Here is a 72,089-nt window from a genome sequence, read left to right on the forward strand (position 1 = left end):
CCCCCTTCCTAGACTCTTCTGACGCTGAGTCCCCTGAGTCTTCCCCCTGCCTCCGGCGGGCTTTAGGACCTGGTTCCCAATCCGGGTTTTCTGCTGTCCCACGCGCCTGTACATTCGAACTTGGCGCGCGCGCCCAGCCGGCAACCTTCCTCCTGACCGTTACACTGCTCTTGTCACTGCTTCCCCCTTCGGGGAGGCTAGCTGGACCTGACCTCCCCTCCGTTCCCCCACTCTCCGATAGAGGCGTGGTCAGCCCTGACTCATCTTCTCTCCCTGCTGGATGAGACGCTGGCCCTGACACATGGGACTCTTCCCCCCCCCACTACGCTCTGGTGGGGAAGCTGGTCCTGATTTCCAGCTGCTGCTTTGGGAGTCCCCGCTGGCCCCTTGTTTCTGGTGTGTCCCCCCTGGGACCCCCCTTGCCCTGACCATCGGTGCCTCCTTCTGGGAATCTTCTGATTCACTGGAGAAGCTCATGGAATCTCTCGGGTCACTGCCATCCTCCCCTACGCTGCCCTCAGATTCTTCCCCTTCGCTCTCCATTTCCTCTCTCCCCTGTGCCTCTGTTCCTGAGCCCCTGACAGTATTTTATATAATTTACTTTTTATTTCTATTCCTCTATTGTATTGTTGTTTTATTGCTATGGCCGATGGCTGATGCAAATAAAGATTCATTCATTCATTCCTGGACAAAGCCTTGTTTGTTGACAACAGATTCCGTGGCACAGTTCAAGCCCTGAGCAGGAGCATTAACCCAGTAGATTTAAGGTGGGATGGACTCCTGATTATCACCACCTGAATATGCACACATAGGAAGAAAGAAGGAAGCCTTGAGACAGATTTCAGAACGGCCAAAAAAAGGAGGGAAAGAGGTTTGTGTGCCAGAAATGGCCAACAGAGAGTTAACAGAATAATAGGGGAAGGCAGGAAATGAAGCAAGGCAGAAAGGTAGAACTATGGAATAATAAAAGAAACTGACAATTGACTGAGCAGGACAGACAACTGAAAGATACTGAAATTCTTGGAAGAATGGCACAGAAAGCCACTGATGCGGGGCCTGAAGCTGAACTCAGTGAAGCAGGACTGGATAAGGCTGGAGTACAGCAGACAGAAGATAACAGAATCAGAGAAGTTAAAGAAAGGAGGAGAGGATTAATGGAATGATTGCCAAGTAGCAGTACCAAGTATCAAATCTAAGAACAGGCCCGCATAAGACAGGATATAAAGTGCAATGGCAGAGACTAAAGCTGTGGTGGGTTATAACTAAGGTTGCACACCAGCAGCAAATGTTCCAAATTTAAAACGAGACCCTTCGCAAAATGGCATGTGCACAATCCCCAGCGAGATCAATAGGCTGTATATCAGTGCACAGAACTGTGGCCTTAGGAATTAAAGGACCAAATTTATTAAGCGAGAAATAGAGCTAGCGATAAGGACAAGAGTTCTTCGCAATCAGAAGTTACGGCACGATTCCTAACCACTCGGAAGCAAGCCCTATTGAATTCAATGGGGCTTACTCCTGGGTGAATGGGTTTAGGATGGCAACTTTATTTGTTGATATGAAATAATTGGGGGAAAGCCCTAGTAGATCACAGAACTTTACACAGGAATTCTGGACACGCTTTGCCATGCTAATTTTTTTTAAAAAAAGATTTAAATAAAAAACAGATTTAAATAAAAAACAGATTTAAATAAAAAACAGATTTAAATAAAAAACCGGGTTTTTATTTATTTATTTAAAAAATCATTGATTTTTATCCACCCTGCTCAAATGTCTCCCTCACCAATGTGGACAATGGGGAATGATGTGGGCCATTGGTGAAACTCAGTAGAAGGCATCTTTATATGTTCTTATTCATGGGTAGGCAAACTAAGGCCCGGGGGCCAAATCCGGCTCAATCGCCTTCTAAATCCAGCCCGTGGATGGTCCGGGAATCAGCGTGTTTGTATATGAGTAGAATGTGTCCTTTTATTTAAAATGCATCTCTGGGTTATTTGTGGGGCAAAGGAATTCGTTCATTCCCCCCCCCCAAATATAGTCCAGCCCCCCACAAGGTCTGAGGGACAGTGGACCGGCCCCTGCTGAAAAAGTTTGCTGACCCCTGTATCTTATTCTTCTATGGAGGGGTTTTTCTGAATGGGTGTTAGGTACAGAAGAAGTATTATCTCTGTAAGTGTGTGATTGAGAAGATAGTACAGTATTAAGCGATCATAAAAGGAAAGTTGATGGTGATGATCATTCTGCGTGCGAGCTTTGTACCTATTGTTGATGAACGGATAACATATTTCCAACTTTTGCGGAGGAAAGTTTAAAGGGGGGGAGCCACACAGTACCACCCCAACCCCACACAAACAGAACTTAGAAGAATTTTCAGAATATACAAAAATCCTTTCAGAAACGGACATGCTTTTACATTCTCCTGCAGTGGTTTTCTTTTGAATCCACTCCCAGCTCAGCAAAATCAATACGTTCTCTTATCCTGGCAAGCAACAGAAAGCAAGTTTCCCCTTCTCACAGTGTGTTTAAATATTGGAACATATTCTGAAAAACCTGTACTGTCGGAGAATGAGTTGATGTGGCGTCAACAGAAAGCTTGTGTCCTTTCACTCACAAGCCGTTTTGTCCTCTTTTCTTCCCCCCCAAAGTCCAATATTGTCTCCGATGGCAGTTCTCTAGAAGAGAGCAAGATTTGCTAACAGCGAAAAAAACAACCCTGTAACATGAGAAATCTTTAGCTGTTGCTTGTAAGGTTGCGCCGTGATTCAGATGCGCCGTATATTATCCATTGATTATGGAGTGAAAAAGTCATGGGTAAAGGAATGCTTCTTTACATGAAATCGCACATTGGTCCCATATAAAAGGAATTAAAGGAGGGGTGAATAATGAGGCAGCATAAACATTAGGAACCCTTGTAAAATGGGAATGAAACTGTTGATGGGTTGTGCTGTTTGCTGATAATTCAAGAAGTTTAGGTTTGATGAGGCCCTAAGCTACTGAAGGTAATGGGGCCCTTTATATGTCCAGCTGTCCTTTGTCAACAACAAATTGTCGCTGTTTTTTGTGTTGATTATATGCTATATGGTAATTTATGGACCTAATAGATATCTAAAGCCATTTGCACATAACAAAATATGTATTTTTCCCCCAAAGTAATTGTTGAACTGAAATCCAGAACGGATTAAGTTTGAGAACCAAGGTACCACTGTATATAGAAATGAGCAAACCAGTAATATTTTAGGGAGCAGGCTAGTAGGCGGGGCCCATTACATAAATCATAGGAGCCTACACAACACAAAACACTGTTGCTGTATGTAGGTTTTAGTTTATTTGTTTTTTATCTTATAGTTTGGAAATGTACATCCAGTTTTCTTCCTTTAAATTTTTTGGGGCCCCCAAGAGAGTGGGGCCCTAAGCTATAGCTTGTTTAGCTTATACGTAAATCCGGCACTGGCTGTACTGTGAATCCACATATATATTGATGGATAATGAGGAGACTGATTTCATTACAGCTAGCATGGGCCTGCCTTTAACAGTGATTCAAAGTGACAAGAGCGACCAGCAAGAAAACGAGTGCTGCTGTTCAGGATTCAAGCCAGTCCACTCCTTCGCCTCTCCCATTGGTTTTCCATTTTCCTGCAACGATTGGTCTGCATCCTGTGCGCAATGAGCATATTCATACCTCATTGGGCTTCTCACCTTAAGTCTCTGTTTCCTCCAAAACTATTTTCTATACTTCATTTCCTCAGCCTGGTGATACATCTCTGTCTGATGTATATAAATGGTACTGTCTTGGCCACATGAGGAGCAGGCCACTGGCAACCTCTTTCTCTCCTTCTTGTTGAGGGCGCTGCGCTTGTTATCAGTCTGCTACAGGGCCTGGTTCCTTACTATATGCTCTGTCAGGTGTTCAGCCTACACTCGAGTAGGACCCTGGCAAAGACACATGCCCGACTGGCATGTTCTCTCCCTCCTGGTCGATCGTTCGGGAGCTTCATAAGCTTTCTTCAGCCCGAACATCACAGCGACCGATGCCAACAGATATCGGCACACTAAGGAATCCGCAAAGTCTTCGCAGCTTGCGTAACAGACCTCAGCAACCCAGCATTTTGGCTAATCTACTTTATTTACATATAAACACACACGGAGCACTGCAACATGGCTCCCTCTCTCTCTAGCATCAGACAGCAAAGAGAAAAAGAACAAAGGACAATAGTCCCACTTCACGGAACACAGTAACACAAAGCATCTTGTCTCATCACTTGTGGTCTCTTCCAACTCTATGATTCTATGATTCTAACCTTAATAGCTGCGGTCTTCTAATATGGCACTTTTGGTGTTCCCACATGCCCCTGGTGTTTGGCTGGCCTTTGCTAGGAGTCCCTGTGGAACTCCTTGCCAAAGCAAGTTGGTCATGATCCATCCCATTCAAGTATCTTTAAAAAACCCACACAAGCCTGAGATTCTTTGCCAACCAGCTTTCACTAATGTGTTTGACATTCTTACTTCCTATTTCCTTTTTCCTTTCTCCTTCTGTGATGGGACTCCTATTTGGGGATTTCCCTGGCTTTTTTTCTGGCCCACGTAGGACCAATCTGGATAGTTGGCCTTGGTGAAGACTTTACGTTTTCATCCCCAAATAAGTTTTTGATTTGAGTTTCTACTGAAATGAGGGTGCATTTTAATGTTGTATTTTCATCTTGTTTTTAAGTTGTATTTCAATCAATTATTTTTATACCTGGTGTTAGTTGTCTTGGCTGGGGAGGGGGAGGTATAAATAAAATTTGTTGTTGTTGTTTTTATGTAGGTTTTTTTTTTGGTGGGTGCATTTCTTAAAAATCATTTTATTAATTGAATTTACACCCTACCCTCAGGGCAAGAAACACATCCACATTTTATTTTTATTTTATTTCTTTTAAGCATTTTAAAACAGCTAATCATACCTTGCAATATTTTATATGGAAGTTTGGCCTAGAAATATGCAGATGAAAGAAACAAACTAACAGCCTGAACACTGGAAATAGAGGGAACGAGCTGTGCCTATGATAAAGGGTTGCAGTGTTCAAGATACTCTCCCTTTCATTCTGTTCCATGTCCCACCTACTATTCTGTTTTATTCCCCAGCTGTCAGTCAGCTTTCCATTGTCACTGAGCATGCTCAGTCTTCATTTGGTTGTTTGTGGTTCTTTCCCCTTCGGGCTCCCCCCCATTTTCTAAAATTTATTTATAGAAAATTACTTCTGCAAATCTTGGGGCTCCCCCAAGCTTGTAAGAGTGCTGCCATTTTGACTAGGTAAGCAATGACACATGTTGATCATCAGCAACAGAAGAAATGGTGTTGATAGCAGCTTTGCAGGGCTTCAAGTATTTATTCAAACTGAGACGAGAGTAGCAATATACTGGCATGACATTTTAAACACACCCTTTCTGCTCTTCGGTGGAAAACATGAGATGTTATCAATCACACGTTCTTTACATTGTGAGTGAATAATCAGAATCAGCGCCATTTCTCGTACTTGCAGACGGAGGACTGAAGCTTTATTCTCATTCTTTAACAATCACCCTTTGCCCGAATGGCGTCTCCCCGTTCATTCCTTTGAAAGCCACTGAAGCAACGCTGCCCGTAATGAACTCATTTATGGAGCTGATGTGGGCATCCTATTATGAAATATAGTTCATAGAAATTATATTGTAATTCGGCATGAAGCATTACTCCATTAAAATTAGAGCAAGGACAACTCTGTCCTCCTAGGCAAATAATTCTGAAGATCCACAGGGCTCGGAGACAATCTTCATCCACTCATTTCAACTCCTTCCGTTGACTCATAACAAAATTGGGAGGGGGTGTTGTGGCTTCTGCATGAATTGTGGGATACTGTAGGGCTGGGGGGGTGCTGATCATTGATGCTCAGGCTGACTGACATGAGGCAGGACCAATAAAGGCATAAAAGTCCAGTGACCATTGCACTTGGGGTCCCTTTCAACTCTATAAGTCCGCTCCACTTCTCTGTGGGGAGGAGTGGAGCGCATGGCCAGCCACTCTCCTCCGGGGGTGGGGGACAAAGTCCTGTGTTGCCTGGGGGATCCCAGCCACATCATCATCCAGCCGGCCAATCTGGCAGCTGGTGGGGGCGTGGTCGGGACCATTTAAACTCAGGCGTGAGCCGGAGGGCTTTCTCTTGGCTCGCTTCTTCTAACTCCCGCCCTCCCTCCCTATTTTACAGGTTTTTCTTCTTTGGCCTTGCTATGGACCTTGGTTGGTCACTGTTGAGAGGCCTGGTAGCAATTTTCCCACTTGGCAAATTGGCATGGGCCATTTGGTTTTTGCCTACCTCGTAGCAATCATCACAACTTTGTAAAGTTTTGCAGTTCGGCGTTGTTTGACCTTATGATGGGGGAGGGGAGGTGTGGCCATCAACTGTCCCTCCAAGCTTGAGGGTATACTGTTAAAGAAATCCATGGGTGTAGATCTTGTCTGAAGCCCGGGGCGGGGCTAAGGCCATGACACAACCCCGTCAGGAACATCTGGGAGAGCTTGAGTTGGTTTGCATCGATGGGGCTCCCCCTTTCGGTGGTTTACCCTTACTGGACTCCCTGCGCTATGGGCAGGATTCAGATATAGTCGGGTCCATTCAGTGCCTAAGCCAGTACCGCTCACAGTCTGTAATCAATAAAGTTGTGGCCAAAATTTGCCCAACAACATTAACCTAACATCTGTGTCCTGGTGTGTTTTATTCTTTACAAGGGGGTGGTTGCAGGGTCTAGACATGCAATTCTATGATTCTATGGCCAACCCTTGTTGACCCCTTTGGATGCATTTTGGGATCCCACCTGCCTCAAGTGTGCTTTCAGTCACTATGGGGCTGATTAGGATTAGTACTAGTGCCTGAGAGTTAGATTGGTCCCACTTCATACAACACTCAATATAGTTCCTTCACACAACATACAAGGTGTGACCGAAAAGTATGATGAATCACCCCTGTATGCGATAATGGGAACTGCCAGATTCACAGAGACACATGGGAGGCATTTGTGTGTATCTCAGCTAACATATGCACACGTGTCTCTTTGTTGACAGCCCTACGTTCATGCGGTAGCATTTAGTAGCTGCTAATAGTGCAGTGTGTTGTGGTTGAAAATGGAGCAGAGAGTCAATATGAAATTCTGTTTCAAATTGGGTAAATCAGCATCGGAAACCCATGAAACGCTCACAATTGTGTACGGAGATGAAGCTGTAACTCAAAAGACAGTGTATCAGTAGTTTAAGCGTTTCCGCGAAGGGCGGCAAACCATCGAAGATAACCTTTGGTCTGGAAACCGTCAACTAGCGGAACGGCGGCAAATGTTGACAGAGTTCATGAGTTCATGATGTAGGATCGGCATCTTTCCATCCGAATGATGGAGGAAGAATTTCATATTCCACATGAAATTGTTACTGAGGTTACTGAGTTGTCCCACCCTCCATATTCTCCCGATCTGGCCCCACCAGATTTCTTTCTTTTTCCAAAACTGAAATCAGCACTGAAAGGGCACACATTTTCCAACATTTCACACGTCAAAGCTGCTGTGACGAGCGAACTGAAAGCAGTACGAAAAGAGGACTTCGCCAGAAGTTTCCAACAATTCTATGAACATTGATAACGGTGCATTGTATCAGAGGGGGCCTACTTTGAAGGCCTGTAAGGTTGTATGTTTGAATATTTATCACTGTCCAATTTCTGTGACCATTCACCAAACGTTCTGGTCACACCTTGTATTTCACTCCTGTTACTATCTGTTGTCTCCTATATGGAGCTCCAAATTCAATGTAGGAATTAACAGCTATTGTATTAATAAGCAAGCACACATATATCTACATCCATCGACAGAATGTAAGCTTCTCACATGAATAAAGCTAACAGATAGTCTTACTCACGAGATTCTATCCCATCTTAGCGAGAAAGTAACACAGATCATCATCGTGAACAACTTATCCAAACACCTGATTCAGGTGTACAGTGGTACCTCTGGTTAAGTACTTAATTTGTTCTGGAGGTCTGTTCTTAACCTGAAACTGTTCTTAACCTGAAGCACCACTTTAGCTAATGGGGCCTCCTGCTAACGCTGTGCCGCCGCTGCACGATTTCTGTTCTCATCCTGAATCAGAGTTCTTAACCCGAGGTAATATTTCTGGATTAGCGGAGTCTGTAACCTGAAGCGTATGTAACCCGAGGTACCACTGTACTCAGAAAAGCGGGAGAAATGAGAATTGATCTGACAGGTACACCAGCACAATCATCAGTTCTGGGACAAGGGTAGAGGACAATGCCAAAAGTGGACAGGGAATTTTGTTCTGGGATTTATTTTTTTGTGGGAATGGAAGGTGCTTAGCAAACTTGCATAGGTATGAGGGGGCCAAAGGACTATTAAGCCAGCTTCTTCCTTATGTTTTTCAGCCCAGTATTCCTGAAGGAGCGTCTCCACCCCCATTGTTCAGCCCAGACACTGAGGTCCAACACCAAGGGCCTTCCCTACCTGCAAGAAGTGAGGTTACAGGGAACCAGGCAGAGGGCCTTCTCGGTAGTGGCACCCATGCTGTGGAACGCCCTCCGATTGGATGTCAAGGAAATAATCTGATTTTTAGAAGACATCTGAAGACAGCCTTGTTTAGGGAAGTTTTTAATCTTTGATGTTTTATCGTGTTTTTAATATTCTGTTGGGAGCCACCCAGAGTGGCTAGGGAAACCCAGCCAGATGGGTGGGGTATAAAAAATAAATTTATTATTATTATTATTCATGTAAAATAAGCATATGAAAAAGAAGTACTGACTATAATATTGTGCTTCTATGGCGTATATGGACGCGGGTGGCGCTGTGGGTAAAACCACAGTGTCTAGGACTTGCTGATCGTATGGTCGGCGGTTTGAATCCCCACGGCGGGGTGAGCTCCCATCGTTCGGTCCCAGCTCCTGCCCACCTAGCAGTTCGAAAGCACCCTTAAAAGTGCAAGTAGATAAATAGGTACTGCTTTATAGCGGGAAGGTAAACGGCGTTCCGTGTGCTGCGCTGGTGCAGGCTCGCCAGAGCAGTGATGTCACACTGGCCATGTGACCCGGAAGTGTCTGTGGACGGCGCCGGCTCCTGACCTCTAGAGTGAGATGAGCGCACAACCCTAGAGTCTGTCAAGTCTGGCCCGTACGGGCGGGGGTACTTTACCTTTACCTATGGCGTATGCCCAGTGCTAGAGGCTGGAAGTGGGAAGATGCCTCTAGCAGGGCTGTTATATATTTTTATGTTTTTATTCTTCTAGTCCTGTGTGGCTGTTCTTAACATGGAGTGACCCAGGAGAGGAGACCAGTGATTTATAGGGTATCACACCACCCATAAGGCAGGAGCCAGGGGAGGAGAGAGAGTCCGGACAGTCCAAGGCTGAGGAAGGTGCAGAGGATATAGCAGAGGAAGAATGGACGAATCCTCACCACTGTCTGCTAGAACCAGGAGGGGCTTGAAAAGGGAAGACCAGCAAAGCCATTTCCGAGCTCGGGAGGAGAGGGGGTTGTGGCTACCCCCTCCCACACACGCGGGGGCTGGCCTTTTGCCCCCGTGAGATCCAGGGAATCCCTGGGCATGTCTTCGACCCGGCCCGCCAATCAGCGGGCTGGGAGGCGTGGCCTAGCCTACTTAAGGCCAGGCACGCCCGGGGACCACCCTCTTTCCCCTTTCCAGCTGAGCGGTTTTCCCATCCCACCCTCCCTTAGGCTTAGCTAGCTATGACCTTGCTATGGACTCCGGTTGGTCACCGCATGGGGCCTGGTAGGAATTTTTCCAACTTGGCGCACTTTTAGCTTTTTGGTTTTTTCGCCTACCTCGTAGCAAACGTCACAACTTCCGCGGTATTGCCGGTTAGGCATTGGCAGGGGTTTATTGTTATGCAAATGAATGGGGGGGGGAGGAAGCGCCATTACCTTCCCCCAAGGAAAGGGTAGTCCGGTAGAGGACTCCGGGGGGCATTGCCTTGTCCGAAACCTAGGGAGGTAAGGGCCTCCGGCACGCCCCCGAGCGGTGACACCCGTGGGATACTAGTTGGTGTACTCCAACAGGACTCCCACGGCTTGTGGATAACCCTTCCTGGTCTCCATGCCGGGTAGTCGATAGGAGCCAATGCCTAAGGCCAATACCTTTCAATTCTGTAATCAATAAAGTTGTGGCCTTTTTATGCCCATTAACCTTAAATAACGTGTCCAGTGTCTTCATTTCACATGGCGGAGGGGACTTGCCATGCAATGACTTCCATGTAGGAGAAGTCTCAGGTTGCAGGCACACAATTTGTCAGAGGATTGTATACAAGCCGGAGGAGGGTAGGGGCCCTACTCTTGGTGCAACTGCTCCATAGACCCCAGACCTAGAGGCCAGAAGAATGTGAGTGTGTGTATTTGGAGCACCATAGAAGCCAATAAAGAGTTAGCTATCAGACTTGTGTCTCCCTTATATGGGGCTGGTCATGGCATAAGATCATCTCTATGCCTCAAAATTGGGTGCACGCTCTGAACTAAGGGGGTATGAACCCTTCAGGTGTGCCTGCCTTGAATTGATTGTACCCACGTTTGATATCTGTAAGGACTCAGCTGTTCATCGCTGACAATCAGCTCCGCTTTAGTCTATAAGCTAGTCTTGTTGATTCAAATGCAAACCTTCCCATTAATTTCACTGATAAAAGATCAGAGTTTATAGATCTTGACTCTGAAACTTTGAAAAGCATTTTGAGATAGATGAACCACTTAATAGAGCAGCTTAAGTATATGGACCCTGATGTAATGACATTACGATGTTTTCACACATTGCCTTGAGAAAAGAACAAAAAGGATTACCGCCTATGATAATGGGATGGTTGATGTAATGTGATTATATTCTCCTTGCCTTCCCATTCAAACACATTGCTTGGAGTTGCTTGACGGTTCCAGTTTCAATTTGGAAATTACAATTGGAGTAAATCCCTGCAGCAGCTGTAGGATCAGGGTGTCAGTGTACAAGTAATGTTATAAAGTATTTCTCTTTGTGCAATGAGATAAATTATAAAGAGTCATTGGCTTTGGTGAAAATACCCATCCATATGGTTGCCAGGCTGCAATCCAGAAAGGGTTTTAAAAACCAGCTTCATGGTTGGTGGAGAATTGCTTACAGCACGCAGCCCAACAAAGCAGCAATTAAAGGGAAGCAGTATTATTATTATTTATTAAATTTATATTCCACCCTTCGACTGACATTCACATAATCATGATTATAGTAATCCATTTCTGGGCCACTCAGGGGTGCACTAAGTGGCTTGCAGTCAAGACAATGCAAGCATAATGCAATTTATCAAATAAAACAAATAAAATTACATTACCTCCATAAAAAAGAGCAACCAGAGACTATAAATCAAACCGAAAAATCATTTTAGAAACAACAACCAGAGTTTCCTATATGGACATTATACAGTCTCTAGACTTATCTGTAGTAGAAGTGGAAAAGTCATCTACTAAATATTCAATAATCTGCACAAGGCAAATTGATTTCTCATAGTTCTTAAAGTTACTGTGTGATGGTACATTGGAGTTTACTATGAGAGAGAGACAGAGCACCTTGCACTCGGCTCTCATCTGTGGCTCCTAGAAGCTGTCAGCATATGACAGAGGCCGTACCCTGGGAATGACTTCAACTTGACAGCTAAACCAGGTGAGAGTGGATGATGGGTTTCAAACCCTTAGTGAGTTAGGGACTTCCCCTTCAGTGGATTGAGCAAATGAGACCATTAGTTGGACCAACAGTCAAGAGGACAGTTTCTGCAAGTGCTGTGGAAGGAAATGAGGGGCAAATGGGGCACATCAACCTGAGAAGGTAACCCATCTAGGAGAAGGAACGTTCTAATCCAGGCATAGGCAAACTTGGCCCTCCAGATGTTTTGAGACTACAGTTCCCATCATCCCTGACCACTGGTCCTGTTAGCTGGAGATGATGGGAGTTGTAGTCTCAAAACATCTGGAGGGCCAAGTTTGCCTATGCCTGTTCTAATCCTCAACCTCTGCTGCCTTGTGAGATATATTTGGGAGAAGAAAAGGCTGAGGAATAAACCCTACACAAATTCAAAATGGAGTCCAGAAGAAGAAGAAGAAGAAGAAGAAGAAGAAGAAGAAGAAGAAGAAGAATTATTTATACCCCGCCCATCTGGCTGGGCTTCCCCAGCCACTCTGGGCAGCTTCCAACAAAATATGAAAATGCAGTAATGCATCAAACATTAAAAGCTTCCCTAAACAGGGCTGCCTTCAGATGTCTTCTAAAAGTCTGGTAGTTGTTGTTCTCTTTGACATCTGGTGGGAAGGCGTTCCACAGGGCGGGTGCCACTACTGAGAAGGCCCTCTGCCCAGTTCCCTGTAACTTGGCTTCTCGCAGTGAGGGAACCGCCAGAAGGCCCTCAGTGCTGGAGCTCAGTGTCCGGGTAGAACGATGGGGTTGGGCGGCACCTTATGTGCCTCATTCTGGCAATTCCTGCAGCCAAGCAGGTGTCAGACGCATTGCTCTGCTTTCCTTTGGACCATATCGGCAAGGCTGAGAGGGGAGATCTTGTCATCTGAGCAGCCCAGGACCTCTGCTTGTCCCACGAGGAAGTCACTTCAGTGCTGCAAACACAGCAGTTTGACTTCAGCCACGGAGGTGCACTCCATTGTCTCTTAAGACAGACAGACGCCAACAACTGTATTTGGTATCTGGCTCTTTCTTAACCTTGCACTTTGAGACACTGGGGGCAATCAAAGCTATCCTCTCTTTGCCACCACCCGTGGATATCATCTAGACTTCTCATATGATGAGCTGCCCCCAGCACTTTGGATATTTCTATTAAACAAGCAATTTGGATTTAACATATTTAAGTGTCAAGATGGGAAGAAGATGCCATAAAACAATCTGATCTAATTCAAGTTATGCTGATCATTCTTTTTTTAAAAAAAGAAAAAGAAAGAAAATACCACAGTTGAGAACGGATTCAGAAGCACGGTTAGTCAATCAAAGCTCTAGAAGGGAAGGATCATTGAAAGCAATGCGTGGCATGATAAATCACAGGGCCTGAGTTTATAGACTGCATGGGGAAGCTTTTATGGTTGATCTGATTAGAGAGGCTAGAAGCGATTACATTTGCACATACATAGCAGTTTTCTAAACTTGAAGGCTCATATAGTGCTGAACAGCAAATATAGTTCAAATTCATATTAAAATCTGGGGACTTTGTGAATGCCAGAGAAGGGTCGAGGTGTTAGTTCAATAAAAACTGTGATGGCTAACATGCCCTAGGTGGACAGTCAGGTCATTTTTAAACAACCCCTATCATCAAAGGGCAGGGTTATTTATATTTAAGTTCAGCCTTCAGAAGAAGTGGATGTTGCTCTAATACAGGCATCCCCAACCTTTGGCCCTCCAGTTGTTTTGGACTACAATTCCCATCATCCCTGACCACTGGTCCTGTTAGCTAGGGATCATGGGAGTTGTAGGCCAAAACATCTGGAGGGCTGCAGGTTGAGGATGCCTGGATAGAAGCAAAGCATCCAATGTCCTTTAGAAATGTGTTGGGGAGAGGGCATAGCCAGGAGGTGCAGGGGGGCAGTTGCTCCCCCAAATCAAGTAAATAAATAAAGATAGTGTGGGTAAAGGGTGGTATAAAAATTATAGTAGTAGTAGTAGTAGTAGTTGCATGTCAAGGCCCGAGCCCCCCCATTTGTTAAATAATAATAATAATAATTAATATTTGTCAGGGGTTCAGGAGCAGAGGCGAGGGCAAGGGAGGAAACAGAGAGTGAGGGGGAGGAGACCGAAGAAAAGATGAGTGATGACGACGACCCGAAATCTCCGAGTCTTTCCAGTGAATCAGAAGATTCACAGAAAGGAGCGCCAGTGGCCAGAGCAAGGGGGGAGCCTAGGGGGACACCCCAGGAAGAAGGGTCCAGAGGGGGCTCAGAGGGCAGCAGTTGGAAATCGGGGCCAGCGTCACCAACAGAGCGCAGTGGAGAGGAAGGGTGCCAGGTATCGAGCTCTGGCAGCTCGCAGCAGGGGGGAGGGCATGAGTCAGGAGTGGCCACACCTCCATCGGGGAGCGAAGAAACGGTTGAGCGGAAAGTGGAAGGTTGGGCGCGCGCGCCAAGTTCAAATGCACAGGAAGGTGGCGCAGTAAGCAGCCCGGAAAGGGAGCCAGGTCCTAAAGCCCGACGCAAGGAGACAGAAGGGTCCGGGGGGTCCGCGTCAGAAGAGTCCAGGAAGGAAGAGACCGCGGGGGGCAGAGGGACCCAGAGAAGAACGGTCAGGCGGAAAAGGTGGAGTAAGGCTAGGGTATTAAGCTGGTGTACAGGGGGCGGAGACTCAGACGGAGCTTCGCCGGTCTAACCCATAAGACGTAGAGCTGCACGCAGCAGCTTGAGAATGGAAACTGTAACTCAATAAAGACTTTTATAAAGTGAACGCTGGCTAGCGTGATCCTCCATGAGCTAGGATCTGGAAGCAGCTCTGACAATATTATTATTATTTATGCCCTGCCCATCTGGCTGGGTTTCCCCAGAAGGCCCTCTGCCTGGTTCCCTGTAACTTGGCTTCTCGTAGCAAGGGAACCGCCAGAAGGCCCTCAGAGCTGGACCTCAGTGTCCAGGCAGAACGATGGGGGTGGAGACGCTGCTTCAGTTATACAGGACCGAGGCCGTTTAGGGCTTTAAAGGTCGGCACCAACACTTTGAATTGTGCTCAGAAACATACTGGGAGCCAGTTTAGGTCTTTCAAAACCAGTGTTATGTGGTCTCGGCGGCCGCTCCAGTCACCAGTCTAGCTGCCGCATTCTGGATTAGTTGAATAATTAGTTGGATAATAAAACACACAGACACCAGTATTTCAGGTTAATGGGATAAGTAAGGCCACACCTTTATTGGTTACAGAATGTGAGTGGTATTGGCTTAGGCATTGGAATCGAACCGACTATATCTGACTCCTGCCTGCCAGGCAGGAAGTCCAGTAAGGGTCAACCACCAGTAGGGGGAGCCCTGTTGATGTACATCAACTGAGAGCTCCCCCAGGGTCTCCAATGGGGTTGTGGCATGGCCCTAGCCTAATAATAATAATAATAATAATAATAATAATAATAATAATAATAATAATAAAGCCCATCCCGTTCTCATAGTGGCTAACCAGATACCTGTGAGAAACCTGCAAACAACATCCATGGGCACAAACAGATTTATTTTTTGGAGCTCATTTTGGTCCATTTCCTCCCATTAACTCTGATTTACAGCACAATCCTAACCTGATTTGAAGAGCAACCCTGGCCATGTCTTGCTCAAGTGTAATTCCTCTTGAATTCAGTGGGGCTCACTCTTAGTGTGTAAAGGTAAGAGGAATTCATCCCTATTTCCGGAAAATAGAGAGATCTCCTCAAAATTATCCTGTTTGGCTTCCAATGGTGAATATTCTGTGGATCTCTTTTGGCTGTCTGAATATTCTGGGAATATTTTATACTCAGCACCAACATTTGACATCCAAAGATTTTGCAGTCAGCATTTGACAGGATCTGACAACTGCTGGCAGGGAGCAGATTCCAAGGCTTGACAGTATCAGAGATGTGTAGCAGTCAACATTTGACACTGCCTGACAGCTGGCATTCAGTAGCAGTCAAAATTTGACCATCCTGGTGTTGAATTGCAATCCAATGGAATAAATCCTACATTAAGGCCATTAATTCATGTAACCAATCAAACAAGGCGATTCAAAAAAATATTGATATCAAATTTCAGTTTGAAGATTTGGATTTTGAATTTGGAAGTTCAATTCTGACATCAAAATATCATTTTCAATTCTGACATGAAAATATCATTTGTGACCTTTTGAAAATGAGTTCATCTTTTTAGATTTTGGCAACAAATAATTTAGTATTTGATGTTCCTGCTAATCCATTTTCCTTCTGAACTGCTAGGCCTTCAGACCTGATGAAGGCTGGCTTTGCCTTTAGCATTTTTTATCTTCTAAGGGTTTTTAAAAAATTAATTCTCAAAGAAAAATAAATAGTACTAATCCTTGCATTTTTATAGAGCTGAATCACTTAAAGGAGGGGCAGGAAAACTAGCAAAATTGACTGGAAAAATTAGAGGAATGTCAAACCAGAAGGTATATAGGGAATGGAAAATATTTAAAGATTACATAAAAATGTACTGTACAAACAATAAGATACTTGTAGAAATAGAGTGATACAGGTAACCAAGAATTACATAAAATATAATAGTGGATTATATATCTACATACAAAACAAAATTATATGAATCTGTGCAAGGAATACAGATAATATAAGTCGTATAATGAGAATTATTGGAAGTTATGTATTTTAATCTGTCATGTAAGTGTAATATATTGTATTTGTTTATGTTTGTTTTTTATCTTTTCTTATTTCATTGTTTCTATTCACTTGTATCATTTTCTGTTTTATATGTTATGTAATTCATGTATATTTGTCTATGTGAAAATTAATAAAGATTTTCTGGTTTTTTTTAAAAAAGGAGGGGCAGGAAAAAGGAGAAGAAACAAAAAATTAAAAACTGCCTCTGGATGGAAGATCAGCAAAGCTACACATGATATTATCAGATTACACCTCACATTGTGTAAGGGCATATAGACTCTCCTACTTTTACATTTCAAATGATACTCCATTTTTCAAAGAATTTCTTATCTCCTTGTCTACCTTCTCTGTTACCCTTTATTTTAGTATATTGTTATTATTATCATGCATTCAATATGCCAGACTCATAATAACCATTCCAATTTCCAGGGGTGTTTACAGTTATAGTTGATGGATATTCTTGCCGTGGTAAGGAAATGAATAATCATTCCTGGTCTTCTGATGTCGCTATTCATTTCACAGCACCAAATAACACAATGAGAAGGACCAATGGTAATATAATCTGTTAGATTGCCTCTATATGCTTGAAGGCTGAATCCCAGAATTTTTAGGTCTTTAGACATATGTAATAGACGTGCCTTGCTCATGTCTCCAAGTTGATCCACATTTCCGAAACATCTACAGTAATTCATTGCAAATGAAAAAGCCAATTTAGCCAAAACCAAGCTACATGAACCAGAAGGAGAGCCCATTCTTAGTTTCTGATATGATTAGGGTGGTCATGTGTCCTACTTTGCAGAGAGCAGCCATCTATTTTCAAAGTGTCAACTATTTGAGGATCAAGGCTGTTTAAAAATAATGAACAATACAGAGAGAGAAAGAGAACAGGAGTTTTCAAGCTGGCCACCCACAGTAATTGGGTTGCCATATTTCAAGCAGTGAAAGTTGAGCAAAATCTCAAAATTGAGCTATTTTTAATGAAACTCACCAAAATCAACACTTCTGACATGGGCTGCCATATGTGCGGATTTCCCCAGACATTTCAGCAACTGTTGACCAGACACTGCTTCAAAGGGCTGAATACCGGCTATGTCCGGGAAATTCTGAACACATGGCAACCCCACACAGTAAGCCAAACCCAGTCAGTAGTCTAAGCAGGTGCACAAATCGCCTGCCATCTCCCCCATAATGGTGAGTTGTATTGTATTCCTATTTAAACGACAGCAATTGTTTCTAAATGTGCATCTATACATCCAATTTCAGTGTTCCTGTTTTCCAGGGATAGCCTCAGATTTACAGAAGCCATTCAGGTTTCTGATTTGATCCCAGAATGCCCCCTTTTCCTTCGGATGTCTCTATTTTTATCAGAGAAATGTTGGAAGGTATGGTATTATGCAATTCCCAAGCAAAGGAGGTACAACCTTTTGAAGACATCTGAAAGCAGCCCTGTATAGGGATATAGATAGATGATTGATTGATTGATGGATGGATGGATGGATGGATGGATGGATTGATTGATTGATAGATAGATGATAGATAGATAGATAGATAGATAGATAGATTTAAAATTGTAAGGTTTTATTATTTTTTTCTATATGTTGAAAGCTGCCCAGAGTGATCTGGGGGAACCCAGTCAGATGAGTGGGGTATTATTATTATTATTATTATTATTATTATTATTATTATTATATTTTTATTGTTATTATAATAGAACTTCCAAAGTTTCATTGGAGAAATGTTTGAGGGCATGAAATTATGAAATGTGAATTTTGTAGAAATGTGTCTCCTCTTTTTCCCCAATGCATAACTGGCCACTCTATATGTTATACACACTTTATACAGGGCTGTTATCATCTCAGTTTCTTTTAGGGAGCTGCTTGTGTGAGACATCCTCTGTGTACAAATCATAAAAAGAATCACCATGGGCAATGCCAGGTTTAAAGCCTATTTTGATGCAGTACATTTTCTATATACCATATTGGCCTGAATACAAGCCGCACCCAAATATAAGCAGCACCTTTAAAAAATTTTTTTGGGGGGGGTTAGAAAAAAAGACAATACCCGAATATAAGCCACTCCCTTTAAATTCCGCAGGCACTCACACCTGTTCTGTTTTACCATATGTCTGTTTCAGCAGTGATATCGTAAAAGCCCATTTTTGTAAGGTCGTGAATTTAAGCCGCACTTTAACTTTTCACAGTCAGAATTTGGAGGGGGGAAAGTGAGGCTTATATTCAGGCCAATATGGTATATTTTAACATGGATAGAAGAACCATTACCAGTTCAAGAGGGGGAAAGAAGAGCTGCATCCATTGGCAATATGTCCAATCTGCCATTACTTGCATCCCTACCAACGTTGGGGAATAAATATCTGCAATCGGAAGGCTACTCTGTTCAGGAAATCTCCTCATGCTTTGTGTGCCACCCCCGTGTTGATGAATAAGACACAAGGACACAGATATTAGGTTGATGTAAATGGTCTGAAGCTCAACATCAAAAAAACGAAGATCATGGCTACTGGGCCCATAACCTCCTGGCAAATAGAAGGGGAAGAAATGGAGGCAGTGAGAGATTTTACTTTCTTGGGCTCCATGATCACTGCAGATGGTGAAGCCAGTCACAAAATTAAAAGACAACTGCTCCTTGGGAGAAAGGCGATGGCAAACCTAGACAGCATCTTAAAAAGCAGAGACATCACCATACCAACAAAGGTCCGTATAGTTAAAGCCATGGTTTTCCCAGTAGTGATGTATGGAAGTGAGAGCGCATAAAGAAGGCTGATCACCGAAGAATTGATGCTTTTGAATTACGGTGCTGGAGGAGGCTCTTGAGAGTCCCATGGACGGCAAGAAGATCAAACCTTTCCATTCTTAAAGAAATCAGCCCTGAATGCTCACTGGAAGAACAGATCCTGAAACTGAAGCTCTAATACTTTGGCCACCTCCTGAGAAGAGAAGACTCCCTGGAAAAGACCCTGATGTTGGGAAAGATGGAGGGCACAAGGAGAAGGGGACGACAGAAGACGAGATGGTTGGACAGTGTTCTCGAAGCTACCAGCATGAGTGTGATGGCCTGGGATTCCGATTCGGAGGATGAAACAGAGGAATCCCAGCCTGCACAGGAGTCCCCGCCTCCAGGGCTGGCTGAACTGGGGCAAGGCCTAGATGCTGAAGAGCCTGCACCTGTGGCAGTGCATCAGGAGCTGGCCCCAGGTGAAGCCCTTCTGGCCCCAGAGGGGCTTGATGACTCAGTGGCCACAGGTGAGCCTCCTCCAGGGCCCAGTAACCCTTCGGCTTCTCCTGATCTGCAGAGGCTTAGGGCAGAGAGGCGAAGGGAACTGGTTGCCCCCAGGAGGAGTGCTCGCCTTAAGGCCAGAGGAGGCGGGGCTCCTGGGGGCCGGGACCGCCCCTGGCCTTAGAAGAAGATAAAGCCCGGTCAACCCGGCCCCAGGTTGCAGGAGCAACGTCGTTGTTGGCTTCGGACCTTCCTGTGTTCCTGATCCCTGCTCGGCCTCCTGTTCCTGACTATCCGGTACTCCTGTTCCCTGCTCGGCTTCCTGTTCCTGACTATCCAGTACTCCTGTTCCCTGCTCGGCCTCCTGTTCCCGACCATCCGGTGTTCCTGTTACCTGCTCAGCCTCCTGTTCCAGTGTTCCTGTTCCCCGCCCGGCTCTCTGCATCAGACCTCGCTCCTCTTCGTGTGGACTCTGCTACACTCACGGTACCTTACCCCCGGGACCAGCACAATGAGTTTGACCAAACTGTGGGAGGCAGTGGAAGACAGGAGTGCCTGGCGTGCTCTGGTCCATGGGGTCACGAAGAGTCGGACACGACTAAACGACTAAACAACAACAACAACATTTCTGACGCCTGCCCATCACACAGGAAGTCCCATGTGGGTGAACCACTGGTGGGGGGAGCCCCGTAGATGCAAACCAACTCAAGCTCCCCCAGGGTTCCCTGGGGTCATGGCACGGCCCTAGCCCCGCCCCGGGCTTCAGACAAGATCCACACACCCCGGATTCCTTTAACGGAATACCCTTAAACTTGGAGGGGGCAGGTGATGGCCACACCTCCACTGCCCCAACGCATGATCAACCTATGCCTAACTGCTACTCAAGCCCAAGGCTCGCTGCCAAATACCCTCACGTCTGTAACCAATCCTTCACACCCTCTGCAATATCGTCAAACCAGACATTGTTCCCCCAATCGGAAAGATGTAAGCCATTATCTCTAAATAAGGCCATCTTGCCTTGTTTGCGCCTCAGTTTAAATGGGGCCAGGCCACACCTCCCCAGCCAGTGGATTGGCTGGCTGGATGACGTGGCTGGGAACCTCTGGGTGACACGGGACTGTGTCCCCCACCCCCAGGGGGGAGTGGGTGGCCATGTGGTCCACTGCAACTCCTCCCTGCTGTGAAGCGGAGTGGATTTCTTGATCTTTCTGTGGTGGGTGGGAGATTGAATGCATAAAGCTAGAATTTCCCCTCCTCTCTCCTGGAACGCATAGTAAGGGAATCATGTGACCATGGTGCATTATCATATTGCGTTGCTCTTTTTCCTCCCTCACTCAACTTTACTGATTCCAGCTGGAGAAATGGAGAAATATGCAACACAAAGACTTCACAAGAGGATACTATTGTGGTGGCAACTGCCTTTCGGGTAATATTCAGCTCTTCTCTAAAATGGTGCAATTCATTTGGGGAACTGAAGTGTGTCAAAAAATGAAGATACAGAACAACTGAGACTGCCTTCTTCAGAGGAACTATTTCAGTTGAAAAACGTCAAAGCAGAAACTCGCTTTAGAAGCAATGTTCCTTTATCACGAATACCATATCCTCTTGGCTAGCTCAGAGCTGAAGCACACTGACTTTTGTGCTTTCCCAAGAAACTCTCAGCTAAAGCTAGAAGTGCATATTAAATCATTTTTTCTAACAATGGGAATAGGTGGTCTCTCTTGGTCTGTAATTGATCCTTCACACATTTAAATAAAGTGCTAATTTATAAAATGTATGGTACAATTCTTGCCATTTATCTTCTGCTGATCTAACTAGGCTTTCTAGTTTTAGCATTGTTCAGATTTTTTTTTTAAAGTCACTCAAATCAACATTCATTTTCTTGAAGGGTTACACTCCATTGAAGGAAAATGTCAATTATTCCAGAAATGCTAATGCTACGGTTAAATAGGAAATCCAAAAAATTCTGTGTGAAATACCCCAGCTGTACCAACCTGAAAGAACAGAGTTTTCCATTGAGCAATGTGAGTGCCTGGAACCCCGGGAAACCCCATAAACTCCCCAAAAGGTGATTTAGAAATAAACTGTACATACATACTTCGTGCCATGTCTTTCCACTCACATTTCTAGTGCTGTATATTATTAATAAATTGTATACAGCTGCCACAGTGCTGTAGAAATTAGTAAAGGTAAAGGGGCCGACTCTGGGGTTGCAGCGCCCATCTTGCTTTATTGGCCGAGGGAGCCAGCGTACAGCTTCCGGGTCATGTGGCCAGCATGACTAAGCCGCTTCTGGCGAACCAGAGCAGCGCATGGAAACGCCGTATACCTTCCGGCCGGAAGTTCCAGAAATTACACAGGGTCTAATAATAAGTACTTTTATTCTGTTAAAAGGACTAATGCAGGTGTTTCCAACTGACTCGTTTTGAAAAAAATATAGTAGATATTGGTAGTGGCAGATATACCCCAGACAGTTAATTAAGGAGTCTCTCAGTGTCAGGCTGCTTTCAGTGACTCCCGGCTGGTTGCCCAGGAAGTATGAAGACAAGGAAAAGTTTCTTACAGTCCTTAGAACCCACTCTCTTGGATAATGGTGTTGTCCAGAGTGAATTTCCACCCCCCTTTTCTCCCACTTCCTTATTCTTCACTTCCACGTGATGCTACGTGCCCTCTGTCTTTGAGCTCTTTGCTCTCCTACTTTTAAGGCTCGCCGGGTTCTGGGAGTTGGTGGGTCTGGAATGTTTTCTAGTGACAACATGTCAGCCAGCTGCTGCTCCAGCTCTGCCTGTCCCTCCTCTCCCATTATTTCCCAACTTTCCTCCTCATCTGCCTCTGAGCTGTGATCTCCCACAAACCCCTGTTGTAAAGCTAGACTGTCTTCCTCTTCCTCCTTCCTGGAAGGGTCAGGATGGGGAGGCAGTCTCCAACATTCCTCCTCTTCTGCCCAGTCCCTGATACTCAGAGAGAACTTTACATGGAAACTTCTGGGTAGGGGAGGTTCGTGTACAGGTCTGTGCCTTATCATGTGTAAAGCTGACAAAGTCATTGAATTTTCCTTAATTTGAAGGCAAGTTATAATACTTCCAAATTTGTGTAGTTGTGGCAAAAGGAGACAGAGGGGCTTCCTCAGCACAGCGTTGCACATAGACGCACAGTGCTTTCCTTTGTTAAGATAAATTAAACATGGGGAAAATGTTGTATGTAAAGCATTGCATATGCAACAATCATATGGACAAAAACAGACACCATTGAATCATCTTGTAAACACCATTCAGAAGGCCATGCATCTAAATTGTTCACAATTTTTTTAATGCACAAGAAGTTTCCCCCACCCTCTCTCCACAAGGAAGAATTGCTTCCAATTAACTTAAAAAGGTAAAGGTAAAGGACCCCTGACAGTTCAGTCCAGTCGTGAACAACTCTGGGGTTGCGGTGCTCATCTCGCTTTACTGGCCGAGGGAGCTAGCATTTGTCCGCAGACAGTTTTTCCGGGTAATGTGGCCAGCAGGACTAAGCCACTTCTGGCGAAACCAGAGCAGCGCATGGAAACGCCATTTACCTTCCCGCCAGAGCGGTACCTATTTATCTACTTGCACTTTTTGGGTGTGCTTTCGAACTGCTAGGTTGGCAGGAGCTGGGACCGAACAATGGGAGCTCACCCCGTCACAGGGTCTAATTAGGAAGGTTTATAGTTCGTGGCAGGTGCGCTATCTCTGAGGGCCCATGGGGGCTGAGGCCACCTGAAAATTTCCACTGAGGGAACCAGGCCACTTTAATATTTCACAGCCTGGCAGGCTCTGTTGGACCTTCCCATGGCTGTGACTAGGCCCTCGCCGAGCCTTTCGGTGGGCACAATGGGCCTCATCAAGCCTCCTCCTCCTACCTTATCGAGCCTACCTTCTACATCAATGGTGGGCAGAATTCGGCACACCTGGTTCAAGGGTAGAGTACCTACTTTGCAGAAGGTCTCAGGTTCAATCCAGGGCATCACCAGGTAGGACTAGGAGGTACACTTGTCTGAAACGATAGAAACCCATTGCCAGTATTGTTGACAATATTGAGATAGTTGGCCCAATGGTGTGACTCAGTATAAGGTAGCATTCTTTTTCTTTTTTTTCTTTTTTAAGAATAATACTTAGAATTCAACAATAACAAAGAAAAAACCTGCAGCAGTTACTACATCAATTCATTACAATTGACCAATTTTAGCAATAAATAAATAGGAATTGAAAAATTACAAAGCATCACTTTTAACTTACTCAAGATTTCATATTTAACTTTTATCTCTTTATCTCATTCTATGTATATCAAAGAGGGACAGACTGAGGAAAGAGGTGAAGAAGAAGAAGAAGAAGAAGAAGAAGAAGAAGAAGAAGAAGAAGAAGAAGAAGACGACGACGAAGAAGAAGAAGAAGAAGAAGAAGAAGAAGAAGAAGAAGAAGAAGAAGAAGAAGGAAAGAAAGGAAAAAAGAAAAAAGAGAAGGAAAGAAAGAAGGAAACAAAACAAAATAAACACTTTTGACTTCCGATTAGACTCATTGCATTATTATTTCTGCTATTTTTTCACACAAAGTTCCAAATTATTGTATTACTTTCTTTGTTTTCCTCAGATATCAAAATACAATATATTTGTTATTTTACAAGGATCATTCTATTTCTGCCAGGAGATATTTATTATTATAATACTTTTCCAGATATTATTTAAAGATTTTCCATTCTTTCTGTACTTTCTGTTTCGGGCAACCTATAACTCTACCTATCATCATGGCCATCTGTAAATATTCTATCATTTGGACCTGCCACTCATAGGTGTTTTGTCACTTTTCCAGTTTCTTGCAATTAAGATCCTGGCTGCTACTGTTGTATACATAAAAGTGGCCTAATTTCTTTTTTTATTTCTGGTGATATTATTCCCAGGAGGAAGGCTTCAGTTTTTTTCTTAAATGAAAACTTAAATAGTTTTTTAAAAAAAAAAAAAATCATTGTAGATGTTATTCCAGAATTCTTTAATGGCTGTGCATTCCCACCACATGTGCATATATGACCCTATATGACCCTAAATGCAGTACAGATGGCACCACACTCCAGCAAAACTTGCAAAGATGTATAAAAACAGATCACCAACTTGCTGGAAGTGTAAAGATGGTATAGGGTCATAGTATAAGGTAACATTCAGTATTCCTCTGGATTGTTTTCCAGAGACAAAGCATATTTTCATGGCCTGGACAGTTTTTTCTGCATCTTTTACAAACAGCAGATAGGTGAAGTTCTTCTGACTGGATCCCAGAATGTTCCATTTTTTGGTTTGGAACTCTGTTGCAGATCATCTGGCTCACACTAGAGCGCCAAACTGAAAGGCGTGTGGGTTTTTTGTCTCGTGCAAGTCATCTGGCTCCCGCGAGAGCTCAAGACCAAAAAAACAAGCATCCTGCAGGATGCTTGGGAGGTCAGCAGGATGTTGGGAGGTTTGTAAATGTCTTCCTCCATTCACATTTGAGAAGTCTCAAAGTCAAGTGAGACATGGCAAAAATCCATGTGTTTAAGCATAGAGGAGCTTCAGTATTTTAGAATGAGGACAGGTGGGTCCATTTTGAGAAGGAACAGGAGTGCAAAATCCCTGCCCTTCCATGTTACATTTTGGTGCCTTTGTTTTCATTAAATCTCTGATACTTTAAGTCTAGAAGAGCAGCACTTATGAACAGCAGCTACAGGGTGCTGAACTATAGACAGAGGGAGGGTATGAATGTCTCACCTTTTGCACTGACTACCTCCTAGGAACAAGTGAAGACATTTTTTTGTTTCAACAAACATTTCCACATGTATGAAAAGGTCTGCCTTACATGATCATCTGGAGTTGTTTTTAATCATATTGCTTTTCACACCTATTTTAGCCACTTTTATGATACGGCTGTAAATCAGCTTGAGACATATATATAATACAAAAGGTGAGCCATCAATATAGCCCTAAAAGTAATAGGAATGATGATTGTAACAACAACAATAAATTTACCATCTGCTTTCTGTATGATTGGGGTAGATCCATGTATGTTGCTGACACTTCTAGTTTGGTCATCTGTGACCCAGCAAATTACCCAAAACCATATGCTTAACTTTATAAACAGAGGAACTACCTACACAATGAATTATTAGCCCATGAGCTTAAACCACTTGGCTGGCAGTGCAAATAACTCCCCACTGTGAAGGACTGAACCTTTGTGAAGTGGGAATGACTGCAGAGTCACAGTATTGACTAAAGTAAATCAACTACAGGGGTCTGTATTGATGTGAGGTTAATGGGAGTCAGGTAAGGGGAGAAGGAGTGAGAATATATACAGGATACATCTGTGCAATCAAGAAGTCCTTGAGCCCAATTTAAAATTAGTAGTTCTATTAAACACAATAAATGTCAGTCACTTTTTAATCTATCTTCTTCCGAGCGGGAGTGTTGGGTCCTAGTGATTCCTTAACCACACATTGCATTCTACCAGCTGGCTGCAGTACTAGCAAAAAACAACAACATGGGACACAGCAGTTATGAGTTACTGGTTTCTGCAGCCACAGCAGCTGCTGCGATTCTCCAGCAATTTGACTTCACCCTCGGAGGCGCATTGTCTTGAGACAGATGGATGCTGACAAGAATAACAACAACAATAATAAATTTTATTTATACCCCACCCTCCCCAGCCAAGACCGGGCTCAGGGCGGCTAACAACCAATAATAAATAATGATGATGATGCAATCGAATCGTCCCTGTGATGGGGAGGGGGCTGAAGGCTCTTACGCCCCCCCCCCACTTTTGAAGCGAATAACACTTTGAGCAGTGCCAACCAACATCCCATTTTAAACTGGGATGCTTGGATTCAAGCTGAGAGTCTCATTGACTTCTGTTGGACCAAACTGGTTTACATCCGAGAATTTCAATTTCACCGAATTGCAGATTTAGCAAGAAGCAATGTTTATATTATACAAATGTCAGTCCGTCTGGGAAAATATATAACAATTTAGCACTTGGAGCTGTATCGGTTGCCTAACTGTTACATTCAAACTGCTACTAATTAAATCTCCAAAGACCTGCAATGGAGAGAGGCCAATTGCTTTATATGTATAAGAGGAAGTATTTACCTAGGATAACTCTTGATTTGTTCTTTCAGACTAGCTGGGCAGGAGTTGTTAGCATGAGATGTACAAATTATTAGGATTAACTTTGTTTATACAGGCGGGCTGGGGGGACCCAGCAAATGGGCCCTCTTGAAAATTGCTTTGCACTCAGTTTCAATTAGATGGCTCAGCTATTGCTCATTCTGTTTAATAGACCTTCTGCCAAGACCGAAGCTCTCCAAATTAATATAGATGAAGGGAATAATATTACCGCAGATAATAAAAAGAAGAAATAACTTTCAACCGTAATTCACCTTTTACCATTCACATTTCTAAAATGACTACCAGGTGTCTAAATTTATGGGTATGCCCAACAGTGTGACCTCCTGCTCTAAGCCAATGGCTATGGGCTTATTTGGTGGTGGCCATTTTAATTTCCTATAGTGCCCCTGGCATAGCGTCACTTTGGGGCTCCATGGGAAGTCAAAATGGCTATCTCCATCACTGCCAGGAAAGCCAACAGTCAGAGCCTAGAGCACTGGTGGAATCTGACAGGACCATGGGACTACAACAGCTACCCAAGGACACCCAGTGCTGACTCCAGGCCTGGGTACGGCACAGAAAATGAGATAAAATTAGGGTGAATGTTATGTCCACTGAGGTTTTCTAAGAGTGCATTCTCAAGTTCACTTTTGATCAATTAGTTACTGCCCACTCCTTCAACTATCATGTTGTGTTGATACTCAGACTGATTATTTCAAATATTATCTCACCCCTTCACTGTGTGTGTATGGCTGGTGAAACCTCTAAACGCCAGAGGTTGTTACATCTGTCTTTCCTTTCGACAGCTCACTTCCATCATGAGAATTGCCATTTTAAAGCGCTTAATCACTCATTAGCCTGCATTTCAAACGCTGGTTGCTCCAAATCAAAACAATGTTTTCTTCTTCTTGGGAACAATGCCACTTACGAAGGTGTTCGCTGCCTGGGCTTTCTCTTAATTTGGCTCTCCTGCGACAATTCGTGGCGGTGAATCAAGCCATTGTTTAATTGAGGGTCAGTGTGGCTGACCCTCAATTAGAGAAGTTTCAAGGCCTGCTTCCCATCTCCCTCTCCTTTCCCATCCTCTGCTATTTATTTAGACCCCGTCTTGCTGTGTTATCTGCAGGAGACATTAAGGAGCAAAGCAATCAGTGTTTCGAAAGTGAGGGGAAGCCAATCACTCTCCTCATCAAGACAGCCAACTCCAGTTAACGGCGCTGAGGTCATGGAGGCTCTTCTCCAAAAGAGGTTAGGCACACTGGTTTATTGGTTACCTCTGGTGCTTATTTTAAATCCCCTCATTATGAGTATCTTTAGACACTGAGCTAATAGTCCCCTAAGGAGCAATAGGCTTTTTAGCTGTCTTGAAGAAGGGTCTATTTACTGGAGCCTCATTCCCGTTTTGCTGAGTTAGGTTATCTTTTCTCTGGTTGGTCTCCCTGCTCTTAGCCTTGTCACCACTTCTTGCATCTAAGGACTCTTCTCGACTCTTTTTAACTGGGGACAAAATGGAGTTGTGTTTCTGCCAGTGTCACTGTAGTGAAACAGCTCCCCCCAATGGCTTTATCCAAATGGCATGGTTATTGGTGCTGCAATCCTTTTTTAAAAAAAAAAGTTGGACAGTGTTCTCGAAGCATCTGTATGGATCGCATAAAGAAGGCTGATCACCGAATAATTGATGCTTTTGAGGAGGAGGAGACTCTTGAGAGCCCCATGGACTGCAAGAAGATCAAACATCCATTCTGAAGGAAATCAGCCCTGAGTGCTCACTGGAAGGACAGATCCTGAAGCTGAGGCTCCAATACTTTGGCCACCTCATGAGAAGAGAAGACTCCCTGGAAAAGACCCTGATGTTGGGAAAGATGGAGGGCACAAGGAGAAGGGGACGACAGAGGACGAGATGGTTGGACAGTGTTCTCGAAGCTACCAGAATGAGTTTGACCAAACTGTGGGAGGCAGTGGAAGACAGGAGTGCCTGGCGTGCTCTGGTCCATGGGGTCACGAAGAGTCGGACATGACTAAACGACTAAACAACAACAACGAAGGCGTGTCTGAGATCAAATATTTATTTACTGCTTTAAACACATTCCATACCTTCTGCTGCTGCTTCTTTTTTAACAACAAAAAAACCCCAATGTGAAACTGATCCCACCCCCCTCTAATTTAAAAAAGTGCAAAATTCACTTTGTAAAAGTCCCACATGAATAACTCTGCTGCCATGCTGTATTTCTGTAAAATGGGAACAGTCATGATCTACTCCCCGGGATTGTAATACGGATCATTCAGGCAAAGCCACTTCCACCCTTCAAAGGAGGTGGAGTTGCGAGCTTCACAGCACAGCCCCGCGCGATTGGGGAGATTCCCGGCTGCGTCATCCCCTGGCCAGCCAATCATCTGGCTCTGGGGGTGTGGCCTGCCCTACTTAAGGCAGGATGCGGCTGGGGATCTCCCTCTTTCCCCGCCTGCCAGCTGTTCCTGCTTTCCCCACCCTCCTGCCCTATAAGGTTTTTGTTCCTTGACCTTGCTATGGATCTTGGTTGGTCACCGTTGAGGGGCCTGGTAAGAATTTTTCCACTTGGCAAATTGGTACCAGCCTCTTGGTTTTCGCCTACCTCACAGCAAATCGTCACAACTTTCTTGGTATTGGTGGTTAGGCATTGGTATTGTTCTGTAGATGGAAGAGGGGAGGAGGCACCATCACCTGCCCCGCATATTGAAGGGTAGTCCGATAAAGGATTCCGTGGGGCGTGGCCCTGTCCGAAGCCTATGGAGCCAAGGGCCTAAGGCACGCCCCCAAGTGGTGACCCTGGGGGAGTTCCTAGTTGATGTGCATCAGCAAGACTCTCCCTACTGGTGGTTAACCCTTCCTGGACTTCAAGTGGACGGGCTGAAGTCAGATATAGTCACTTAGGCCTAAGGCAATGCCGCTCATCACCTGTAACCAGTGAAGCTGTGGCCTTATTTAGCCCATTAACCTTAATAATTGTGTCATGTGTCTTTAGCGTGAATTTGACTATCTAACGAGACCATTGATCCATAAACTGAAAGCAATAAACAATATACTGCAGTCACACAATCAATCAATCAATCAATCAATCAATCAGTAGCTGAACTGGGTTCTTCTACACAGTCACAAAAACAAAACAAAAAAGGGCCACAAAAATGCAAAATAAATAGCACAAACAGACAGACTTCAGCGTAATACTCAAAACAGAAGTGTGGCACTCAAACTGGAAGCACAACACTCAAAACGGAGCACATTCGGCTTCTGAAAAATGTTTGCAAACCGAAAGACTTACATCCAGGTTTGGGTTCCAAGTTGTTTGAGTACCAAGGCATTTGAGAACCAAGGTGCCACTGTACAGTATACATCACCATTGTATGGGAGACCGTGCTCAAGTAACAAGTAGGCCTGTTCAGTCTGCTGTCCAGGAAATAACTGATATTGGTGAAGACTGGCGGGGGGGGGGAAGCCCTGGTTGTAGGAAACTTATAGTTAAATAAGTATTATTGAATACACACTGAATAAAAAGAGTCAATGTGCACAAACAAGTTTGATTTTTCTATTGGAAGCTCTCTAGTTCTGGCAAACACAGTCATTGGACCCAACTTCTCCTTTCGTATGTTTCTTTGTCTTTAAACCTGACTTGGACCAAATGGCCTTTCAAACAAAAGACTGCCCTCTGTTGGGACTGACATGTGGCCAAGCTACAACCCATCCCATCGCTACTATTAATGGTTTTGGAGAGATTTTTAAGCTCAAGAATCACATTCCTCACCTTTATTTGCTGCTGCATTCCAAAGGAGTTCTTGCAATGGTAATCTGGAACAGATTTACATGAAATGGAAATGCAAACGCCTTCATAACGTCTAATCTCAGAGGTAGGCTTGTATGTTCTTCCACATTTGTTCAACGGTTCTGAGGGTATGAATATCCTGGATCTCTTGTCAAAGCAAAAATGTCTCATAGTTTAGTGTTTCCCGCCCCATTACATTTCTTTTTTTCCTGTGGTTTAAAACTTTAAAGGAAAGCTACTAGACCAGGAACATGAAAAATATTGTTTTGATAGGGATTCTGTACCTTTCATTCTTGTTCATCAAGAGTAGCAGAAAATAGCAAATGACCTTGTACTCTTCAACCTTTAAAGTTATATAGTTCATAAAGCTTCTCAGCATCTGAATCATTGTCTCCAGTTCCTCCCTATATTTCCCCCCTCTGTCTGTTGCTACATCTTTGTAAAACTGTCAAGAATTCTTGAGTCTTTCTTTTTTACTTCAAAGTTTGTTGGAAGATTGATTACAGACTTCTCTATTGATCTCTACTTAGGTCTTTGTAAATATAATTGTGGAAATATGTTCAAATGACAGACCAACATTTTAAGCAACACACTATTTTTCTTTCCCACATCGGCTTTTAGCACCTGAAATTATTTTTCAAAAGAAGGAAAGAAGGGGAACAGAATGCTCCTCAGATCTAACAGCAAAGTTTAGCTCCTCAGATCTAACAGCAAAGAAATCTGTATTTCGATAACTTAATTATAACAACCCATTTTCATTAAGACCAACGGCATCTTACTGTTATCCTTGTCCTGTGGATATATAGAGGTCCTGTGATGTAAACCAAAGTCAACTTTTCATTTTTAACCCCTTTTCCCATAATGAATATTTATTCTGAACCTTCCTTTCATGACATATCCCATGTCATGAAAACTAATGCAAAAGCTCACTTCTGCAATAGAAGGCATCAGGACCACTTCACTTATTGTAGTTTTAGGTATGCATTGAAGATGTTAAAAGTAATAAAGTAAATAAATAAATATTTTAAGTGGACATCTAAAAATGTCAAGTGTGACTATGACTCACACTTGTTCATAAATATATGGATCATACAAGTATTATCTCCAGAGACCCATGATTGGTTGTAGCTCATGTTTTGGTGGTAAATCTGAGTTTGCCTTTTCATAATGTACAAAATAGGCATCAGAGGCTATGCAGATAGACTTTTCTATGTCCCCATAACTGCCTTGTCCTATTGCAAAAAGGAAGAACTAGGAAAACATCTGATATATATTTACCTCCTTATTATATTTATTTCCCATCTTCCTCCTTAACAACATAATTCAGAATAGACCACAAGAAATTCAGTAAAAATGAATAAATCCTAATATATAGCCCCTTTGTATATCCGGGTGTGTGGGTGTGGGTGTGGAGTTTCTTCCTTCAAATTCCTAGGAGATTACCTTAGTGAAGACCTCACTTGGAAAAACAATATACAGTAGTGACTCGCAAGACGAAATTAATTCGTTCCGCGAGTTTTTTCATCTAGCGAATTTTTCGTCTTGCGAAGCACGGTGTCGGAAAAGTTTTGGAAAAGCTTCAAAAATCACCAAAAACCTCAAAAAAGGCTACCACACCGCGTTCTATGAGTTGCTCCTCGAAGTCAAGTCGCAACTGTATTAACGGTGTTAAGAAAAAGGAAACAAACTTGCAAAAAACGCAAGACGTTTTCGTCTTGCGAAGCAAGCCCATAGGGAAATTTGTCTTGCGAAGCAGCTAAAAAACCGCAAACCCTTTCGTCTAGCGAGTTTTTCATCTTGCGAGGCATTCATCTTGCGGGGCACCACTGTAACTCAGGTGGTTAGGAAGGCCCAACAGAGACTCCATTTCCTCAGGGTCTTGTGGAAGAACAATGTTAAACAACAATTGATGACCTCCTTCTACCGGTCCACAATAGAAAGTGTCCTCTCATATTGTATCACAATGTGGTACATTGACTTGACAGCCCCCGACAGAAAGTCTTTACAGAGGGTGGTGAACACAGCACATGATATCATGTCCCCTGAGTCTGCTAGATGACCGCAAGGGATCGTTGCCTTCAGAGAGCGAGAAAAATTCTTAGGGACGATTCACACCCTGGCCAGCACCTCTTTAATCTTCTACCCTCAGGCAGGAGATATAGAAGTATAACCAGTGGTACCAACAGGCTAAAAAACAGTTTCTATCCGTGGGCTGTTAGGCTGCTGAACGGAAAATAAAATAGTGCAACTGACTTTCAGGTTTGGTGTGTTGTGCGACAAGCACACAGAGTGCAATGAGATTGAGTGTTTCGGGGGGGGAGCTCAGTTGATTTCATTGTACACAGGTTGTACATTGACATTAAAGGTCCAGTGGTACCTCAGGTTAAGAACTTAATTCATTCTGGAGGTTTGTTCTTAACCTGAAACTGTTCTTAACCTGAAGCACCACTTTAGCTAATGGGGCCTCCTGCTGCTGCCGTGCCGCTGGAGCATGATTTCTGTTCTCATCCTGAAGCAAAGTTCTTAACCTGAGGTAATATTTCTGGGTTAGCGAAGTCTGTAACCTGAAGCGTATGTAACCTGAGGTATCACTGTATTTTTATTAATAAGAGCAAAACAGTAGTGTAACCAACAACAGAAAAAACTTTCATAAACAAATTATGTAAGCCTGCTTGGGGGGGGGGAATCCAAATAGCATACTGGAGCAGAATTGGTCACCATGCGCCCACATTTTATCTCTAGCTAGTGTACATGGTAAAACAGGTTGGCAATGTTTCATTCTGCTTCAAAAACCTGAAAAACCCTTTTGGATAAATGACCTGACTGTAAACGGAGAAGCAATGGCTGAATCATAATAATTCCCTTAAATTGACCTTGTGTCCACAATGTAATATGACCTCTTCTAGGGACAAGTTTCCATAGGGAATATAGGAGTGCCAAAGATGTATTTGTTTCTATGCTGGAGCTGAGATGTTCTTAGTTCTGTGTCACATTGAAAATGCAATCCATGTATGGATCCTACAAATTCCCCTATAACAACATCAGTTCTCTCACACACTCTCTTTTCTTGTATCGGGAAAGTTTAAACATTTTACATTTTACTGGGAAACCCAGCTAGTTGGGCAGGTAATAATAATAATAATAATAATAATAATAATAATAATAATAATAATAATAATAATAATAATAATAATTCCTTATGAAATATATCAGCATTTTGGTGTGAATTTGCCCTATCTTTTTTTGCTAAGCAAATTTCCTTAACATAATGAATTTTTGTACATTTTTTTCATGAATGTATACATTTTTATTCATACTTTACCCTAGTTTATGCATTATTGTACACATTATGCAGCTTAAGGTAAAGGGACTCCTGACCATTAGGTCCAGCCGTGGCCGACTCTGGGGTTGCGGCGCTCATCTCGCTTTATTGGCCGAGGGAGCCGGCGTACAGCTTCCGGCTCATGTGGCCAGCATGACTAAGCCGCTTCTGGAGAACCAGAGCAGCACACGGAAATGCCGTTTACCTTCCTGCCGGAGTGGTACCTATTTATCTACTTGCACTTTGACATGCTTTCGAACTGGTAGGTTGGCAGGAGCAGGGACCGAGCAACGGGAGCTCTCCCCGTTGCGGGGATTCGAACCGCTGACCTTCTGATCGGTAAGTCCTAGGCTCTGTGGTTTAACCCACAGCGCCACCTGCGTCCCTTATGCAGCTTACGTGGCTACAAAACTGAACTGCAAAATTCAGAGAATTGTGATTCCTCCCCTCCCCCCCCCCCCGACGATAGCTATGTTTTGGTTTGATTATTGTTTCAGAAAATGTGAACGAGATAGATTCATCTGTAAATGTGAACTGAATCAAACTTCTCCTTCCTCTCCAGCTGCTTGTTTATAAACCTTAATAAGTTCCATTTCCAACTAATGTCATTTGTACGTCTTAAAAATATCTAAGGCCAATCTTATTTTGAAAGACACGAAGAAAGCGTGCTTATTTCCTTATGAGATTAATATTTACCCATTTTTAAAATACTGAAATAGCAGCATAGAAATCAACGTTTTGCCCTTTACCATTCCACACCCACCTGCCCATTATCAGCCATGCTGTTTGATGCCACAGAATAACCTATCCTTTAATTCTCTTCCCTGCTTCCTGTCTCATTCAAAGTGGAACCACTGGGGATTCCTTCTTGGCCAGAACAGACAAACTCAAGAGGATTTTGGCAGGCCTTTGTTCCCTTCTCTTGACTGTGAATTCTTGTTAAGATTAATTCAGTATCTCACCTTTCATTTTGAGGGTGAATAGAACAAACCACTTACTTACGATTTTACTTATTAAATATATATTTAAGCTGACCTTCCTAGATACAGGTACCCAGGGTAGAGTACAATACATAATACAGCTAAAGCATGTAATAAAATTGTAAAACATGTTCTCCCTAACAGAGAGCACGTGTTGTGGTGAGGGCCAGCAGGCCACCCCATTTTTGCTGGGCAGATCCGTTTGCATGTCCACAGGCAGCGATTGGGTAATTTGAGTCTCTGGGGAGATTTCGATGTTGCCAATTTGGGGGTGGGGACAAAGGTTTTAAATACTGGACATGTAGCTTTGGGCGCCCTCTTGGGCTGCGTGCACCGGATCACCCACCCACCCTCCCTGAATAGGGGTTTTATTTTTGCTTTGACCTTGCTATGCCTGTCAAAGAAGGCTGATCGCCGAAGAATTGATGCTTTTGAATTATGGTGCTGGAGGAGACTCTTGAGAGTCCCATGGACTGCAAGAAGATCAAACCTATCCATACTGAAGGAAATCAGCCCTGAGTGCTCACAGGAAGGACAGATCATGAAGCTGCGGCTCCAGTACTTTGGCCACCTCATGAGAAGAGAAGACTCCCTGGAAAAGACCCTGATGTTGGGAAAGATAGAGGGCACAAGGAGAAGGGGACGACAGAGGACGAGATGGTTGGATAGTGTTCTGGAAGCTACCAGCATGAGTTTGAGGAAACTGCGGGAGGCAGTGGAAGACAGAAGTGCCTGGCGTGCTCTGGTCCATGGGGTCATGAAGAGTCGGACACGACTAAACGACTAAGCAACAACAATGCCTGTCATGGGGTCGCCTGCACTTGGGGCAGGGGCCTGGTAGGAATTTTGTCCATTTGGCTGATTGGCTGGTGCCATTTGCTTTTTGCCTACTACGTAGCAAATCATCACAACCTGTAAGGTTTGCAGTTAGGCATTGGTTAAAATTGGTTGGTGGGGGGGGGTAAGTGCCTACCCCTCCAATGGTGGTGCTGCAAGGGAATTCCATTAAATGAATCCAGGGGCTTGCCATGCTTTCGTCCAAGTCCCTGGCATCGGGCTTAGGCCGTGCAAGCCCCCGGGAGCATGCAGGGAGAAGTGAGGGTCTGGTGCCCAGCTTCATTTCTCCCCAATATTGTTTTCCCGGACTGGTTTCTGCTGGAATCCGGAAGTCAGTTCTGTCCCTGGGGCAAAGACAGATAGTCGTAACCAATGCCTAAGCAACCACTCACATTTGTGTATTGAAATAAAGTTGTGGCCAAAATCATGCCAAAACCCTTAAACAAAAATTGATGTGTGAAGTGTGAGTTTATTTGGGGTGGCTTAGGGACCTTGACACACAAAAGAAATCTGTTCTGTCCAGCCATGCACTGGTTCATCTGTAAGCGTGGTTGCAACTGACAAGGGAGTAGGTGAAATGGGAAACATACCTAGCCAGAGAATTCATAGATGCTGGCTGTCACGGGCTGCCTCTGGTCTCAGCTCACAAAAGACCAACGCCAAGTTCTTCTTATATACAAGGATGTTTATTGCAGTTCATTATTGGTTCCACAACCGAGGCGTGCAGCCCCGAGTGTCTAACGTCAGACATTTGAAGTCCCCTCTGACTCGGTCCCGCCCCTGCACCAACTTATGAGGCTTGTGCTAGACCACCGCTTCCTGTCTTTCCTTTTCCGCAGGGTCTTTCTGCCCCCCTGGGTTCCTTCCCTCCTGCTCTCTCCCGAAGCGGATTCCTGAGATGCTTCTTCCCCCCTCCTTCGTGCTTTGGGGCTGGGCTCCTCCTCCGGGCTTTCTCCATTTCCGCGCGCCTCCACATTTGAACTTGGCGCGCGCTCGCTACCCCTGACCTTCCTTTTGACACTGACACTACTCCCTGTACTACTCTCCCCCTCTTCCGGCAGGACGTTCTCCCCAGATCTCCTTCCCCTGTCTCTTTCCTGCTCCGCTCCGTGTGTCACACTGGGCACCCCCCTCTCTTCCCTTCGTTCCTGCTGGGAAGCCGGCCCCGATCTCCCACTCCCGCTCGGGGTTTCCCTGCTGCTTCCCTGCTCCTGGCAGGTCCCCCCTGTGACCCCCCCTTGTCCTGACTAGGGGCGCCCCCTCCTGAGAATCCTCCGATTCACTTGAGAGACTCATGGAAGATCTCAAGTCATTGTCATCCTCTTCCTCACTGTCCTGGGATTCTTCCTCGTCGCTCTCCGTCTCCTCCCTCACCTGTGCCTCTGTCTCTGAACCCCTGACACTGGCCTTTTTCATATGGGCCTCTTTGGCCCACTTCATGCACCTGCCCAGCCCACACTCTGTTCCAGTTCAGCACTTTCAGTTGCTTCACAGCTGAGTAGAACTTTTTCGCGTGTCTGCAAATTGACCAAGCTGAACACAGTTTTTTACCTACTCAGTACTGAATGCTACGGATGGTAGAGGTTTTGGTGTGGGTGTAGTTAAATAGGTTAATTTGCTTGCATGGTCCGTTTGGTCACGTTGCTTGACAGGGAGGTGTGGAAATGGTACTACTATTATTATTAGGGGGGGATGCGGGTGGCCCTGTGGTCTAAACCACTGAGCCTCCTGGGCTTGCTGATCAGAAGGTCGGCGGTTTGAATCCCCACGATGGGAGGAGTTTGGAGTTTGGATTTGATATCCCGCTTTATCACTACCCAAAGGAGTCTCAAAGCGGCTAATATTCTCCTTTCCCTTCCTCCCCCACAACAAACACTCTGTGAGGTGAGTGGGGCTGAGAGACTTCAGAGAAGTGTGACTAGCCCAAGGTCACCCAGCAGCTGCATGTGGAGGAGCAGGGAATCAAACCCGGTTCACCAGATTACGAGTCCACCGCTCTTAACCACTACACCACACTGGGTGAGCTCCCGTTGCTCTGTCCCAATTCCTGCCAAACTAGCAGTTTGAAAACATGCCAGTGCAAGTAAATATATAGGTACTGCTGTGGCGGGAAGGTAAATGGTGTTTCCATGTGCTCTGGTCACTCCAGAAGCAGTTTAGTCCTGCTGGCCACATGACCTGGAAAGCTGTCTGTGGACAAACACCAGCTCCCTTGGCCTGAAAAGCAAGATGAGAACTGCAACCCCATAGTCGCCTTTGACTGGACTTAACAGCCCAGGGGTCCTTTGCCTTATTATTATTAGCCACCCATCTGGCTGGGTTGCCCCCAACAGAATATTAAAAACAAAACATCAAACATTAAAAGCTTCCCTATACAGGGCTGCCTTCAAATGTCTTCTAAAAGTCAGATAGTTGTTTATTTCCTTGACATCTGATGGGAGAGCGTTCCACAGGGTGGGTGCCACTACCAAGAAGGCCCTCTGCTGGTTACCTGTAACTTCAGTTCTCACAGTGAGGGAACCATTAGAAGGCCCTCAGAACCGGACCTCAGTATCTGGACTGAACAATGGGCGTGGAGATGCTCCTTCAGGTATTTAATGTTAAATAAGAGCTTCCTTAGCCCTTTTTTTGAAGGTGAAAGGGATTTATGGAGGCCATCTGCTCTGAGCCCCTAGCCTGGATACAGTATGTTCTTAAATGCTGCACCCACCTAGAGTTGTGGGGCACCGGGAGGGGGTGGAGCTGGAAGATCTCTCTTTTCGCTTTAAAGTAAGGACTAGACCTTGGGGCCATGTGTAGTCATGGGATGGAATGGGCAAGGTTTGGCTGCCCAAAGCTGAGGTTAAAGTTAGCTTTCCACACTTTTCATTTCCTCCGGTAGATGCTGTTAATAAAATGTGGTGCTACTTCAACCCATCACTTATGCCTTGCCTCTTTATTCCTGGGGCTGGTTGCAATAAAGCTCCACATCAGGAAAGGCAGCTGAAAGCAGAACGGGTCAAAAAGGAAAACCCTTAAAGGGCCAAATAAGACTTGATCCGAAGCTAAAATGAGAATAATGGTGGCTCCTACTGCACTGCTATGGGAGGAGAGAGCATTGGTGTGCCACCACAAAGAAGGCTTGTGCTGAATCACCACATAATGCACTTGCCCTAATGCTGGAATGCAGAGAAGAGTTCCTGCCAAAGTTGCTGTGGCATAGGCAAGCTACTATGGAGGAAAGTGATTCTTCAGGTATTTTGGGTTCTAAGTCATTATCACTAGCACCTCTGGAAAAAATAGAGAGCCACTGTAATTTTCAGAATCAGCGTAGTATGATTTCATCTGGCTAAGCCACCAGGTTGAGGTTGAATCCAGACAAGACAGAAGTACTGTTTTTGGGGGACAGGAGGCGGGCAGGTGTGGAGGATTCCCTGGTCCTGAATGGGGTAACTGTGCCCCTGAAGGACCAGGTGCGCAGCCTGGGAGTCATTTTGGACTCACAGCTGTCCATGGAGGCACAGGTCAAATCTGTATCCAGGGCAGCTGTTTACCAGCTCCATCTGGTACGCAGACTGAGACCCTATCTGCCTGCGGACTGCCTCGCCAGAGTGGTGCATGCTCTGGTTATCTCCCGCTTGGATTACTGCAATGCGCTCTACGTGGGGCTACCTTTGAAGGTGACCCGGAAACTACAACTAATCCAGAACGTGGCAGCTAGACTGGTGACTGGGAGCGGCCGCAGAGACCACATAACACCGGTCTTGAAAGACCTACATTGGCTCCCAGTACGTTTCCGAGCACAATTCAAAGTGTTGGTGTTGACCTTTAAAGCCCTAAACGGCCTTGGTCCAGTATATCTGAAGGAGCGTCTCCACCCCCATCGTTCTACCCGGACACTGAGGTCCAGCACTGAGGGCCTTCTGGGCGTTCCCTCACTGCGAGAAGCCAAGTTGCAGGGAACCAGGCAGAGGGCCTTCTCGGTAGTGGCGCCTTCCCTATGGAACGCCCTCCCACCAGATGTCAAAGAGAACAACAACTACCAGGCTTTTAGAAGACATCTGAAGGCAGCCCTGTTTCGGGAAGCTTTTAATGTTTGATGTATTATAGTATTTTAATATTCTTTTGGAAGCCGCCCACAGTGGCTGGGGAAGCCCAGCCAGATGGGTGGGGTATAAATAATAAATTATTATTATTATTATAAACACTATGGCGGTCATATTTTCTACCATAGGAGCCAACTCCTAGAGGCCATGGGAGCTTTAGCCCCCACAATAAAGTATTTGAAGGGGTCGGTCCCCCACAAAGTTGATGGGCATTCCCATTCCAGTGGTGTGTGTGCACTGTGTCATGTGATTGATTATGCAGGGTGGGGCTTACCTGGGCCTCCACAGTATTTTATTCAAGTTGGCACCCTTGTTCTGCACTACTTGAAGCCTCCAAGGCCAGCTCCATGTATGACACATTAAGCAATGCAATAGGGAGGTTACCAAATCATGGGTCACCGTAGGAAGACTATTCCTGCTCAGGAATGGTCAATAGGTGACATATCAGTTGAAGTTGAATAACCGCACTCGTAGGGACTTTATGACTCAGAATTGCTACTCCATTATAAGCAAGTTGGAGAGCATAGGGGGGTACACACATTTCTTGGCAGCGATTGGATTAGATTAGAATAATTTACTTTGCTTACTGTGTCTAAATTGGTTTCATATCGAAAAGCCTGACACACTGATTAAGTTAACAGTGATTTTTTTCCATATTCATAGGAAGTTTATTTCATTTGCCGCTATAATAAGACAGATTAAGCCAGCATTGATGGCCACTTCGCCTTATGAGCTCCCTTATGATGAAATGGCATTTCAATCAGCGGGCAAGGAATGTGTTGCAATACATGCATGGATGCTACATAAACATACAGCACCAGTTAATATGTACACATGGTTTCCAGCTGGACTTTACAAAAATAGCATTCAACGTTGTGTGTATATATATATATATATATATATATATATATATATATATATTCCCAGCATATACATGGATGTTGGGTTCATGGGTTCCCCAGGCACATTCTAGTGAGCCTATCTTATAAGTGTTTTTATTTAAAGTTTTCAACATAAAATACAATAGAAATCAATCTAAAGAACAAAAATAATAAGAAACAGGAATGGAGAAAAAAAAGATAAAAAGAACTATACATGGATGTTGGGTTCATGTGTTCCCCAGACATATTTTAGTGAACTTTTCTAGAATATTTGTGACTTTAATTGTGACTTTAATTGAAACCCATATACCTAGGGTTCGTTGAACAGCCAGATTGTACATTGATTCTGGATTTTTGGGTGCTAATGTTTCATGAGGACATATATCCAGAAAAAATGTGCCTATGATTGCAGTTTAAAGGAGTAGAAGGTTCTACAGTACGGCTAGCCACCATGATGGCTTCCAGATATCATTGGATGCCAACTCCCATCAGCCCCAGCCAGCATGGCCAAAAGGCAGGGATGATAGAAGCCGTAGTCCAGGAACATCAAGAGGACCCATATTGGCAACTCCTGTTCCTTAGAATTAAAAATAAACTCAAAAAAAATGGGAAATATCCATAGGTCAGTGATAGAGCAATCTGACTTTCATACAGAAGGTGTCAGGTTCTTCACCATCTCCAGGTAGAGATGGGAAAGATCTGAAACCCAGGACAACTTCTGCCAGTGAGTGTAGACAAGACTAAGCTATGCCACTCCTGGTCTTTAGCCGGGGTGGATTTGCTACAGACACCCTTCTTGGAGGAAGACATGAGTTGGTGGGGATCACATGGACCAGTGTGTCCAATAGGAGAGGAGCGATCAAGCTGCTGTTTTAGAATGCAGCCGTTTACATGCCCAGCAGAGTAGATAAATGTTCCCCTAATATACAGTGGTATGTACCAGAAAGAAATGGATGTCTCGTACACCCCAGGTAGTGTGGTTGCTGACCTTGAGCCAGACATCCTGGAGAGTGAAGTCAAATGGGCCTTAGAAAGCACTGCTAATAACAAGGCCAGTGGAAGTGATGATATTCCAGCTGAACTATTTAAAATTTTAAACGATGATGCTGTCAAGGTGCTACACTCAATATGCCAGCAAATTTGGAAAACTCAGCAGTGGCCAGAGGATTGGAGAAGATCAGTCTACATCCCAATCCCAAAGAAGGGCAGTGCCAAAGAATGTTCCAACTACCGCACAATTGCACTCATTTCACACGCTAGCAAGGTTATGCTTAAAATTCTACAAGGCAGGCTTAAGCAGTATGTGGACCGAGAACTCCCAGAAGTGCAAGCTGGATTTCGAAGGGGCAGAGGAACCAGAGACCAAATTGCAAACATGTGTTGGATTATGGAGAAAGCTAGAGAGTTCCAGAAAGACATCTACTTCTGCTTCATTGACTATGCAAAAGCATTTGACTGTGTCGACCACAGCAAACTATGGCAAGTTCTTAACAAAATGGGAGTGCCTGATCACCTCATCTGTCTCCTGAGAAATTTCTATGTGGTACAAGAAGCTACAGTTAGAACTGGATATGGAACAACTGATTGGTTCAAAATTGGGAAAGGAGTACGACAAGGCTGTATATTGTCTCCCTGCTTATTTAACTTATATGCAGAATTCATCATGTGAAAGGCTGGGCTGGATGAATCCCAAGCTGGAATTAAGATCGCCAGAAGAAATATCAACAACCTCAGATATGCAGATGACACAACCTTGATGGCAGAAAGTGAGGAGGAATTAAAGAACCTTTTAATGAGGGTGAAAGAGGAGAGCACAAAATATGGTCTGAAACTCAACATCAAAAAAAACGAAGATCATGGTCACTGGTCCCATCACCTCCTGGCAAATAGAAGGGGAAGAAATGGAGGCAGTGAGAGATTTTACTTTCTTGGGCTCCATGATCACTGCAGATGGTGACAGCAGTCATGAAATTAAAAGACGCCTGCTCCTTGGGAGAAAGGCGATGGCAAACCTAGACAGCATCTTAAAAAGCAGACACATCACCTTGCCAAAAAAGGTCTGTATAGTTAAAGCCATGGTTTTCCCAGTAGTGATGTATGGAAGTGAGAGCTGGACCATAAAGAAGGCTGATCGTCAAAGAATTGATGCTTTTGAATTATGGTGCTGGAGGAGACTCTTGAGAGTCCCATGGACTGCAAGAAGATCAAACCTTTCCATTCTTAAGGAAATCAGCCCTGAGTGCTCACTGGAAGGACAGATCCTGAAGCTGAGGCTCCAATTCTTTGGCCACCTCATGAGAAGAGAAGACTCCCTGGAAAAGACCCTGATGTTGGGAAAGATGGAGGGCACAAGGAGAAGGGGACGACAGAAGACGAGATGGTTGGACAGTGTTCTCGAAGCTACAAACATGAACCTGACTAAACTGTGGGAGGCAGTGGAAGACAGGAGGGCCTGGCATGCTCTGGTCCATGGGGTCACGAAGAGTCGGACACGACTAAACGACTAAACAATATACAGTGGTACCTCGGGTTAAGTACTTAATTCATTCCGGAGGTCCGTTCTTAACCTGAAACTGTTCTTAACCCGAGGTACCACTTTAGCTAATGGGGCCTCCTGCTGCCGTTGTGCCGCCGGAACCTGATTTCTGTTCTTATCCTGAAGCAAAGTTCTTAACCTGAAGCACTATTTCTGGGTTAGCGGAGTGTGTAACCTGAAGTGTATGTAACCTGAAGTGTATGTAACCCGAGGTACCACTGTACCTTAATTCAAACTCACATGCCCATATTTACATTATTTGCTTGTTGTCTGGCAGATCTTTGTAACTATTTTTAAATAAATATGGCCTTTTTCACCATTACTTTGACTCTCCAGTCATCTTCCAGGGTGTGTTGACAATTCATTTACTTTTACCTTTGATTGTTAATCACTCAGATGGCACTGTTAATTGGGCAGTATACAAATGACACTGATAAATAATTGATATTTATAATAATTATTATCTGAATTCCACCATGATGACTAGTTCAATGCTATGTCTCTTCAGGCCCACCAGTCTGGGCCCTGTATGTTCTACTATTCATTCCTAAAGTTAAATCTATTTGAGGACATTTTGACCTGAATGCAAAGAACCTCTGCAGCCCCACTATCTTTCTGCCATCGCGTTTTATTCTATGCCTTTATAGTGGTGTAGATTTCAAGGTTAGCTCATCAAACCTGACCTGCTTTATAGCATAAGCCAATCGAATCTTCTCTGTTTATTACTGTACCAAACTAATTAAATTGCATTTGTCAGAAACATACCTTTTAGAAGTGCTTTGAAAAACGAACTTGTTTCACACTCTCAGCCACCCACCTTATTCATTTAATTTCTCCACAGTTTTTAGAAACATGGGCATGGGCAGCAGTGGGACTCTAAGTGCAATGGCTTTGATCTAACAGTCTATTTGTTTTGATTTCTTATTCATTGCCTACCCACGGATTTTCATGTCTCTGGCAAGATTAAACCCTAAAAGGAAAGTAAATAAGCAAATCCAGTAAGGTAAGTAATGAAATCACTGTTCAGTTTAATTCCCAACTTTCAAGATGATCCAAAATAGTCCCCACATTAAGACCCCATCAGAAGGTTCCAGGTTCCCCCCCCAAAAAGGAGGAAGAAATATCCCCCTAAATGAAAACTTGGAAAGCGGTTGCCACTCAGAATTGATAGTCCTGAGCAAAACAGGGTGAATTGGTGTGATGGAGCAATCTAAGGGTGGTGGACATGGTGAGATTCTGTGGTAGATCGACCACCACATTCTAAATCTTGCTGGCTTACAGCGGAGGTAGACGCTTGATTTTCCTTTCCTGCTGTTTCTTTTCACCTCCCATTTCAGTCGGTGGAAGAAAATTTCAGGGATGACGTGGTGTGGGTGCCAGGAGAGCAAGTGGACTTAGGAACCTGCATATCACCGAGCATCCCTGGTAAGCCCACCACTACTTGGCCACAGAATACTCTCCTTCAGTCCCCTCCATGAGCAGAACACTGTCAGCAGGTCAGCCATGGCCACTGATCTTTTGGGTGGGTCCCTGGCAGTATAATGGTGCCTTCTCTGCTAGCAAAGCAAAGCAACACTGAAAACTGCTTCCTGCAACCTCTCAGCCAGCCTAGGGCATACTGTCCAAGGAGAAAGAACTTGCCCATGTGAAGACCACCTGGTGGAAACCCTTACACATATGGTTCTTAATTGCAAACTATATGCTGATCTCCATCAGCAATTTCCAGATCAACTCTGCATCCCCACATGGAAACCAGAGTTGGAGGTCATACGTTTTCTATTACTGGGGCATGGTCAGGGGCTCACTAAGTTAGTGGCAAAATATCTCTGTTTTGGTTTTTTGTCGTCGAAAGACATTGCAGACGTCTGATCTCCCGGGAGACCTAGAGATGTGACGATAGACTGCTCTGCCTCCTTTCTTTTAGCAAATGTTTTGTGCCACCGGGGAAGTGGTAATTCTGTATTGAATTGTTTTGGGTGTTTGTATGTGATGCCAATAAAAGGTTTGATGATGATACTGTCCAACATTTCTCTGATGAAAATAGGGGCGTCCTTTTCTGTTGTTGTTGTTATTGTTGTTGTTGTTGTTGTTGTTGTTATACTCCACCCATCTGACTGGGTTGTTCCAGGCACTTTCGGTGGCTTCCAACATATATAAAAACAGAATAAAACATTAAACATTTTTTTTAAAAAAACAAAAAACCTTCTACATACAAGGCTGCCTACAGATGGCTCAGGGATTGGTTAACTCTATGCCCTTAGTCATTTCTCCCATTAAAACAGGAACGTCCTAAGAAAAAGCGGGACATTCCAGGACCAAATCAGAAACTGGGATGGCTTCTGTAAATTTGGGACTATCCCTGGGAAACAGGGACACTGGGAGGGTCTCCTAGGGCCAACTACAGGAAAGCTCCCAACTTTATACTTTCCCCTCAAATTTCAAGCTAAGTTCAGATGCCAATACATGTGTCAACAATATTGCAACGATAAGCAGTGTTTAGGGGTTTATTCTGCAAGTCCTTTGTGTTCAATTGGGCTTGGTGCCAGGTAAGTGTTCATAGGCCTGCTGCCTCTACACCATTAAAAACAAAAACAAAAAAGCTAGAGACTTAAATGCATCCATTTGACCTCATTGCATCTCATTACATTAGCTAATCATCTGCATACTATCCCTTGCTTTTTCCTGTAGGACTACTTGCAGTCGTTAACAGTCATCAACAGGTTTACATACCCATTGAGTCAATCACCCATCTCCTACTACCCTCCTGAAAAAAACCCCACCCCACCCTCCCACTATATATAAGGGTCTGGTGACTTCTGTTTCAGTGTATCTGAAGAAGTGTGCATGCACACGAAAGCTTATACCAAGAACAAACTTAGTTGGTCTCTAAGGTGCTACTGGACATTTTTTATTTATTTATTTTGACTGCATCAGACCAACACGGCTACCTACCTGCATCCAGCAGTTGTGCTGCTCCTGTTTAAGAAATGCCTGTGCAATTGTGTATATGCGGAGTTGAGCCAGTGTATACTGACAATTTTATCCCCATTAACTTGCGAGGAATAATTTACTATTCTTGCGCCAGTAATCCTGTGGTTTGGCAGTCGATATTTGGCCTAGTTTTACTCTCACGAAATGAATTTGCAACAGCATCCCTCCACATGTTTTATATTATAGAATATGGATGGTTTTACTAATGTGACACACTCCTCTCCACCACACGCACATATTACCTTCTTACTTTTTCAGCACAGGGGATAATCTTTTGTTTTTGGTAAAGTTGTATTCCTTTTTAGTTCGTCTACAAGCGTACAAGATACTGGCTTAGAGGATAAGAAAACTTAGCTTAAGGAAGTTCACAGCAGGAAAGTTTCCTTCTCCACTTCCACCACTTCTGCTCTGAAGAAGTGTGTCTTTGGAGAGTGAAGGGTGGGCCGTGGATGGGGAAATCTGAAACGATGGAGGGAAAATCAGAATTAAAACCTACGTCCGCATAGAGGACTGTTTACATCACTGCCTCCTGGTTTTGAGTGGATGTTTCAGACATCTTCAAGAAGGTTTCGTATTGCCAGCTCCCAAGACTGTGGCTTTGATGGATGCTCTCTTTCATCTATTAAGGTGTTCACCAATCTATTCTTTTCTCCCCTTGACTTTTTAATTCTGCTATTCTTTCGACTCCTTTTCCTTCTGTGAATTCATTACGTCTAGGGAGACAGAATTAAGGCATGAAGGCATGGAAGAGGCAAGAATGGTCATTATTTTTAATGTTTTTGTTAAAAGATCTTAACCAAGACCAGTTCACACACACACACACACACACACACACACACACACACCGACATTTACAAACACAGCCTCTTTTCTCTGTTTTCCTCCAGTGAGAACCAAGCTCAAAACAAAACATTGGTGGGCAATGGAGCCTTTTTATATCAGAGCTGACAATACAACACACACTCTTGTTTGTTTGCAAAGGAGTTACAATATGGCTTTTGACTTTTTAACCTCCAGTTCTCCCATGTGGAAGATTCTGAAATCCAGCATGAAGGAAACCAACAACCACATGAATACTGGGAAATTTTCAGTTATGTCTCTCCTGTTCTTCATTAGCAGCAATGTTTATTTTTGTACCTTCCTGTGGAAGCAAGAACAACTGACCGGTGCACAAACAAGCAGCCCAGAATTCTTCTTCCTGAGCTGCCTTGGAAAGCAGATGGCCTCTCCTCTCATTATTAACTCTTCACCAACTCAGCACATTAAGGGTCTATTTGTGCATTGATCTTCATAGCCCAACCCAACTCCAATTTTTTTTGTTGTGCACATGGTAAAAAGCACCCTTTGAATCCCTGGATGAAATAAGAAAAGTACTTTTGATATCTCTGTTTACATAATTGCCTCCTCCTTCTTCATCAAAGTCTCCCATCCATTCTTCTTCAAGTTCTCTCCAGTGTTCTCTGTTGTTTGAAAAATTGTCCAAACAATGAGTCCTATAGGAAAAAGCAAGGGATAGCTTGCAGATGACCAAAAATAGCTTTAGCATATGTAATGAGAGAAGAATCCAATATCTTTATTCAGACCAGGTCTTTCCATAGTTTTCAGTTTAGTAATAAGTTGTAATTTAGCAACTTCTCTTTCAAGTCTATTTCTGAAATTCTTTTGTAATAAGATAGTTGCTATGAGATCCTGTACTGAATGTCCTGGGAGATTGGAGTGTTCTCCTACTGGCGTCTCTGTCTTGTGATTCCTGATGTCCAATTTATGTCCATTTATCCTTTGGCGTAGGGTTTGGCCTGTTTGTCCAATATAGAGAGCTGAAGGGCACTCCTGGCATTTGATGGCATATACAATGTTAGAAGATGAGCAATTAAATAGGCCTGAGATGGTATGTTTGATGTTGTTGGGTCCAGTGATGGTGTTGTCGGGGTTTATGTGGCAGCAAAGTTGGCATCTGGGTTTATTGCAGGCTCTGGGACCAGTGTCCATGTTAAGTCTGGTTGCTGTATTATTGTGGGTGAAGAGTTGTTTAAGATTGGGTGGCTGTCTGTAGGCAATGAAAGATCTTCCTCCCAGAGCTTGAGAAAGTCATCGACAGGTTTACCATACCCATTGAGTCAATTACCCATCTCCTACTATCCTGCTGAGAAAAATCCCACCCCACCCTCCCACTATATATAAGGGTCTGGTGACTTCTGTTTCAGTGTATCTGAAGAAGTGTACATGCACACGGAAGCTTATACCCCGAACAAACTTAGTTGGTCTCTAAGGTGCTACTGGACAATTTTTTAATTTTTTAATTTATTTCGACTGTGTTAGACCAACAGGGCTACCTACGTGGCTCTGATGTTTGGTTGCTGCATCCATTTAAGTCCTGCTGTTAGTTTTAGATTGTCCACCCATCACATTGGTGGTCATCCTTTGGATCTTTTAAAATTGTAGGGTCTCCACACTAGCACTGCTTTATTTCATTGACACAAGTCATCTCTTGCCATATGCTCTGCATATGTCCATTTTAGCTTTGCAGCCTTTCCCACAACCGTCATAACTATTGACCTCTGCTGTTCCCAATCATTATAAAATCATAGAATGGAAGGGACCACGAGGGTCATTGAGTTTAAGCCCTGCAATGCAAGCTTACTTTGCCCATTGTGAGGCTCAAACCCACAACCCAGAAATTAAAATTCTTACACTTTTGAAGATCTCTGTCAAAGAATGACAACCAAATCAGCCAGAGCCCCCAATTGCACTATACTTTTTTCAAATAATAATAATAATAATCCACACACAATTTGTAAAAATAGTGGAATAAGAAAAACTACTCCCACATTCAGACAATAAAAAATCTTGTCCTATGGGGGGAAATCTGTATCTCTTTCAGGGAAGAATTTTGACACACCTGATTTCTTTCCTTCTTTTGTATTTCCTACCAAGTTTAGGTTAATTAAAGACCAAAATCATCTTTTTAAAAAAGAAGAAGAAGACTTCATGTGGATGCAAAGGAAGAGCTTGCTTCTGAAACTAAAAAATAAGGGAAACAGACTTGTCAGCCTGGCTAATGGCTCTGAATATTGATCAAACAGATTCTTTATTAGATTTTTGAGACAGATGATTGCAGTTTAATACCTAGCTAATGATCATTCTTATGCCAGTCTCAGAAATGATAATTACTTTATGATTAGCACCATGATTGAAATCGGTGTAATTTTTACCCCCTCAAGATGTTCCTGATGACTTCTCTCTCCAGACAACATGTTGTCATGAATGGCTGATAATTATTATGGAAGCACAAAAAAAGACCAAGTAATTTCTCCATAAACCTTTTACTTTCTCCCCCTCCCCTCCCTAACCTTCTTTATTTTTCTTACTCTTCCTACATCCACATAGAGTACTGTTCACACCATCATGATTCAGACATCTTCAAGAAGGTTTTGTATTGCCAGCTCCCAAGACTCATGGCTTTGATGGATGTTCTCTTTCATCTCTTAATGTCTTCACCAGTCTGTTCTTTTCTGCCCTTGACTTTCTAATTCTGCTATTCTTTAGTCTCCTTTTCCTTATCAAATTCACTCAGTGGCCATCATTCACTGCATTATAGTTCGACTGTGGCTCTGCCTTTTCCATACCTGGTTGACATGCAGAAGAGCAGGTGCCAGGTGTAATTGATGGCAGATGGCAATGCTAAGTTCAAGCAATTTTACTACCTTGTTGTAGCATTTGAAGACAGATAACACTGCTTTTGCACAGGTTAGATGCAGTATCATTATCTTAGGGGCACTGGACTACAAGTTTGAGGTCAACTTGTTTTTAGGTATTTGTTGTTTGTAGTCAATGTTATTTTCTTTAGTTAAAGAGGTGCCAGAACTCACCATGAATGCCTTGCTTGTTCTCTGATAATGGCAATGGCACCCACCCTTTTTCTGGCTGAAAAAAGCCTTGTTTGTAGTTTTAGTTTTCTGCTCAGGGTTCTTCAATGGGTCAATTTTGCTTACATTTCTCTTGGTTTGTCACGGGAAGGAGCTCACAAATTAAGAGTGAACCCCGTTTTATGTGTTTAAATTCCAAGAAATCCTTTTATTTGGTTTTATATGCTGGTACGTGCTTTTACACTACTGATTTTATGTTGGATTTTTGTTGTAATGATATTGTTTATCATTTTAGAGGGTTTTAAAAAATATGCGGTTTATCAATGTTGTAAATAAATAACTAGGGATACGGGTGGCACTGTGGGTTAAACCACAGAGCCTAGGACTTGCCGATCAGACGGTTGGTAGTTCAAATCCTTGCGACAGGGTGAGCTCCCATTCCTCGGTCCCTGCTCCTGCCAACCTAGTAGTTTGAAAGCATGTCAAAGTGCAAGTAGATAAATAGGTTCCGGTGGGAAGGTAAACGGTGTTTCCATGCGCTGCTCTGGTTCACCAGAAGCGGCTTAGTCATGCTGGCCACATGACCCGGAAGCTGTACGCCGGCTCCCTCGGCCAATAAAACGCGATGAGCTCTGCAACCCCAGAGTCGGCCACGACTGGACCTAATGGTCAGGGGTCCTTTTAACTTTTAATAAATAACTACCCCACTTTTCTTCTGTCATAGAACCCCTTATGTTTCCCAGGTGCTCACCTATACAGGTACTGACCAGACCCAGACTTGCTAAGCCTCAAGAATGGAGTGGCTTCATGTGCTTTCAGACCATATGCTGGGTCCACTATGACTACAAGATTCCTTTCCTGGCCTGTCACCACCAGCTCAAATGCCACCAGTGTATATGTGAAGTTAGGATTTTTTGCTTCCATGTGCATGATTTTGCACTTACTATACTGAACTACATCTTTTATTTTAATGCACATTCACCAAACAGGACTATTGCTATTGCCCCATTCCTGGTTTGGGGAAATGCTACAATGGGGCAGAAGGTTAGGAAATGGCTTGTATATGTATATATAAGTTATGGCTTCTGCCTAAGTCTCTGTTTTTTCCAAAAGCGCAAGGGTGAGTTTGCTCAAGTGAGAATGGAAGATTTGTTTTCATTTTCTGTTAAGTCAGTGTCCTTCTAGGAAGCATTAAGAGACAAGTTAATGTTTACAGCAGCGGGGTTCCAGAAGAGAAAATGAGAGCACGCAACAGAACCAGGAAAGAAAAAATCAACTGCAACCACCCTCAAGAAAATAAACACTATATTAAAAAAAATACTTCTACTAAATATAGTCAGAGATGAGTTAAGCACTAATTGATTGTGCTATCATTAGGCTCAGTGTGTATTTTCATGCTGTTTCCATTCCACAAAAATAATGTCCTTAATAATTATCATCATTTTAAGACTTGCGGGTCTCTCAATGCATTGGGGAGGGGCAGACACAAACGCTACGATTATACCGCATAATATTATTTCCACACAGCTTAGAGAAGAGAAATCAATTCAGGTAAAATTTGTCAGTGACATGAAATCCTTTAATCGCACTTCCCCGAAGTGATATTAACCAATGGCATAGAATGTCTGGATTATGAGCAGTGATACCAGGTGGGTCCAAAAAGAAACTTAAGCCGTGTCCATGGGATTTGGGGCTCCTGCCCTTTGAACTTGACATCTCACAACCTGCTTTTGAAAGTCCCCTTACTTTCAAAGGTAGGCTTCCAGCTGGCAGGTGCAGCTGGTGAGGGATGCCGTTTGAGAAAAAGAATCCCAAAACATTCTGGGGTATGTAGAACATTCTGCATGGCTATGTAGATCCTGCCCTCACACCTAATAGAATGTTTGTCTAGTATTGCCATGTGCTTCCTAACTCTACTCCTGGTAATGTTATTTGAATATTGAAATACTTTATTGTCACTTGTACAACTTGTATACAGTGAGATTACACAAGCACCCCCCACTCAGCTCTCTTAGTCTTAATTCCCCTCGTTTACTGACTTACACCCACCAAACCCAAAAATCAGTTGCCCTGTGTGGTGTAGTGGTTAAGAGTGGTAGTCTTGTAATCTGGGGAACCGGGTTCGCGTCTCCGCTCCTCCACATGCGGCTGCTGGGTGACCTTGGGCTAGTCACACTTCTTTGAAGTCTCTCAGCCCCACTCACCTCACAAAGTGTTTGTTGTGGGGGAGGAAGGGAAAGGAGAATATTAGCCGCTTTGAGACTCCTTAAAGGGAGTGAAAGGCGGGATATCAAATCCAAACTACTACTATTCTTCTTCTTCTTCTTCTTCTTCTTCTTCTTCTTCTTCTTCTTCTTCTTCTTCTTCTGTTGCTATCTTTTCATTCAGCAGCCGAACAGCCCACGGATAGAAGCTGTTCTTTACCCTGTTGGTGTGACTAATCATGCTTCTATATCTTCTACCTGAGGGCAGGAGATCAAGAAAGTGCTGGCCAGGGTGTGAATAATCCCTGGGAATTTTCCTCACTCTCCTGAGGCAACATTCTTCCACGATGTCTTCCTCTGAAAGTCCAACACCATCTCCTTTGTCTTGCTGATATTAATGTGCAAGTTGTTCCCTAGGCACCATGTAGATATTTTTTGGACCTCCCCTCTATACGATGATTCGTCTCCACCTGTTATTAAACCCCTTATGGTGGTGTCATCTGCAAACTTAATAATTCATCATCATCCTTTTTATTCGACCGTCAGTCAGAAAAAAGTACATTTGTCAATACACAGTTAAAAGCTCCAGGAAGATTTTAGAACTTAGCCAACACTAAAATGGGCTAAACAGATAGCCCCATATCAATACAATCAATTATAGTCTTGCGACGCTTAAAAGCTAAAAAAAGAAATTTGGCCACCAAGGAAGGTATAGCTCTAGTGACGTTATTCAGCAAGTATAAAACCTGGTTTTCTCCGGATAGGAAGCTAGATTGACATAAGAGTGGGTCTATAAAATTTTGTCTAAGCTCTGCATAAGAAGGACAAGTCAAGAGGATGTGTTCGGTGGACTCAACCACACCCATGGCACAATGACAGGTTCTCTGGGCGTATGGTACTCCCCTGTACCTTCCCCACAATATCGCAGAGTCAAGTACATTTAATCTAGCCGCTGTAAGAAGTCTACGGTATTCCACATAGTGAATTTCTGCAAGGTAGGGGGCTGGTATGGTCCGATAAATCTGGTCCCCTAGGAACATCCCTGGCTTTACCTGGGCTATGTCCTCTAGTCTGGCAATGTCACTCAGTCTCCGGGAGATCACAGCTCTAGCTTGATTGTACATCATAGACTCAAAGTAAAGGTGAGACAATCCGCAGGATTGAACCTCGTTAGTGACCTCCCTTTCCCATGATGATTGGAAATCGTCCCTCAATATCGAGGGGGCAATACCCACTGGTTTAAAACAAAGCTTGAGCCATAGCCAGAGCTTTGTCTTCAAGGCCACATGCCGTAGAGCTTGCCAGCCGACCTCTAATCTCATAACTGCACCCGCTACCGAGGGGGGAGTCCTAAGGATGGCTCTAAGGAATCGCGTTTGGATAGAATCCAATTTCAAAAAATCCCTACGGGAGCCTAAAGAGATGCCCACCAAAAGAAGGGGGAGGACTTTCATTTTAAAGAGTCTCAAGGCTATCTTCACTGATTGAGCCTGATTCTTAGCACATAGGGATCTAATCTGGATGGCTGCTTTAGATGCGTTAGTTGTTATATAGTCTCTATGGGCCAGAAAAGACCTATTTGACCGTATTACTTGTCCCAGATATTTAAAGCAGTTAACCTGCTCTAAGGGGATCCCGTTCATCGACCATCGATGGAGTCTCGGTCGGGCAGAGAAGACCATGATCAAAACTTAATAATTGCAGTAGATGGGTCAGATGATACACAGTCGTATGTATACAATGAATACAGGTAGGGACTTAACCAAATCATTGGGGGAAGCCGCCGGTCATGATGGCTATGCCTCCTCAGTGTTGGAGGCAATACGCCTTTGTATACCAGTTGTGGGGTATCACAGGTGGGGAAAGTGCTGTTGCATTCAGGTCCAGCATCTAAGCATCCCTTAGTCATCTGGTTGGCCACTGCTAGAACAAGAAAATGGGAAAGGGAATCAGTTACCCACTAGGGGAGAATGGTTATGTAAGTTTTCAGAATATTTAGAATTAGCCAAATTGACAGATATAATAAGACAAAAAACAAAAAGTGAAGTGAAAAAGGAATGGGGGTGTCTAAATGAATACCTTAAAAGCCAAGGTTCAAGGTCAGAGATCTGGCTGAGTCTGGAATAACCTTGTGAAGTGAAAGGATAAGAAAGAAGGATTTATATCTAGATGCTAGGATAGGGATGATAAGGAAAACAGGAAAACAGGAAGACGCAATGAGAGGTAAAGGAGGTGTTGTGGGATTGGTGGAAGTCAATGTTTGTTTTTCTTTTTAGTGTTTATATTACTAACTTGCAAGATATGGATTTGTGGGGGGTTTTGTATGCTGGTTTTTGTATATTGTTATTTTTTGATATTTTTTGTTTTGTTGTTGTGTGGAAAATAATAATAAAATTTATTAATAATAAAAAAATAGAACAAGAAAATGGATTAGATGAGCCTTCAACCTATTCTAGCAGGGCTCTCCCTATGATCTTATTCAGGACTTTTTTTCAGCCAGAACTTATCAGAAGAGTTCTGGCACCTCTCCATTTCCATTTTAAGAGAAAGGGGTGTGTGTTTATGGTGAGTTCTAGCACCTCTTTTTCTAGAAAAAGATCACTGATCTTATGATACCTATCATATCCATACCTCCAGGGAATTCCTTATCTTATTATCTCCCCAGAAAAGATTTCTGAGTAGGAACATAAGTGTTAAAGACCAAATGTGAAGTAAGGTACAAGCCTTTTTCATAACACAACTATCAAACTACTATTAAATACCCCGGCTAACCAACTGGTGTACTAACCACATGAGAACGTATGCGCAGCAATTCCTTACATCGAAGTAGACACCAGCGTAGATATTGTCTCTGAGCAGGGAAATTATAACCCTGGAAGCAGTACAGTGGTACCTCGGGTTACATACACTTCAGGTTACATACGCTTCAGTTTACACACTCCACTAAGCCAGAAATATTGCTTCAGGTTAAGAACTTTGCTTCAGGATAAGAACAGAAACCGGGCTCCGGCAGCGCGGCAGCAGCAGGAGTCTCCATTAGCTAATGTGGTGCTTCAGGTTAAGAACAGTTTCAGGTTTGGTATGGATCTCCGGAACGAATTAAGTACTTAACCCGAGGTACCACTGTATGTGGCTTTTTGTGATATATTATATAATATAGCCCCAACCTTTCTAACAGGGATCCTACTACCCTGCTTTAGGGTTCATTGGACTCTTCCCAATAGCCTAGTGGTGGTGGATTAGATAAGCTCAAAAATATTTTTGCATTTTATTCATTTATACCGGTTGTTTTTCTGGGAGGAAGGCTAGCTATCCTTCAAAATTCACATTTTCCAAAATTTTAACGGCCAAATATTGTCAGCAAAAAAAAATATGAATATACCAGTGTGCACAAAATGAATATATTAGCGAAAATAACATGCAAAAATATGTTATATTAGGGGAAATTGTTTTGCAAAAATGTGAGTATTTGGCAAAAATGCATAGGGAAATGTGCATATTGATGAATTTTCATGGGGACAATCGCAAACTCCTGTAGAAATCTGCAGAACTGAACTTAAGATTGGGGTGAGGGGCGAGAATGAGAACCTGAGAGAAGCCAAAATTGACTGATTCGCCCATTCTTACCCATTTCATAGCAAGACAGAAGTGGCTGGCATTTAAACAAAAAAAAAAATTCCACTATGCTTTGTACATTGTGCCTTTTTCTGTAGAGCACGTCACATTCCTCAGCTGAATCATTAGGAGTCGGAAGGATGTGCAGTGCGTTCCACAGCATCCTGGCAGAATTGATTTCATCGTCCCATGGGAGTCCTTCATAGAGTAGCCTAGCCTTGAATATTTCCAGCAGAGGTGATAACACATCCTCTCTTGCCAGCTTGTTCCATTTTCTCCAAAATTAACTTATATTTTTCTCTGCTGCATCTTAAAGCCAATTACTTTTTGTTCTGTCCGCAGCAACATGTGAGAATCAATCTCTGACAGCTTTTCATCCTGTCGGGGTGCCTGAAAGAGATCCTGGCGTGGAAACCACCACTGAATTTTGAGCGAGACTGCACTCCAGAACAGGATGTAAATCTTATATTTCTCTCTCTCTCTGTGTGTGTGTGTGTCTCACGCACATCCCTAATTTGTATTCTTGCCTTGTTATAGCAACACGGAAAACTAAAGATTTGCAGGCAATGTTTTGGCTGGTATATTCCCCACTCATTCATTTCAGTCTTATGTCTCCTCTCTTTCTCATCCATATGTGGCATAACTGCCATGTTCCCCTCCCCAGAGGTGCTTAGAACTACGGCAAGCTGTCTCCCTAGATAGTTTGTGGGTCATCCCTGGTGTAGGTCAAATAAATACTCCCCCATCTCCCTCATTCTCTTAGACTGAGGAGGATGGCTGGGGCAGCTAAGAAGGGCCTTCACACAAATGCCTGTGCATTACTACTACTACTACTACTACTACTACTACTACTACTACTACTAATAATAATTTATTATTTATACCCCGCCCATCTGGCTGGGTTTCCCCAGCCACTCTAGGCTGCTTCCAGCAATATATTAAAATACAATAACAGTGGTACCTCAGGTTACATACACTTCAGGTTACAGATGCTTCAGGTTACAGACTCTGCTAACCCAGAAATAGTGCTTCAGGTTAAGAACTTTGCTTCAGGATGAGAACAGAAATCGTGTTCCAACGGCGAGGCGGCAGCAGAAGGCCCCATTAGCTAAAGTGGTGCTTCAGGTTAAGAACAGTTTCAGGTTAAGAATGGACCTCTGGAACGAATTAAGTACTTAACCCAAGGTACCACTGTAATTCCTCAAATATTGAAAGCTTTCCTAAACAGGGCTGCCTTCCGATGTCTTCTAAAAGTTAGATAGTTGTTTATTTCCTTGACATCTGGTGGGAGGGTGTTCCACAGGGCGGGTGCCACTACCAAGAAGGCCCTCTGCCTGGTTCCCTGTAACTTCACTTTTCGTGGTGAGGGAACCGCCAGAAGGCCCTTGGTGTGGGACCTCAGTGTCCGGGCAGAATGGTAGAGGCCTGGCTGGGAAGCTTAAAGCCTTCTGCTGCTACACGGGAGATAGATGGGAGATTGAGCAAGCTTGCTTTTGCCTGCACTGGAGGGAAGAACCCATAGCAAGGGATTCAAGTTACAAGAAAGGAGATTCTGATGAAACATCAGTAAGAACATTGTGACAGTAATAGCTGTTTGGCAGCTCCCTTGGGTTTTTTTAAGTAGAGATTGGATGGCCATCTGTCATGGATGCTTTCATTGAGATTCCTGCATTGAAGAGGATTGGAATAGATGACCCACAGAGTCCTTTCTAACTGTACAATTCTATGATTCTATGATACTAAGAGTAATAAGGCCAGATAGAAAGGCCTGGAGAGCTGAATTTTGCTCCTGGGTTTGATGGAGGAGACTCTTGAGAGTCCCATGGACTGCAAGAAGATCAAACCTATCCATTCTGAAGGAAATCAGCCCTGAGTGCTCACTGGAAGGACAGATCCTGAAGCTGAGGCTCCAATACTTTGGCCACCTCATGAGAAGAGAAGACTCCCTGGAAAAGACCCTGATGTTGGGAAAGATGGAGGGCACAAGGAGAAGGGGACGACAGAGGACGAGATGGTTGGACAGTGTTCTCGAAGCTACCAGCAGGAGTTTGACCAAACTACAGGAGGCAGTGGAAGACAGGAATGCCTGGCGTGCTCTGGTCCATGGGGTCACAAAGAGTCGGACACGACTAAACGACTAAACAACAACAACGATGATGTTTTCCACCCCTGCCTTACTTGGATGGAAGTCTTCTTGAGTCCACTGGGCTTTCTGCCATGTAACTCTGCATAGCATCACAACTTTTGCTCACATTTCTTTTTTTTATAATATTTTATTAGGTTTTATCAGTAGAAAAGTTTAGAAAAATACAAAAACAAAAAAGATACAAAATTACAAAATACAAAAATACAGACATTAAACACAAAAAATAAAAATTAAAAACACATATAAAAGAAAACAAAAATTCCCTCTTTCTTAATTTCTCATCTTTAGTTAACTTATTTTCCTGACTTCCTCACGTCTCCCATTTTTGTATCCCTTTTAAAAATTGGTTCAGCAAATTCATGTCCTATTAGTTTATCTATTTATTAATCCCATCTTACATTTTACCTTGTTGCTAGAACCCCTTCAATTCATTTCAATGTCATCAGCATTCAAAAATTTTACAATATTTCTGCAAATCAGTTTTAAATTTCCTCCAATCTTCTTCCACCAACTCTTCTCCCTGGTCTCGGATTCTGCCAGTCATTTCCGCCATCTCCATATAGTCTATTAGTTGCATCTGCCATTCTTCCAAGGTGGGTAGATCTTGTGTCTTCCAATGCTTTGTGATGAGAATTCTTGCTGCTGCTGTAGCATACATAAAAAAAGTTCTATCCTTCTTTAACACCGATTGGCCAACTATGCCCAGGAGAAAGGCCTCTGGTTTCTTCGGGAAAGTATATTTAAATACCTTTTTCAGTTCATTATATATCATTTCCCAGAAAGCCTTGATCCTTGGGCACGTCCACCAAAGGTGAAAAAATGTACCTTCAATTTCTTTACATTTCCAACATTTGTTATCGGGCAAGTGATATATTTTTGCAAGCTTGACTGGAGTCATGTACCACCTGTACATCATTTTCATAATATTCTCTCTTAGGGCATTACATGCCGTGAATTTAATCCCGGTGGTCCACAACTTCTCCCAGTCAGCAAACATAATATTATATCCTATATCTTGTGCCCATTTTATCATCACAGATTTTACCGTTTCTTCCTCAGTATTCCATTTCAACGGCAGATTGTACATTCTTGAAAGTATCTTAGCATTGGGTTCTAACAATTCTGTTTCTAACTTTGATTTTTCCACCTGGAAACCAATTTTTTTATCCAAGTTATAAACCTCTCTTATTTGAAAGTAAGGAATTCAAAGTCCCTCACTACCCACTGTCTGATGCTTAGAAGTTCCAGGTATCTTTGCAAAGGAACCAAGTAGAAGATGCTGAAGATGATGGTGATGATTCTGACAGCAGTCATATTGAAAATGGCTTTTGTTGGTGGTGGAACCACAGCAAAATGCTTCTTTGAAAAGTCAGTCAGCTGCAACGGCTAAAGACCTGATACTGATGACTGAGAGGCATGACATATTCTTCTTTTCCCTCTCTCAGAGATAGTCATATCTTCAGTTTCAGGAGTAAACTTTTGTTGGATTTAAGCTGCATTGGGCTTCAACTGAAGAGCAAACAGATCGACAGCTCCTCATAATCTCATCACCTTCATCAAAACGCATAATACTTCCATGCAAGAGGAGCACTGGTCACAACCAAATCCATAGGAGTGCCTGTAATAGTTACTGCTGCCTCAGCCATTTTGTAAATCGTAATTACTTCTGTACAAACGCAAGTACTGAAATACAAACTTGTCTGTGAGCCACATTCCCAGGCTCAAAAGCCCAGCCCTCTATTCCTATGGTGTTTGAAAATGGTTTTTGTTATTCAATGGTGAGGGGAATGACCTTTGTTCCTTAACGCGTTCCCAAAGCTGGGTCTTGTCAGCAAAAATATATCTGAAAGATGAGCTCTGAGTCTTCTTGCACAGGCCTGTCTCTGAGAGAAAAGTAGGAAAGGATAATATGGCCTAGCAGGCAAAACAGAGAGATGGTATAGTCCCCAATTGAGCTGCATAATTCTTTCCAGAAGGGAAGCCTTTTGTAATAATCTTACCAAAATGCAGTGCTTGCCACATGCAAATGTGACTTGTTTCAGAAGGGCTTCTTTAATAAGATATTACAGTGCACCATTTTCAGAGTGCCTGTTTCCCATTGTGATCAATTAATTTAACAAGACAGAACATTTAATTACTATATTTCTATGGCTGTGTTCTTCGGCAGTAATTGGTAGCTCATTATCCTTAGCCCCACCAATGTACTGCCATTCTCACTCCCCCTTCCTTCCTTTTTTTCCTCATGGGCCATTAAGCCATGTAACAGGTACGTTGACACAAGGCAATTGCAAGGATATCCATGCCTTATTAAACTGGCAGAGGTACATCAACATTCAAAGAGACTTCGGGGAGAGAGGGCTGCTTGCTACATATGAGCCTGGAGGAACAATGCAAAATTGTGAAAGATCCTTGAACAGACCTCAAGATTCCCAAACAGCATGCAAGAACAGAAACACCAGTTGTCAGTAGATGCTGGTCAGTTTGGCCAAATGGGCCACTGCTGGACCAACCTCAGTCTGCTCTCAGCCAGCTCTGCCTGCCTGCCTCCTTACATACAGCCAGCTTATGGGATGTCAGCTTCTTCCTCCTTAATCTCATTGTTGTGCTTGTAGAATTCAACAGGGATGACGTTGGAGACAAAACTTGGATTAGAAGAAGAAGAAGAAGAAGAAGAGTTTGGATTTGATATCCCGCCTTTCACTCCCTTTTAAGGAGTCTCAAAGCGGCTAGCATTCTCCTTTCCCTTCCTCCCCCACAACAAACACTCTGTGAGGTGAGTGGGGCTGAGAGACTTCAAAGAAGTGTGACTAGCCCAAGGTCACCCAGCAGCTACATGTGGAGGAGCGGAGACATGAACCCGGTTCCCCAGATTACGAGACTACCGCTCTTAACCACTACACCACACTGGCTCTCTTAGCTGGCTCCATTTACTGTTCATCTCCCTGCCTTCAGCTTCACCAGTCCCAATGGGCACCAGCGACAACTGCTTGTGTTTTGATCATGGTGTTAGATCCCAAAGCAGCATTCCCCAACCTAGCGCCCTCCAGATGTTTTCAACTACATCTCCCAGCATTGCTACCAATGACCCTGCTGGCTGGAGCTCATGGGAGGACAACAGCATCTGGAAAGTACCATGTTGGGGTGAAAGGCGCTAGAATGTGAATTCAGTTGTGCATTCAATACATGGGTTTTCCTCAGTGATTGCAAGCCATCATATTTAAGAGGAACCAGGATTGACTCCAAGGGCTTGAGGGGAAAACTCTTATCTTAAACAGCGATCTGACTTTTAGAAGACATCTGAAGGCAGCCTTGTTTAGGGAAGTTTTTAATGTTTGATGTTTTATTCTGTTTTTAATCTGTTGGGAGCTGCCTTGAGTGGCTGCGGAAACCCAGCCAGATGGGCAGGGTATAAATAAATTACTACTACTACTACTACTATCATCAAAACACAGACCAAGATTTCTACCATGCTCTCGCCCTATTATCTGATTTTTCCAGTCAATTTTGCTATTTCTGCGTACTCCATGAGTTTCTGCTGCCATTCTTCAACTGTGGGTATTTCAGGACGACGAAGCATTCCAAAGAGAATGGATGAAATTTACAACATACATGGAAAAGGACTGTACACAAATAAAGACACTCGCGGGACTGAAATAGACCTCATAATGTTTATTAAAAATCATTCGTTTTGGATTTAAGAATATTGAACAAACATATTACAACAATTGAAGGATGTACAGTGGTACCTTGGGTTACATACGCTTCAGGTTACATACGCTTCAGGTAGCAGACTCTGCTAACCCAGAAATAGTGCTTCAGGTTAAGAATTTTGCTTCAGGATGAGAACAGAAATCATGCTCTGGCGGCGTGGCAGCAGCAAGAGGCCCCATTAGCTAAAGTGGTGCTTCAGGTTAAGAACAGTTTCAGGTTAAGTACGGACCTCTGGAACGAATTGAGTACTTAACCTGAGGTACCACTGTACATTAATGAAATTTTGAATAGTATTATTCCATAGTATTAAGTACACATAGAATGTAAACATGATAAATGCATACATATAAAGAAAATATAGAGAAACCAGAAGAAGGAGGGAGGAAAGTATGAATTCGTTTAAAGTATTAAAGTAAAAAGAAATAAGGTATGTATTATGTATTATGATGGCGAAATTTGGAAAATCTGTAAAACCAATGAAGATCATTTTAAAAAAGAAAAGATTTCTACCATGTTAGTCAACCAAGGAGAAAATTATCAATATTTGTTTTAGACATAAAATTTCTTGTACCTCATGTTGTGAGGAGGAAAACATATGTGGTCCAGCTCTCACTTCCATACATCACTACTGGGGAAACCATATCTTTAACTATACGAACCTTTGTCAGCAAGGTGATGTCTCTGCTTTTGAAGATGCTTTCTAGGTTTGTCATTGCTTTTCTCCCAAGAAGCAGGCATCTTTTAATTTCGTTACTGCTGTCACCATCTGCAGTGATCATGGAGCCCAAGAAAGTAAAATCTAAAATTTCTTCATATAAAATTTCTCCATATATGATACATCTTTTCTGAACACTTTGCCCTAGTCCAGGGTTTTCCAAACTTGGATCTCCAGATGTTTTGAATTACAATTCCCATGATCCCTGAGCACTGGTCCTGCTAGCTAAGGATGATGGGCGTTGTAGTCCAACAACAGACAGAGACACAAATTTGGGAAACCCTGCGCTTAGTATATGCATTTTGCGCACCGGGAACTGTAAACGTGCAAGAATGGCTGTGTTTCAGGTCACATATTGCTTCAGAAAGTGCAAAATAAGCCAGTTCACCTTTAAATTCCACCACTGCCCCGTTCCTACTGATGACCTGCATTCAGCCTGGTTGCCTGCAAGTTATGCCAGCTTGTTCTTCACAACGAGCTTCCTACATTTTTCTTCATAATTGATAATGGGAGAACATATTCTCCCAAGTGTTAAGGAGGGTCTCATCTATCAGGCCTGCAGCAAAGTGATTTACGAACTTCAGCAATGTGACAAAGCAGACTCGGCCACTGATGATGGGAATCTCTGAGCACTTGACAATTAGATAGGGGTTGGCAGAGGGAAGATGAAAGATATCAAGAGTAGTGGAACCCACTTAGTGTGAAACACTGTGAAAGTCCCAAGGAGCTCTGATGCATTTCAATGAACTCTGCCTATTCTCTTCTAGAAAAGTTTCATTCCACTTGAAATCCCTGCGGAGGGCAGGAAATAACACCACACAGAGATACAAGTGTTAACCATTGCACATTTTGGAGACAGTTGTACTCACTCCCTTACTTCTGACTAGTTGAAACAAAAGCAGAGTGAAGCATTAATTTGTGATCCCATGTACAGTGGGATCCCACGTACCGCTGCCAACAGTGGTACCTCGGGTTAAGAACTTAATTTGTTCTGGAGGTTCGTTCTTAACCTGAAACTGTTCTTAACCTGAGATACCACTTTAGCTAATGGGGCCTCCCGCTGCCCCTGAGCCACCGCCACGCAATTTCTGTTCTCATCCTGAAGCAAAGTTCTTAACCCGAGGTACTATTTCTGGGTTAGCAGAGTCTGTAACCTGCAGCGTCTATAACCTGAAGCATCTGTAACCCGAGGTACCACTGTACCAAGAAGTCCCCCGTGTTTTCTGCATTGTGGTCATTTCTTCAAGCTGAGAGCAAATGGATACAGACTATCCAGTGGCAAGTTAATATTTTGTGGGGCACTTTACATAGCTTTTTGGGGGACTCTATTCATTCAGGAAGGGATGTGGGTGGTGCTGTGGGTTAAACCACAGAGCCTAGGACTTGCTGATCAGAAGGTCGGTGGTTCGAATCCCTGCAAAAGGGTGAGCTCCTGTTGCTTGGTCCCTGCTTCTGCCAACCTAGTGGTTCGAAAGCACATCAAAGTGCAAGTAGATAAATAGGTACCACTCCAGCAGGAAGGTAAACAGCATTTCTGTGTGCTGCTCTGGTTCGCCAGAAGCGGCTTAGTCATGCCGGCCACATGACCCGGAAGCTGTACGCCGGCTCCCTCGGCCAATAAAGCGAGATGAGCGCCGCAACCCCTGAGTCATCCGTGACTGGACCTAATGGTCAGGGGTCCCTTTACCTTTACTTTTATTCATTCACCTAAATAAATATGACCATGTCAAAATTAGGGACACATGAGACAATGTTATTAATAGTGTTTCTGCCTTGGCACTCTTCTTCCTCCCCTTCCCAAGCAACTTAGGATCTATCAGGGCTTCCCCCCCCCCAGCTGGAACTCTCAAGAACTCAGTTCCGGCACCTCTCAGGTGGGCACCATTACCATTATAAGAGAACAAGGAAGGCATTCCCGGTCCGTTCCAACACCTTTTTTCTAGAAAAATAGCACTGGGAACTATCCCGGCTGTGGGCCACATTTCAAAGGTAATATGTGTGTCCCTTGGCTGCAGGAGGGGGGGGGACTAATTCTGTGCATGCTGCTGAGGGCCTGAGGGCCCTGTTCCTGCCTCTCTCCACCTGGCCTAAGGTGGGGCCTGACTGCTGCCGCTGCTGCCCAGGAGGACTGGGGTATTTTGGGGAAAGTTTTCTTGGGAGTTTTTGCTGCTGTTACTGATATTAATTTTTTGTATCTTTATTTTTATGTGGAAACTGTTCAGTTTGGTTATGCAGTTTTTGATGTGTTTTATTTATTTTTATGACTACTTTGCTATGTTTGTAATTATGTAAATCTCTTCATATTGTAAGCCACTTTGAGCATTGTTTTAACTGTGGAAAGGTGGCATATGAATAAAATGATGAATGGATGGATGGATGAATGAATGAATGAATGAATGAATGAATGAATGAATGAATAAGGTAAAAGGTAAATGACCCGTGGATGGTTAAGTTCAGTCAAAAGCGACTATGGGGTTGCAGTGCTCATCTCGCTTTCAGGCTGAGGGAGCCAGCGTTTGTCCACAGACAGCTTTCCAGGTCACGTGGCCAGCAGGACTAAACTGCTTCTGGTGCAGAGAGAACTGTGACGGAAACCAGAGCGCACGGAAACATGGTTTATCTTCCTGCCACAGCAGTACCTATTTATCTGCTTGTACTTGTGTGCTTTCAAACTGCTAGGTTGGCAGGAGTTGGGGCAGAGCAATGGGAGCTCACCCCGTCACAGGGATTCGAACTGCCAACCTTCTGATTGGCAAGTCCAAGCGGCTCAGTGGTTTAGACCACAGCGCCACCCACATCCCTGAATGAATATGTACAAATCCATCATTGATCGTACCCATGTGGTTCAGGAGATTAACATCTCACCTGTGCTATGGGGCAGGGGGATTAAGAGAATTATTCAAGGTCATATCCACACCATATATTCAAACTAAGGATGTGCAAGACATCCCTGATCTGATTTTGGGCCCAATCTGGTGTTTCAGAATGGTGTGACGCAACCCAACTCGGATCTGCCCCCAAACTGATTTGGGGGCCTGGCACAATCATCATCATCATCATCATCATCATTGTTTTATTTGTATACCGCCTTTCCATAGTTGAAACTATGCTCAAGGCAGCTCACAACATGACAAGATTTACATAATTACAAACATAGCAGAAGTCATAAACAAGAAATAAAACACATCAAAACGTACACAACCAAATGGAAACAATTCCCACGTAAATCATAAGATCTAAGACTAAAGATAGAACAACAATAATATCAATAACAGCAACAAGCTCTCTCAACCCCCCATAAACAATACTCCAGCCCAAGAATCTGTTCAACAGCTTCAGTTTTTGTAGCTGGAGTCAGTCCGCACTCCACTCTCCCAAGCCAGATGGGGAAAGGCCAGCAAGGCAGGGTGCAGGTCTTCCAGGGCTCACAGCCAAGATGGTATAATTTAAAACAACACAGAGGAAAATTAAAAAACAATTTAAAAGAGGAGCCCTCACTGCTGAGCAGCAGCCACAGTAATTGTGGGGCCTGTCAAGCCCCGCCCCAAGCCAGGTGGAAAGAGGCAAGGGCAGGGCCCTACAGACCCTCAACAGGCAGCTCTCCTGGGCAGCAGCAGCAGTCCTTAAGATCATGCTGTCAGCGGTAGAGGTGGGCAGAGAAGGAGGCGTATCTCTCCTTCTCTCAACCACATATTTAATCTGGATTTTAAGTCCTAACAAGCATGTGAGGGTATGAGAAACTGCAGAAAGGGCATTTTGATTCATTTGTTTGGGTGTTGCTTCAGCTATAAGAACCAGTGAATACAGTGGGACTTGCTCCGAGTAGGGAAAATAGATTTGCAGCTTTATATCCATATGGATTTTTTATTATTATTATTATTATTATTATTATTATTATTATTATTATTATTATTATTATTATTATTAAGAATCCAAGTAAGGACTGCAGATAAGAAGAGAGCCATTTAACAGTTAGCCAGTTCCTTTGGAAAAAGCAGATCTTACTTGCCAAGACGAGAGAAAGGCTTTAGTTGCAGGGACAGCAGCTTGCAGGACCCACCCTGGGAGCTCTCCAAGGTCCTGAAGGTGCTCTGAATGGCTTGAATGCTTGATGGGATATTGCTGGGCTTCTCCTGTGAGCCTGGAGCTCATACAGGACAGGCACAGTTCCTGAGCAATGAATTATTGGTCTGTCTTACTCAGGGATAAGGTTTTCAACATGGGAATGAAAACCCTAATTGACCAGGGTTCCCTCTCATGTGTTGGAAAGCCTGCAGGTGAGTAACGCAGCCCCCTTCAATCTAATGCTGATCTCATATTGACTGAAAAGAATGTCCAGACCATGAAGCATCATAGAGCAGGCATGTCCAACAAGTAGATTGTGAACTACCAGTAGATCACTGGACGTCTGTGGTAGATCACTGGCTCCCCTCAAAGAAGCTCAACAACTTAGGCTCCCCCAAAAAGCTCAACAACTTTGACCTGAACCCCCCCAAAGGGGGTAGATCACTGCCAGTTTTTAACTTTGTGAGTAGATCGCAGTCTCTTGGGAGTTGGCCACCCCTGTCATAATACATCCAAATATTCCTGATTTCCCATTTGCAGATTTATATTGAATTCCTTATGAGGGCTACTGCCTTTGAACCCAACAGGTTTTGTTCAGCTGTTATTGCCAATATCCACCGATAGACAGTCAGTTATTTTGTACTACTCCTGGTATAGCTACAACTACTAGTACTGAGCATGATTTATTTAGGTTCAGTAGTGTGCTAAAAGAAGACGAGTTATTCCTTGGCTCAAATTGTATTGCAGACAGCCTCACTCACTTTAAAACTAAAACAGCTCCTTTGCACAAGGGATTTCACTTGAGATGTGCACACACCTTTTCCCCTCTTGGCATGTTCTGCTTAGCAAATGAAGGTGAAAATTCAACTTGATGATCAAGATGCAACTGCTATGTGTGTAGCTCAGTTTTATTTCCTTTTATAGCTGTTCTAGCAATGGACGAGCACCTTCTATATCCTTGTCACAAATGTTCACAAAAGTACATTAGTGTAAAGTCTAAAATAGCACGAAAGCATCATGTAACTTTTTAAAAAAACCTGAAAATGAAACCAAGGATAGATGCATCTAAAGGTGTCCCTAATTAATGATCACATTCCTGAGAGCATGGCACAAACACAGCAAATTTCCACTCAACAAAATGTCAAGCACAGCACAACACCAGGGGGAACTTTTAACAGTGCCTTTAATTAAAGAGGATCTATGAGACCAAACAGAATATATTGGTTACTGGGTGGCTTAGGTGCTGAAAAGTAGTCTCCCAAAGTTTCCAAAGATGTTTTCCGTTGGGTTTCTCTTCTGGTTTGCATATTGAACTGTGGGTTCTGGGGTGGAGGTGGGGAGACAGGACTTAAATTAAGCAACAAAGGGGAGTAACAAGAGTGTTTAAGATTAATATTTATGCTGCACTGATAAATTTGCCCAGGTATAGCCTGGAATGGAATTGTGGTTTTTGATCAGAGTAAGTAGAAATATGAATAGGAAAAAAACTGTGGAGGACCATTGTCTTATTTGTAACAGCATGGCAAGTTTGAGTGGCACTTAGATTGATACAGAACACTTTTTGATTATTATTATTATTATTATTTTTAAAAAACACACCATAAACACATATTTGAGTTGGTCGAAGTCATGCAATAGCACTTCAGGAAATTCTGTCCAGTTCCAATCAATTGTTGTGCAGCGATAGATCACAGTGACAACTGTTTCTCATTTGGAATACCCAGGGGAGTCATGTGCTGTTCACACTTTGTCTCAAGGATACCTATTGTTCCACACATGACTTGATCAATGCCAAGTATTCTGTGGAACAACCCAAGCAAAGTGTGGGAGCATGGATATCTGCCTGGTGTTTTGGTGTGTTATATAGATTTCCTAAATATTCTTTAAATTGTCTGAATTGAAACTTTGCATGTAAAATGTTTGAGGCCCTCCAGAAAGATGTTTAGTTTCTTACATTAATGCTTGGATGTCCTAGGTAGGGCAAGGACAACAGGAAGAAGGCCAAGCTTAGGCTTTCTGTTGCTTTTCATGTAAAAAGTTTGTCCCAAGAGTTTTATAACAATAAGTCCAATCCTATCCAGATTTAGGAGAGGAGAGGATACTCCTCCAGGAGAGGAGAGGATACAGATGGACAGGTCATTGTTGTTGTTGTTGTTGTTGTTGTTTAGGACATGGGTAGGCATACTAAGGCCCAGGGGCCAGATCCGGCCCACGGACAGTCCAGGAACCAGCGTGTTTTTACATGAGTAGAAGGTGCCCTTTTATTTAAAATGCATCTCAGGGTTATTTGTGGGGCATAGGAATTCATTCATTCCCCCCCAAAAAAAATATGGTCCGGCCCCCCACATGGTCCGAGGGACAGTGGACTTGCCCCCTGCTGAAAAAGTTTGCTGACCCCTGATTTAGGACGTCCCTATTTTCATCGGAGAAATGTTGGTGGGTATGAAAACAGCACTTTAAATTGGGCTTAGAAATGCTCTGGGAAGCCAGCATAGCTAGTGTGGAATGTGCTAACTGATTGAAGTTTCCCAAAATAAACCTAAGAAGGTGTCTTGCATCGAATCAGACCAGTGTTGTCCACATTGGCAGAGGATGTTTTTTTTCCAGCGTTTAAGGCCAGGAACATTCCTAGCCCTAGCTGCATATGCCTGAGATTGAACCTGCATGAAAAGCAGATATTCCACTGCTCAGCTACAACCCCCATCTGTCTCTTCCATTTATAGGTTTGCAAGCATGGTTTTATATCGGTGCAAAGCCAAGGCTCATTCTGGAATTAAGAATGACATTTGGACGCAGCTGTCTTGAAGGAGAAATTTGTCGTTTGCTGGATCCTCTAGTTGATTGTGCTGTTTTAGAAGCAGAGGCGCTGCTCTGCTATCACACATACAGGTGATATTCTGTCATGGCAACAGTGTGCATTGGAGCAAAAGTGTGCAGATTTACAAGCTTTCCATTCAATTTTATAATCAGAATGCTTCAGAATCTGTAAGGAAAACCAATGTCTATAATTCCAACTGCTCTGGGATCACTAAGACACATTTTCATAGATATTTCTAGATGCATCAACAGAGGCACAAAACTTTGGAGGATATTGGAATAAAACAAAGAAAACTGCGGAGGAACTGAGCAGGATTCAGACTCAGGTTTTTTGTTTACTTTCCAAAGAATTTGTCTCCATTAATGGTGAAACTGGCACCTTTAGAAATGTTTCTCCACCCTTGCAAAGAACCACTCTTCAGTGTGGTAGCGCCTGCTTCCTGGAACTCTATGTCTATACACTTTAGGCAGATTCCTTCAGTGTATTGTTTTCAGTGTCTGCTGAGAAAGATTTTGTTTAGGTAAGACTCCCCAGGGATGCTATTTTATTAAGCATATTTGCTTTTCAACTTCTTATTTTTCCTAGTTTTCATTAAACGTTATGTCTATTTGCTTTTAAAGTTTGATTCATTTTTTCTTATGACCATTTTATATTGTTTTATGTAAACTACCTAGAGGTTTTTGTTAATTAAGCAATATATATATATATCTTGTGAAATAAATAAATATCACAGATGTCAATGCTTGGGGTGGGCAAATTTCTCAGTTTCAGTTTTTCTCAGTATCTTATTATTCCAACCTTAAATTCTATAGTCCCCATTTCTACCTCAGCTTGTGATTTTTTAAAAAAAAAAACAACTCATGAAAATTTCAGTGTTTTGTGCAAACACACATCCTAACATGCAATTTTTGCCTAATATACACATTTCCCCCCTAGCAATTTCCCCTAATATAATGCATTTTTGTATGTTGTGTGTGTGTTTACTAATACATGCATTTTAATGCATACTTTACTATATGCATTTTTAAAACACTTCACATGTCTGGAGGACAGCATTGCAAAATTCATGAAAGTGCGGATTTCAAAGGATGGCTGTGTTTCACTCTCCATATTATTTTAGAAACTTTCAACTAAATATGTTCACCTTTAAATACCAACTGAATCAATTTTCTCCCCCATGTCTATACATGAAGTGTTGCTTTAGATACTAGCATTTAGTGTTTGTTCATACGGATATCCTACTGTAAGGATGATAATGACTGAATCCATATACAGTGGTACCTCGGGTTACATACGCTTCAGGTTACAGACGCTTCAGGTTACAGATACCACTAACCCAGAAATAGTGCTTCGGGTTAAGAACTTTGCTTCAGGATGAGAACGGAAATATGGCTCCGGTGGCACGGCAGCAGCAGGAGGCCCCATTAGCTAAAGTGGTGCTTCAGGTTAAGAACAGTTTCAGGTTAAGTACGGACCTCCGGAACGAATTAAGTACTGTCAGGGAACTGACATCGGAGCAGAGTGGAGAGGCTAGGCTCCCAGATTCTGCAGGAGAGGGAACGAGTAAGGGAAGAGAGAGGACGCCCTCTGGGGAAAGAAGTCCAGGTGACACCAGAAAGAAGGGAGAGGCAGAGAGCACTTCGGAGGGGAGGCTCCGAGACTCTTCCAGTGAAGTCAGTGAGGAGAGTGGAGGACCACCGCTTGGCACGCCCACTCTGCGCAGAAGGCTTCCGTGCAGAGAGGCGAGGCGAAGGTTGTCCGTTAAGGAATTCTTATGCTGGAAGAAATTTAGGAGACACCCACTGACGGATTCTGCCAGTGATTGAGCAGCAGCGCATAAGGGCTGCTCAGCCGGGGAAAGACGCAACCACCCCAAGCAGTTGGGAACGGCTGGAGGTTTACACACAAGCAACCCCAATTCCCATGATAGCAATCCGTCAGTCATTTACGTTGCTTGTGTGCAAGAGGACAGGGGCACAGTCATGAGTCAAACTGGAGGAGCCGGCGCAGGAGAGGGAGCCAAAGGAGAGCAGAGTCTGGAGGAGAGAAACCGAGACTTGGAACAGCAACTGGCTCTACTAGTAGCGCGGCTGGATGAAAGGAGGACCCATGATGCCCAGGGGAAGATTACCCCCATCACAAGAAAGGTACCAGGACTAGTGCAGAAGTTTGGGGGCGACCCCAGAGATTATAACGCTTTTAAGACAGAGGTGCAGTATGCGCTGGATCTGCAGCATGATGACTTTGCCGACGAGGCGGGGATAGTCGCTTTCGTGGTGGGGCACCTGGAAGGGAGGGCCAGAGATTGGGTCCGACCCTTAATGGCGGCGGAAAACGCGGCTCTGAAGGATGTGAGAAAGTTTTTTAGCACCATGGACCACATGTTCGCGAGTGATGTTCAACAAAGTATGACTCGTAAAGAACTGATGGGGTGCAAACAAGGGAACCAGTCAGTGAGAGAGTACTGGTCGAGATTTGCGATGTTGATCCATAAACTTGGGTGGGATCTGAGTTCCGAACCAATACAAATGTTATTTGAGGAGGGCTTATCCCCTTGGGTGAGAGACGAACTTTCCCGCTCACCCCGCCCAGAATCGATGGACCAGCTGACCAAGTTGGCGCTCGCTGTAGGAGTCAGGCAAGAGACGCGCGCGCTGGAAAGGCGGGAAGGGAGAGCAGAGCGTTGGCATGACAACCGCATTCCAGACATGCCAGCGTCTACGGCACCACCCAAGGAGCCAATGGAGATTGGAGGAGCGAGCGAGCGCGGGTTTTC

General features: G+C 43.6%; 2 long non-coding RNA genes across 3 annotated transcripts; both read left to right on the forward strand.

Moving 5' to 3' along the window:
• The first annotated feature begins 33,539 nt into the window (after nt 1-33,539).
• LOC308596696 lies at nt 33,540-56,393 on the forward strand. 2 transcript variants are annotated; one of them, XR_014012662.1, is made up of 3 exons: nt 33,540-33,667; nt 44,145-44,185; nt 56,201-56,393. It is a non-coding gene; the product is annotated as an uncharacterized lncRNA (long non-coding RNA). The 2 variants fall into 2 exon arrangements; XR_014012663.1 differs by lacking the exon at nt 56,201-56,393 and adding an exon at nt 44,520-44,607.
• Nucleotides 56,394-68,221: 11,828 nt separating this feature from the next.
• Nucleotides 68,222-69,932, forward strand: LOC308596646. Its single transcript, XR_014012601.1, has 2 exons — nt 68,222-68,349; nt 69,219-69,932. It is a non-coding gene; the product is annotated as an uncharacterized lncRNA (long non-coding RNA).
• Nucleotides 69,933-72,089: the final 2,157 nt, after the last annotated feature.

The sequence above is a fragment of the Podarcis bocagei genome (genome assembly GCF_964188305.1).
Source record: "Podarcis bocagei genome assembly, chromosome: 10".
Lineage (NCBI taxonomy): Eukaryota > Metazoa > Chordata > Lepidosauria > Squamata > Lacertidae > Podarcis > Podarcis bocagei.